This window comes from Durio zibethinus, chromosome 4, assembly GCF_047325235.1.
Source record: "Durio zibethinus cultivar Kanyao isolate XHJ-2024 chromosome 4, ASM4732523v1, whole genome shotgun sequence".
Lineage (NCBI taxonomy): Eukaryota > Viridiplantae > Streptophyta > Magnoliopsida > Malvales > Malvaceae > Durio > Durio zibethinus.
In genome coordinates, this window is record NC_143165.1 from 34,623,677 (window position 1) to 34,695,765 (window position 72,089).

The window sequence follows — 72,089 nt, forward strand, 5'->3', positions numbered from 1 at the left end:
AAGAGAAGTATGGAAAATGTTTTTTAACGGGGCATCCAATATAATGGGGCATGGCATTAAAGCAATGCTAATATCCCCAGAAAAAAATTATTACCCATGTACTACAAGGTTAGATTTCAATTGCACAAACAATGTCGCTGAATATAAGGCATGTGTCATGGGGTTGCAAATAGCCATTGAAAAGAAAATTGAAACACTAGAAGTATATAGGGATTCAACCTTGGTAATTTATCAACTAAAAGATGAATGAGAGACCAGGGACTCGAAACTAATGTTATACTAAAGGCACATAACTGGCTTAAAGAAACATTGTAAAGAGATTCGATTTCAGCATGTTTCTCAAGAAAAAACCCAGATTGCTGATGTCTTGACTACTTTGGCAATAATGTTTAAATTAAATAATAATATGGGAATCCAGCCCATTAAAGTACAAATGAAAGTTTCACCAACCCACTGTTCAAATGTGAAAGAAGAGGTAGATCGATAACCATGGTACTATGTCATTGTACAATATATCAAGTGTCAAAACTATCCAGAGCAGGCTTCTAAAAATGATAAGAGGATCATTCAAAGATTAGCAACAAATTTTATGCTTGATGGAGAAATCCTATATAAAAAAAGTCGAGATCAAATTTTGCTAAGATGCATCGATGCTATGGAAGTAAGAATGATACTTGAAGAAGTATATGAAAAAATTTATGAAACACATGCTAATGGGCATATGATGGCCAAACAGATCATGAGAGCTAGTTACTACTAGTCTACAATGGAAAATGATTGCATCAATTATGCTAGGAAATGCCACAAATACTAAATTTATGCAGATAAAATTCATTCTCCTATAATCTCGCTGCACGTCTTGGCACCACCATAGCCTTTCTCCATGTGAAGAATGGATGTGATCGGACCCATAATCCTAAAAGCTTCAAATGGGCATCGATTTATCTTTGTGGTAATCGATTATTTTACAAAATGGGTGAAAGCAGCTTCGTATGTTAGTATTACGCGATTAGTGGTGTGTAGATTTATAAAAAAAAAAAATATAATATGCCGGTATGATCTCTCGAAAAGGATTATTTCAGATAATGCTAGCAATTTAAACAATAAAATGATAAAAAAATTATGTGCACAGTTTAAAATCAAGCATCATCATTCAGCACCATATCACTTAAAAATGAATGATGCAGTGAAAGCTGCGAATAAGAACATCAAGAGAATATTGGAAAAAATGACTGATACATATAAGGATTGACATAAAAAGTTACATTTTACTTGCTTATAGAACATCAATCTGAACCTTTACAGGGGCTATCTCATTTTCACTAGTGTATGGGATGAAAGCTGTACTACCAATCAAAGTGAAAATTCTTTCTCTGAGGGTGTTGATGGAGAAAAAACTAGATGAGACAGAACGGGTTCAGGATCATTTCGAGCAACTGAATCTTATTGAAGAGAAAAAGCTCTCAGCATTCAGTTATAGACAAATGTATCAAAGAAGAATCATGCGAGCACATGACAAAAGGATACGACCTCGATGCTTTCGTAAGGGCGAATTGGTTTTGAAAAAGATTTTACCATATCAACATGACAATAGAGGAAAATGGACGCCCAATTAGGAAGGTCCATATATGGTAAAAAAAGTTTTTTCTGGTGGAACTCTAATCCTTACAGAAATGGACGGAGATGAATTACCAAATCCTGTAAATTCAGACATTGTCAAGAAATATTTTACTTTAAAAAAAACTAAAAATATACAAAAAAACTAAAAAAAAAAAAGAAAGAAAGTGATTCAGATTGAAAATCTAAAAAAGATAGTTTGAGTCAAAAGGGGGTCATTTAAGTTGAAAACCTGTAAAGACGGCTTGAATGAAAGTAGAACTCAAAGAAAGTTTTTTCAAAGAACGAAGGAGTGGCATCGAATGGATGAATTGTTACTAGAATTAAAAGAGATGACTTTTAGGGGGCAAGTTCTCATTAGTCACAGATGTGGGGCAAGGATTGGTCATATGAAATCATAGGTGAGAAGATCGCAAATATAACAAGTTTTTGAAAAAGACCTAGTCTGAGTAGGCCGAGGTCGTCTAAATGTTCATTATTTAAAGAATTAATACTTGATTCTTGAAATACTTTTGAGTTAGTTGTTCTTTATGTCTCGAAAGGCTTATCTTTCTAAACCTGAAATACCCTATTACTGATCGTATCGCACACCTAACTTTAAACCTAAAATCATTGCATTTGTCATTTAAAATTAAGATATTTATTGATAAAGTTCATAATAGACCAATGCATCACTCGAAAAGAGAATGCAATATAAGGATGACAAAAATAGTAATATGCGAGCAGAAAGAATGAAACAAAATCGATTGATTACTGAAGACAAAGAAGAGAAAGGGTATAAAGAATAAAAAAAAAAGATTTTAGAGCGACTAAAAGTCAAATGAGTCCGTCATGAGACAGAGATTTTTGGTTGAAAATTGAAAGATTTAAAAGGACGAGATTACTAGAAGTGACTTTTAAAGTTTGAAAGAATTGAACCAAAAGTTGAATTAACTTGGATGAAATGCATGATATAATTCGTTGATGGCATCTTTATCTTTTCATTCATCACAATCATTGCAGGCATTACATACCTCTCAATAAGTTGCATAGAAGGTTTCTTTATGAAACATCAGGAAGAATCAATATTTTTTTTTTCGAAACAAAGATGATGGCCTTGACGATGGTATGTTAGCATAATATTTAAAATTAAAATCGTTGGTCTATGGAGTACCCAATCTCCTATTTCTCAACTTATAGCTTAGGCTTATATAGTTCCCTGACTTGTGGTTCAGTTTTAGTCACCTTTAATCTTTGACTTGTGGTTTAATCCCGATCATTTTTATAGTTTTTCTAACTCGTGGTTTAATCCTAGTCATTTTTATTTTCTCACTTGCGGTTTAATCCCGATCATTTCTATAGCTTTTCTGACTTGCGATTTAATCCCAGTCTCTTTTATCTTTCTAACTTGCATTCAATCCAAGTTAATGTCATTTTTTGACTCGCGATTTAATCCCGATCTTTTTATTCTTCGATTTGTGGTTCAATCCCGATCTCTTTAATTCAAAATTACAGTTTAATCTTAATTGTTGTTATCCTCTTACTCGTAGTTTAATCCTGGTTCCTTTATTTTCTTACTTATGATTCAATCCAAGTTAACATTCTCTGATTCACCATTCAATCCCAATCTCTTTAATTCAAAGTTATAGTTTAATCTCAATTGTTGTTATCCTTTGACTCATGGTTTAATCCCGGTCATTTCATTAATTCCCTGACTTGCGGTTTAATCCCAATCTCTTTTATCTTTCTAACTTGCATTCAATCCAAGTTAATGTCATTTTTTACTCACGATTTAATCCCGATCTTTTTATTCTCTGATTCACGATTCAATCTCAATCTCTTTAATTCAAAGTTGCAGTTTAATCTCGATTATTGTTATCCTCTGACTCGTGGTTTAATCCCGATCTCTTTATTTTCTTACTTATGATTCAATCTAAGTTAACATTTTTTGATTCGCGATTTAATCCCGATCTCTTTAATTCAAAGTCGCAGTTTAATCTCGATTGTGGTTATCCTTTGACTCGTGGTTTAATCTCGATCATTTCATTAGTCCCAGTCATTTTTAATTTTTGACTCATGATTTAATCTCGATCATTTTTATAGTTTTTTTTACTCTTGGGTTAATCCCGTTCTCCTCATTTTTTGACTTGTGATTCAATCCAAGTTCAATCCTGATCTTGTTATTCCTTGACTCACGATGTCGTTCCGATCACTTTCTTTATTATTCGACTTTTGGTGTTACCTTAATCGATTCTTTATTTTTCGACTCACGATGTCGTTTTCTTTATCACTTGACTTGACTTATAAAAAAAATCTATGATTTGCTTTCGGACAAAATCGTTGTCTTTGTCTTTGCCCTATTCCTGATTCTCAGTAATGTGCAAAGAGAGGCACTGTAGACATCGATTTTATCCGGGTTTATTGTTTTCATTTCAATTTAATAATAATAATTTTAATAATAATATTAATAATAATAATAATAATTTTAAAAAATTAATAATTAAAAAAAAAGACAGAAACCATAGGGCTGGTACGACGCCGCTGTCGCCCCCCACCAGCCCCCTGACTAGCCCCTTGTTCAGCCCACCTACAACACCCTACAGCCACTCAGATCCCCCTATTTGAAGCTCTTTAAAACCCTCAGCTTATTTCCTCTTCAGTCTCTCTCGAAAAAAAAAAAGAGGCATATTCAATCCACCCCCACGACAAACCCTCGAGCTCAAACGAACTACCCCCCTCAAGACACTCTCAATAGCCCCAGACAAAACCCCCATCCCCATACATAAAAAACCTAAATTTCAAACAACCCTCACCAAACCCATACCCAAACAGAAATAAAAAATAAAGACAAACAGTCATCCCCATAGAGAGGAACCTCAGCGCCAAGCTCCCTACAAAAACAAAAAAAAAAACATATCAGTTTTAGTCTAAAAAAAAAAGACAAACTTCAAGTCTCGATCTACGATGATCGAGGTTGTTTCTGACAAAAAGAGAGCCAGATCTAGAAAGAGGACATCGAGAGGAATTTCTGGTGACTTTCTGACCTTTTTTCGGTCATTGACAACCACCACCGACGGTGACCCACACGACAGTCAGTGCAGCACACAAAGCTGAATTCTGACGAAAACTAAAGAAACCCCAAAGCTTCAGATTTTTTTTCTGCGAAATGGTGAAATGGACTAAGAAAAAAAATTTTGATTTTTATAGAAAACATAGGGGGCAAAACGACGTCGTTTTGAGCATAAAATCAAAACGACATCGTTTCAAGCGTAGAGGATCCGCGTGTGGACCAAACCCGATCAGAGATCCGTGCAACCTAACCCGACAACTCACTTCAGCTAGCCTTGAACCGGTTTAGACAAACCGTCAATAAACCAGTCTGAACCGTTAGATCATCCAAACCGTTGATTAAACCATCGAACCGATTAGACCTGCCCAGACCAGCGTTGACCAGACCGTTGACAAGTCCGATTTAGGTAAAAAAAAAATTTTAATTTTTCTAATTTTTTTACATATATTATTATTTTTGTTATTTTAAGTTTTTATATTTATGCATGATAAATGTTTAAATTTATTATGATAAATATCTAATTGTTTTTAATAATAATAAAATGAAAACAATATAGGATAATAACTAAAAAAAATATTAAAAATATTTAAATAATAATAATAATGGAGTAATTTTTTTATTTTTCCTGCCTAGATGTTGGAGGAAATTAAATCATGTTTTAAAAATAATAATTCTGTCTAGATGTTGAAAAATTATTATTATAAAAATACTAAATAAGTTAATAATCTTGATAATAAGTTTTCATAAAAAAGGATTTTAAAAAAATATATTTTAAAATAAAAAAATTTTATGTTTCTTAAATTAATTTTTAAAAAATTATAAAAATTGAATTTGCTCCGAAAGTTCACTTAGATGTTAGAGATTTTTAGAGATATTCGTGTTTTAATTAAACCCCAAACCTCCAAACCCTAAACTTAAACCCTAAACCTTTACCTTAAATCTATTTCAAAACTTTAAAGATACGCGTGAAAATCTCACATGAAATAGTTTGTTTCCGAATGCTGCCTAAATGATGGGGTATTTAGGAAACTCCATTTCATTAAGTTTTTCACACGAGTTCTTAATTCACATTAATAATAAGATTAATAAATAAAAAGTATAATAGTAAATTGAGATCTTAAATATAAACAGTCACACCTAAGCTCTGTATAGATGTTGAAGAGTTGGGGTGGTCTCATTATACTTAAGAACTCAACTTTTAAATTGCATTTTATTTTACATGACATTCATTAGCATACATTCGTTAGCATGTTATCATTGATAATTGTCTGCATTATTCTCTCTTTAATTTACTGTTTGATGATAAAATATTTTATAATAAAAAAAATAATACTTTAAAAAAAATTTGTGATATTATAAAATAAAATAAAAATAACATTTCGAAAGAAATAATTCTTGGTACTCTACCTAGATGTTGGAGAGTCACTAACAATTATTTTCTATAAAGATTGTTATTTCATTTTAATGATTATTGTGTTAAATCTTAAGCGAAAAGAGTTATTTTAAATTCTGCCTAGATGTTGGAAAATTTTAAGATAATTCTTTAACTTAAAGATTTTCTCAATATTTTTAAATAAAAATTTTAGTAAAATTTTATTTTTTCAAATGAAGGGAATTAGTGTTAAATTTTAAATTAAAATCATTTTTATCCAAAATCAAAAATAACGCGTAATTAAATGGTATCAATTTATGAGCGTTGTGGGGGTGTTAATCCTTCCCCACACGTAACCGACTTCCGACCCAATCTGATTTTTCATAGATCAAAATTTATCTTTTTGATAAACTTTAAACCTGTTTTTATAGTTTTATTAAAAAGATAAACTTTTGATTGGCTAATCACACCCTAACAAAGATTGATGGCGACTCCCCTCATTTATTTTTATTTTAAAACTCATTTACGTCTGACGATCCCAAAACCGTTACGACGTGACTAAAATGGCTTAGTTTATTCAATGAGTTTATACAATTGTATTAGAAGTATAATTGTATTAAAGATATATAAAACTATGGAAATAGAATGGTAGAAATTTATGAGTATAAAGCTATAGCCACAACCAAAACCAATTATTTCTTAAAATGTTAAGAATGAAGTAACAATATCTAAAGCATATATATTATTGGTTAAAGATAATGAAGATATTTTTACTTTTTGTACTTGAAAAAATGATCTTTTATAAGTTGTTAAAATGAAAAGTGCACAAGTTTTCGAAGTTTTCAATAATTTCATGACAATGGCAAGGAAGTGGCTGGTTATATATCATATTAACATATGATATATAAATAATAATATTGGTTTGTGAAAGTCGTAAGCCTTAGAGTTAGTCAATTAATGATTTAATCAATGCAAATTCATCACAAATTTTTACATAAAATATGAGTAGAACTCATATTATAATTATTGTTTATGCTATTTTATGAAAATGATTCTTTGGATTCAGGTTTCATGACTTGCATTGATATGATGATCTAGATATGAACATGTTAATCACAAAATGATTGTAAAAGTATTTAAAATTAGAGTTAAATATACTATGAACTTTTCTTGTACATAGGCATATTGATCATATGAGTAAAGTTTAAATTTATTATATATTCAAAAATGTTATAACCAATTAAAAGTGGTAAATAACATAGCTATATAGGCTACACAATGGAGGAAAAATAAAGTTCTCATAAAATTTTGAAATTAAGTTTAGATATTTCAATAGTCATAAACTTTGAATTGGCCATTGGGCAATTAATATATGCATTGGAAACTTATGATAACATTTGAGATAGTTGGTTTTCACTAAAGCCATCTCTATAAATGAGATAATTTCAATAGTTAAATCTATATAATTTGTAGGTATGATATGGATTATTATGGCTGGCTTAGAATAGCCATAAGTCAAAATTGATGCCACAATCTTAATTACGTTGTGGTAATTTTTTCTTATATAGTCTAATTCATAAATTGTACAAATAATTTATCATTTATGATTTTATATAATGAAAATTTCAAAATATATTTACTTTGAAAGTCATGAGTGATTCAAAGATCTTGTAAATATGAAAAATTTTATAATAACAAAAAGAATGCTATTTGATCCATTTGAGTGATGGAAATGGTTTTGTTCATGATAATAAAAATTATTAATAGTGTCCATAATGAAATAGATTCATATAAGTATTTATGAATTGATATAAAAAATCTTAAAAGATACTATAGAAGCATGATTATATTTGAAATCTATTTATTAATGTAAACTTTTATATTGAGTTAAAATATAAAAGTTTTAGAACTTTTATAGAAATATTAAGATATTTACTACTTATTTTTCACTAAGGGTGGATTTAGAGACTTTCTACTTAAAAACAAAAAAAAAATCACCAAATATTGAAATATAAACAAAATAACAACTTGATTAAGTATATATGATATCTTGACAATTAAATAAGACATTCTTTAATAAAAAAAATGCATAATTACACATGGTGGGGATGATAAGAATTAAAAAAAAAAAATTGTCACTATAGTGTTGTAAGATTTTAATATAATTTTACGAGCAAATTATACAAACTAATAAGTTTAGAAACCTATTAAAGTAAAATCATAAAAAGGTATTTAAAAATCTTTAAGGGACTACAATGGCTTGGTTTATTCAATGAGTTTAAAAAATTGTATTAGAAGTATAATTGTATTAAAGATATACAAAAATATAGAAATAAAATGGTAGAAATTTATGAGTATAAAGCTATAGCCACAAAGCAAAACCAACTATTTCTTAAAATGTTAAGAATGAAGTAACAATATCTAAAGCATATAAATGATATGCAAAATGAAAATTTTGGACATATTAGCCTGATGTGATTATATTAGATATTCAATCTAAAGTGGGGGTAATTACCATAAAAGAAAATTGAATTTTAAGATATTTAGTTAGTAACAAAGTTAAATGGGTAAAAATAAGTTATTGTTATGTGTTTGTTAAGTACTGATAAAATTCATTCAAATTTTGGAAATTAGTGCCATCCATTGCGTAGGGATGATGAGTTTTTATACTTTTAATAGAGTTTTAAATGTCTAAAGCAATAGAGATATAATAAAAACTGTACTTATATAAACATAAAAGTGGTGCCACTTCAATAAAAAGAATTGGAGTCTCTTTTGTAAATGTTTATGAATAGGATAAGCACATGGTTATAATAGTGTTAAAAATTGGTATAAACCTCTAACAGAAGAATAAATAAGTATTATGTGTGTTATATCTTCAATTCTAACACTAAGAGTTAAGGTTTAATCTATGAACACCATCAATTTCGTTAGAATTCTAAGATATGCACATTAATTTAAGGTTCAAATCAAGAGATACTTTATTATATTTATAATGTTTATTTGTGTAAAAAGATAAAGATTAAGTACCAACATTTCAAACTAGTAGAAGATTGTTGGTAGTTTAGAACGTAGTGCATCTCATATTAGGGAAAAAAATTTAATTATTGATAAGTACAATTAATTTTTATATTAATTTTATTCATATTTTAAATAATTGTTTTTGAACAAAAATAATTATCACAAGATAAATTATTATAACTATTTGAATATAAATAAATTATTATTCATAAATGTCATATTTATAAACAAAGTCATAACCATTTGAATACAAATTTATGTTTATTCGTTTATTATAAATAAATTTTTTAGTATAATTATTTTCACTACTTTTTATTAAAAAATTTAAAATTTTATTGTGTCTTAAAAATATAATTACTTTTAAAAAAATATTTTTTATATTTTAAAATCAAAATTCTATTATTTCTCTTCTCTTATTTATTTTTTTAACGTATTATAATATCAATGTTTGGATTATAAATTTAGAAATTCGACTGTGCATACGAGCCTCAATTAAAAACGTGAATAAATTCGTGATCTCTCTATTACGTCACGGCCAATCATTGCATCCATTATTCATTATTATATAATGTGGCTTAATCATGTATCTCAAACTAAAATCGCACTAGATTTTGTATGATTAAATTATTTTGGCATGAGATCTTCGATCTTAACCACTCTGTACATGGCCCCATCACGTGTTTTGTTTTTTTTTTCTATTATAGTAAGCAACTCTCTTTACATTCAACATCTACTTTAACTTTATTTGGTTGTGTAATAGATCTATTTTTTTTTATTGAAATAGTCGAATTCAAATCTCCTTCTCAAAGGAAAAAAAAAATTCTAACTCTCAACGAAATATTTTATGAAATATTTCCAGTTGGAATTTATCAATCAAATTTGTTTCAAAATTAAAAGTGTAGTGACAATTTCCCTCCAAAATTAAAAATATAATAGTAAAATTACACAACAATTGAAAAATTAATAAGAAATTTAGATCATATACATAAATAAAAATGTTAAATTTATACTTTACCTTTTGTTCTTTTTATGTATAATTTAAAAAGTTGTTTTATAATTTGAAATTTAATTCAATTTATTCACTTGCAATCATCCTTAAAAATTATAATTTATAATTTATAATTTTAATTTTAATACTTATAATTTTTTATTCTATTTTTAAATTAAGACCACCTTTGTAAAAAAAATTGTTTTACATGTTGATTTTTTTCTTGGACCTTAGGTCCTTAACGATGTTTGAAATGGAATCCTTGGTCAGTTTTGCTTTTACTTTGCTAGCTTGATGGATCTTGTAGGCATTTGGGTGATTAATTTCTTTGGTTTTTTTTTTATATAACATATATTAGATGTTAACGTCAAGAATTCAACATTGAAAGTCGAATGCTTGTTTTTGGAAGTAAGCGAAGTCGATCAATATGATATTCATGATTAGAGATGGCATCAAGTCGGGTTCGGGACGAATTTTGCTCGTCTCGAGCTCGATCCAACTATATACTTTAGCATACTCGAATCTGATCTTTTTCGATTTTTTTAATATCCGAACCCGACCCGATCTGACACTATGTAAATTGTATCCGATCCAAAATTAATAAAATATTATTTTTTAAAATATAAAATATTATTTTTTTAAATATAAATATTTAAAAATATCATTATATAAATATATATAATTAATTAATTAATTAAAAAATAATTTTTTATATAATGTCGGGTCGGAATGAGTTTTAGACATACCCAAACCCGACCCGACCCGAAAACAAAAATTCAAAAAAAAAAATCCGATCCTATAGGGTCGGGTCGAACCGAAACTCGTTGAGGACAGGATTGATTGCCGTCCCTATTCATGACGTGTACATTTTAGGTGGCAATGAGTTATTGGGTGGGCCTATGACTCGATGTGATGGAAGTGGCCTACTAGTAATTTCTTCAATTTAGACTATAGTGTTTCATTGAGATAACGCTAGGATTTATTTTAAAAAATTTCAAATCATAACATTTTTTTTTAATTCCAAATTACCAAAATTTAAATCTAATCACTAAAACTAAAACTTCAATACTCTTATCAATAAAATCATATGATTGTTAACTAAATATATTAAATATCATATTTTAAAAATAATTATATAAATTAATTAAATTAAATTTTAATTTTTCAAATAAATTATTCAACATATTAAAATATAATTAGATAAATTTAATATAAAATTAAATCAAATTCACGTAATGGATTTGAACCTAAGAACCTAGGATTCTAAAACCTCTTCTTTGTTGCTAAGACAAAGCCTCATTGGCAAAAATCTATGTTGGGTGATTTTTTTTTTCCTTAAAATTACTAAAATTTAAACTTTTATCACTAGAATTAAGAATTTAATATTTTATCAATAGATCATGAAACTATTGGCCAATATCATCTAAAGTGATAAATAAAGTTAAATACTAAAACCGATTTAAATATATTAGAGATAAAACACTCAATTAAAATAATTAATTAAAAAATTGGCAAAAATAAACTCAAAAAATAAGACACATAACAGTGTGTCTGCGTATACATCTGTATTAATTAATTAATTAAGTTTAGTTAATGGAGACTATGTCTAGTGGTGAAAGATTCCACCACGATGATTTTTTTTTTTTTAATTTGAAAGATGAGAGATTCAAATCGCTCTTTAAGAGGGAAAATATATGTCTATCTTCTGAAGAAAACTTAAAAATCTTTTATCGTTAAATAAAAAAATATATTAAAATGCAAATAAATCAATATTTCCATAAGTTTAAAAATCCAATGTGAAAAGTGCTCCATTAAAGAATATACAAGTTGTGTCAATTAGTAGAACGAAAATAAATTAGTAGGGCTTTACCCAATAATTTACATTTTTTTAATAATTATTTTTTATACATAGGATTTCGTGTTATATGATAATACATAACTTTCTTCAATCTCATATGATTTGAAACGAAAATTTTTAAGTTGAAACATTTAAATATGTTAATGTGTCTTTTTAGGAAATTTTTTCGGGTACAAACTCTTCAAGAACTTTTTTAAATAATGAATAAAATGGTTAAGTTTATCACTTTACTAGATTGAGGGCTCCATATTTATCTTTTATTTTTTTATTTAATTTTAACATTCTACCAAATCTTTTGATGCAATTCGAGTCAGATGAAAATAGAATATTTCAGATAAACTAAAGCATTTTTAATTAAAATTTTCAATTATTTCTTTAATTTCTATTATATAAAAATAAAATTATTTTATAACAAAATTCAAATAAACATAATACCAATAATTAAATAAAAATAAAAATAATTTTTTTAAAAAAATATTAACAATGCCATTGATTATATGACAGTAATTTATTGGTATAATATTCAATTAAGCCCTAAAACTTTACTTTAAAATACATATATGCTCCCAATCTATTTATTGCATGAAATTAAAGTTATAAACTTTTATTTTATTGTAAGTAAAACTTTGATGGTGTAAAATATTTAATTTTTTGTTTAAATTTTTTTAAGTGGATAATTTATTTGTAGAAAATGTTTACATAAGTTCATTTGAATGAGTTAAATGAAAAATATTTTTAAAAAAATTATTTTAAAAATTCTATAAATTGGATATTATTTATCTAATTTTAAGATTTAATAAGTATAATTACAATAAAATAAAATTTATAATCTTAATTTCATACACTAAAAGTTCGAGAGCTTGTTTGTATTTTGAAATAAAGTTTGAGGATTTATTTATTTATTACGTCGAATTTATTTAATAGGCTTCCTTTTTTTGAAATTTAATGGGTCTTTTTTAATTACAAGTATAAAAGAATTTACAATCATAATCAATTATTATATCGACGTTGAGAAAAAAAAAAAACTATTACATCGACATATAATATTAAATAATTAATTAATAAAATAAAATAAAATTAAATAATTAAATCTTAAAATCTCAAGGCTTTAAATTCTCCTCCTTATCACTAAATTAAGATCTCATAGGCATTTCTTTGTTTCAAGCATATTTTTTTTTAATGTTTTTTAGTAAAAAAAAAAAAAAAACATTTTCGATGTTTTTCGAACATCAAGATTTGGGCATTATACAGTGTAATGCTATACTAAAATAATACAGTGAACAAGTGACCCTGATAAACGTTGTTAATATTCTATTAATAGCTTCATATGCAAGAATTGAAACATTAGATTAGAAAGCTTTCATTAGAATGCAATGATTGAAAAAACATGTTTTTGTAGCAGTTGTTTATCTATTTATCTGCTTACTTGAATAATGGATATATTTCTATTATAAAAACAAAAATGTCAAAGCTGAGCACTGTTTATCGTCACAATCGATCCTGTGCAACGATGCGGCTTATTATGAGGAGTTATGAATTGGAACCCAAGAGAATTGGAGCCTTAAGACAAGTCTATAAAAGGAGGATATGCATTGCATAATAACAAGCATCTCTCTAACTAAATTAAATTCACAGAGAAATCCAGGTGAAAGCAATGTCGTCGTCTTTAACAGGTAAGCTGGAGGGTTCTGTGGAAATCAAGGCTTCTGCGGAGGAGTTTCATGATATGCTCAGCAATAGACCACACCATGTATCCAACGCCAGCGCCGACAAGGTACAAGGATGCGATTTACATGAAGGTGACTGGGGAAAACAGGGTTCCATTGTCTGCTGGAGTTATTTTCATGGTAAGATCGATATCTTGTCAACCAAGAAACTAAGCTTGCAGCCCAGCTGAATTAGTGTCATGATCAGTCTCATGACTGTTGTTAGCCCCCCAGATGTTTCGCTTAATTTCATTTTGTTTTCTTTATTTGATCCCATTGACTTTTCCAAATTACTCTATTTACACCTATGAATATTTTTTTTAGTTTTCTTAATTATTTTTAGTTGCCCCCCTTTTCTTTCTCAAATTCTTTATATAATTATCAACATTATTAATCTATTTTACTTAATTATTGATTAGTTAATTTTCAACTTTCTATTCAATAATTATATATTAAATTTTTTACCTTTTTTGGCAAAAGTAATTTTTTTTTTTTTACTTTGACAAAGTTCCTCTTATGCTGTATGATACATTTAATTTATTTTTTTTTAAATATGGATAACACCCCAATCTTTTATTACATGAAATTAAAGTTATGAACTTTAATTTTGCTATAGTTCGAACCTCAATGCTATAAAATAACTAATTTTTTGTTAAAGTCTTCTCAGTTGGATAATATAATAATTTTTAAAAATACTTAAATTTATTTAAATGAGTGAAATGAAAAATATTTGAAGAATGCTATATTAAAAATTCAAATAATTGGACTTCATTTTTCAAAACTTATAAGTATAATTACAATGAAATAAAAGTTTATAACCTTTATTTGATGTGATAAGAGATTGAGCGCTTGATTCCATTTTTATGTAAAGTTGGAAGATTTATTTGGGTATTATTACATCCAAATGCTACCTCACAGAACATAGTTAATTTCTCATACAAATAAATGTTGATATTTTGCCCCCATACTTAAGTATCCTGAGCCTGGCTACGTCCCTGTCGTCGCCATTTTGTCATATAATATTAATGTTTCAAGTATGAGCATCCACTCTGTTATAAGCCTATCTCTCTGAATTGAGCTGATTAATTAGAGGTGAGTTGTTTGTACGAAACGCAGAAGGGAAAGCTAAAATTGCGAAGAATTTAATCGAAGCGGTAGATCCAAAGAACATGTCAATCACTCATAGAGTGCTTGAAGGAGACCTGCTGGAGGAGTTCAAGAGCTTTGTAGCCGTAATTCAAGCTACTCCGTCTACTAAGGGCAAGGGCTGTGTAGTGCGCTGGGTTTTCGAGTACGAAAAACTGAACAAGGATGTTGCAGCTCCACAGAGCATGCTGGAGTTTCTGCTCGAAGTGAGCAAAGATATGGGTACTCACCTCAACCAACCATGATGGATTTCTGCCTGTTTTATGTAGCTAAAAAAAGCGAATAAAGGCTCAGCTTCGATCGGTAGATCTGATTGATGCTTGGCAGCTGTGTTTGTGTAATTTTAGATGTTTGTTTGTTTGGATTTGCATCAGCTGAAAGTCATACGAAAGACTTTCTATATTATTGATGCTCCTATGGTTGTCTTGTATTTGTGGAGTGAAGATGAAGCATGTGCTTCGTCTATTTATGTTACGAATAAATTTTATATAATCTGTTTCTCTTTCTACTTTTACATGCAACATTTCTACTTGACCCTCATGCTTTATGAAACAAATAGCTTTTATAAGAGGAGTTTCAAAGAAAATTTGAAACAAAAAAATTGGAAGAGGAAGTGTCCACAATCGAGCTACTTGTCTAGGCTTGCGTGTCAAACTTGGGCTGCATTGATTTAAGTCCCAAATCCAATCACCAAGCTCAAATGGATTATTTTATTAAATAAATAATAAGTTTTAATTTTAACCAATATTTAAAATATTAATGAAAAAATAGTATGTTATAATTTTAATGATAAAATATATAATTTGTTATTAAGAAGGCAAGATCATTTTTTGAAATTATAATTATAATTAGATATTATATTCATATAATTAATTAAATAATTAATTATTAAATTATTATTAAATTATAATTATTGAATAATCAATTGATAAATTATAATATAATTATACAATTAAATTTACGTATAATAAAACTTAAACTTCTAGTTAAACTTAGACTTTTTAAAACCATAGGCTCAATAAATCCCAACCCATAAACACTTTTTTTTTGGCCGTTAGCCCGTCCCTTTCCCTTTAAAAGCATGCCTTTCGATGACTTTTTTTTATTATTATTCAAATAAAGAGAAAAAAATTTTATTTACACTATGTTTGGCAAAAGATGAAAGGAAAATAATAGACTTGGCCCAAATCGAGAGGGCTTTGGACAATATTTTTCAAGTCCAGACTCGGCTTAGCTTAGCTGGAAACACTATTTTATTAATAAAAATAATTTTATTTTATTTATTTTAAAATATATACTAATATAAATTTTTTTAATATTTTAATAAATATTTTAAATAATAACTGACCTTAATGGACGGGCCAACTCAAGCCTTGAAAAAAAGGGATAGAGGGAATTTTTTTTATAATAATTGATATGGAAGACGAAAATTAGAAGGATAAAAAAGAGATTAATAGGGATGAAATTGTAACTACATAAAATGATCGGGTGCTATCCTTTTTTTTTAAGAAAGAGGTCACATATTAGGATATATATATATATATATATATATAATATCTTATCTATTTTTTATTTAATAAAAAAGAATTCAAAACTGATTTTTTAAGTTGGATATATATTTGTGTGTGTGAGGAGCATTTCACATATAATAATTATAATATAATTAATCAATCAAAATTTAAAATTTTGTGACATCTACTATAATTTTATGTAGATCCTATACTTATAAATGATAAACTCTAACATAATTTTTTATTATAATTAAATATTTATAACAGTATAATAAAAAAAAATTATAAGTGATATATTCCCGTATATATATTATATACCTCAAGCCAAAAAAGGCTGGGATACTTTTTTCTCTTTGTATTGAACTTAAAAGGCAATCAAACTAATGGTAAAAAGAAAAAAAGAAAAAAAGGCAATCAAGCTATTAGATATGTCATGTCATCTACTATCATGCATTTTTACACACTAAAATCATGCAAAAGATCCACTTACATTAATGTAATTTTTATAAATTTTGTTTTTTAATCAAAATAATTAAAATTAAAAATATTATTTTGATTCAAATTAGTTATGAATTTAATTTTGATCCAATAATAAAAAAATAAAAACTAAACTAGTGTAAGTGAATCTTACTTGTAAAATCACATATATATATATACATTTTTCAAATTTATAAACATTTTTTATCTCAATTTTGCTTATGTATTCTTCTCTTTTCTTAAGCATTGAATGGAACTTGTAAAAGTTTAATTAATTTGAAATTGGAAGTTGAAGAGATGATTTTTTTTTTATTTGAGATTATCAAATTTTAAATCATAATCATTAAAATTAAAAGTTTAGCATTTTATCAATATACTAGCTTTGTGATCCATGTGATGCACGAATTAATTAATTTATATAATTTGAAATTATAATTATAAAATGATATTAAATTTTAAATAAATATATGAACAAAATATAAAGGTATTATTCAAAAATATTAAATTCTTTATTTTTTGAATTTTTTAAGTGAAAAGGAATTATCAGTCTCTTTATAAACTATTTTCAAATTTTGTGTAATTATCAAATTTAAACTTAAAAATAATACATTTAAATTTACAAAATGATAGAGAGTCTTGAAAAACAAACACTTTCCTAGGCTTAAGAATATAAATTGGATAATGCTTAAAAATATAATGAAATACAAATGAATTAAATTATCACTCATAATTAAAAATATATAATTTTATTTTCACTTTAACTATTTTATTATTTATATTTAAATATTAGTATTTAATGAAAATTTTCCTTATATTACAAAATTAAAGAAAATAAATTTTTTATTATTTGAACAATTTGATTTAAAAAATAAAAAAGTTGTAGATACCGTAGATAACTGTCTTCAAAAGTCTTATAAAAAAAAAAAACATTTTCATCTCCATCTCAATGTTAACTTATTAATATGAGATGATAAAATTTAGTAGCAAAGTAAATATACTTATCATCTTATAAAGATTAATATTTTCAATAAGGAAAAGCAAGTGGTATTATATCATTTTCATAGTTTACTTTTTTACTTGTACCACAATGGAGTACCCCCAACTTAATCTTTTCACTCCTACATTTCATGGATACAACATTTAGCAATACAAAACAAATAAAGAAATCTCATATATGATTATTTTACTGTTACATTACAAAGATCAAAGGCATTTTAAGTTTTAACATCAAAGCGAACATACCTCAATTCTTACTTCCTCCAATAATTTAGTTAAACAAAATGCAGTATTTAAATTTATCATTATAATTTTTATTGATTTTTACCTGATAAAACTATTGTTTTGTTTGATGGGATGCCTAATTTTGAAGTTTCAATTCCCTAACTTAATATAGGACCTATTATTCCTAAACGTAAGTTTTAGAATAAGGCCATTGTAATGCAAAAATCCTACAAATTAATGGCAAAACTATAATTATTGATCAAATAGAATGAAATTGGTAAGAGAACTTTTGTCACACTAATATTTTTTAGAAAAAATATCAATTACTGACAAAAATCCTCAAAGAGCTCTGAATATGATATTTTGTTTGATACAGGTACGACTAATACTATTGATATGTGCAATTGATGAACTAAATGAGTAATAGGAGAAATTCCGCATAAGAATATTTCATCGAGGTGGAAGATGGCATCCACTAAATAGTGAAATGAATTATATTTGATCTTTTAAAATTTATTAGAAAATTTATAAAAATAAATTTATATTTAAAATAGATATATTTAGATTGTTAAAGATATATTTAAATTATATATATTTACAAAGATATCATATATCTAAATTGTTAGAGATAAATCTAAATTATATATTTTTTAAATTTAAAAAGGAATACATAGATAGTTTAATAGTTCATTTAAAAAAAAATAACAAAATTATTGATTTTATTCTAAATATATCTGAAAAAAAATGAGTTTGGGATAAATTTTATTTGATTTAAATTAAAATAAAACTCTTGAAATATTAAAATAAATCTAATTTTTAAACTTTCAAATATTTTTAAAAATAAATAATTATTGAACGGGATTATCTAGTTAAAAATTTAAATTAAATTATTATCTTACATGTCAAAAATATAAGTTATCCATGCAAGTATCCATGTAGCATACCTTATTAGGTATTCATGTATTTTGTAATATAATATATATATATATATATATATATATATATATTAGGTTTAAGATGAAATTTTTTAGAATTTTCAAAATCTTACATAAAGTTATTTGAATTTTTAATATCTTCCATAAATTTTTTAAAAATATAATATTTTTAAATCAAGATAAAAAAAAGATTGGTAAAAATTTTGAATAAATCTAATCTTTGTAATTTTTAAATATATTTAAAAGATTTTGATAATTAAATAATTTTTTAAATAAGGTTATTTGATAAACAACTAAAATTATTTATTAAAAAAAATAAAATCCACATTTTATATTTTTAATTTTGAAAAATATATTTCTAAATTGATTTTATTTTCAATTATAATTTTTATAGTTTTGACATTTGAATAAATTTAAAATTTTTTAATTTGTAATTAAAAGAAACTTTCTTATTTTTAAAAAAAATTATCTTATGTATAATTTAAAAGAGTTATCCACATATATGTACATATGACAAACTTATTTATGTATGTTGTTATATAATATATATTAGATTACTATTAGTTTTTTTTTTCTTTTTACCATGAATATAGGATGACTTTATGAATTTATTTATTTATGTACTTTCTTTTTTTTTTATGGTTTTTCAACAATAGCAACAACCTCACCCGACAATTCATTGTGTGAGTGGGTTTGAATTAGTTGGGGCAATGTTCCCGCTTGCATGGCCTACTTTTACCAATCTTTTATTAATTATTGGCATAAGAGTTAAATTTTATTAAGCTTTTGATATATTGTAGAGCCCTACATATGACACCTCTTCCGGCAAACCTTTATGACATATTTTATCTCTTTAAGCTTATCATCTATCATAATAATAGATTTAACAATTTATATATTCATGTAATGTTTATGCAATTATAAACACTTATAAAATATAAAAATTATCATATTATAATTTATATTAATAAATTAAATAATAAACACTTTTTTTCTATTTTACTAAATTCATATATAATTTTTATTAAAATTTTAAATTATATCATTTTATATCTTATTATTATATTGTGTTTATAATTATCATATTTAATTATTAACTTTTATAATTTTAAAGGGTCTATCAAATCTTTCAAAATTTTCTCTTTTGAATCATTAATTATTATTGATTAATCCATTTTTTTATAATAAATTTCTCTTTAATCTCTGTTTCAAACAATATATTAATACGGCATGAGATCAAGTAAACCAAATATGGCATGAGATCCTAACAACTCTCAGCATGGCCCCATAATGTCTATAAATTATTGTGCTGTAAAGATCCCAAATTCCCCAACTAGGATTGATCTATGATTTTCTTCGTCAACCATGATATTTACAATCCAACTGAAAGGAATATAAAAAATTATCCCATATATCAATTTCACAAACACATTTAAAAGATTATCACATCTGTTCATTTGGTAATTATGTAATTTTTTATTTATTTTTTTAATTATGTTCTGATGACATGTAGCAATCCCGATGAACTGACGTCTACAATTAATTGACGTCTGTTCACTAAATTATTATAAATTTAAAATTTTTAATTTTAAATTAAATTGTTTTTTTTTAAGACAGAATTTTTTATTAAAGGAAAATAAGAGCTACTAATAAAAGAAGCGGAAAACAACCCAATAAAACCACGACAGCTCACAATTAAAAACCAAATCTCGCTGGTCAATTTTAGGTCAAACCTTCGATTTTTGGGTAGAATTGCCAGTAAAAAGAAGCCACATCAACAGACACTGGGGCAGTCCTACGAGGAGGTTGTACTAGATTATAGCTCCATACCCTTTGTCGTGTGCAATATGATTTTGGAACAAAAAAAAAAATGGAAGCACCTGAATCATGAAGTTGAAAAGGAAATTTTCTTTTTTGGCCAAAGGAACAGGAAATATTGAAACTTACTTCTTTGAGCAAATCCTTTTTAAACATTTTTAGAGAATTTTATATTGAGAAAACGGGTTTTAGTACAACTAACCACATTTTATTATAATTAGGTGGGTGCTCGACGGTCAAAATTTTTTATTTTTTATATTTATTTATTATTTTTATTAAAAAATTTATCTAATTTTTAGAAAAATAAAAAATAAAAAAATTCAAGTAGAGAAACACGTGAATATATAAATATATTATTCTCACAAAAAATATTTTATAAAAAAATAAAAATTTTTATTTTATTTTTTATATAAGATTTTCTTAATGCTAAATTTCAACAAAAAAAGGGATAAATATATAAATTTAAATAAATAAATAAATAAAATACTTATTTTTATATGTACCATATTTATATTTATATCAATTTGATATAAATCCTCATAAATTGATTTAATATCGACTTTTTATAAAAACACTTATCTCAAATTAAGATGAATAAAAATTTATTAGATATTAATTATTTTAACATTTTTATCAGTCGAAAAAAAATATCATACGTGTAGCGTATGTTTTATATGAAATGAATCTCACATAAAAAAATATATTTTTAAAAAATATTAATTAAATTTAAAAAAAAGAAAAAAAAACATTGATATAAAATAAGTTCCACTTTAAAATTTTTTAAATCTTTTTAAAAAATTATTAAATAATTAAACAACTAAAAAATATATAATTTTTTTTTAAATGAGTATGTGTCACGTTGCAGCTTAACTAGGTACAGCCAAGTTTTGATCAAAATGATCAAAATTAATTATATAATTAGATTATTAATTGATTATCGCTACTTAGTATAATAAGGACACTTATAGAGGCTAGCTTTTAATAATTATTATTAGATTAGATGATCGTATGTAAGTAATTACATTTACCGGATTTTAATTCTAATTTTATTTTTATTTGTAAAAGAGAGAATTGAAGTAATCTTATAACAACCCAGAAAACAAAAAATTCAAGAGAAATCATAAAAAAAAAAAAAAAGGTCTGATCTCACACTATACAATGAGAGTTTTACAAAACAGAGGCCAACAATTTCTTACAACAACCCAAACTATCCATTAATCCACCAAAATTTATATCCGAAATTCATACAAAATTAGAAATATATGTAATCTGACAAAAACCCAAAATTAAATGACAAAAATCTTATAGTATTTGATGGATTTGTTGTTGTTTGTGGGCTTTGAGAGAGAGAAACAAGAGAGGTATTTTTTGTTCATAGAAACAAGGGGGTTTAGAAGAGTAAGGAGAGGAAGAAATATATCAAATCACAATACTTTGATTAAACAAAAACTCTAAATTAATGGTAATAAGATTTAATCAATGCATAGATAAGAGTTTTCATTTCATTGAATCACTTTCATTATAAAATAATTTACTTGGCTCACAATTATTTGTTTATTATTTAAAATATAAATTATAATAATCGTATTAAACTTTAAAAAATAAAAATTAATGTCAATTATAATGAAACATCAATTTAATTAAAATAAATAAAAATTAATGATGCAAGTGATTAAGATTTAAGATCTGAATGCAAAGCATTTAGATTCAAACCTATAATTTCTTGTAAATAAATGATTTATAAATTTATAATTCTCTTTGTGAAATGACGATTTATTATAAGCTTAAAGATAGAATAATCTCTCTTACACTTAAATTTTTTTATACCAAAAAGCAAAATTAAAAATTATTTTTTTATATTTTTTATCATCGCCATATAACATTCGATGGGATAATCTCTCTTATTTTTAAATTTTTTTATTAAAAAAAGTTAAAACTTTATTTTTTTATATTTGTTATCACCGCTATATACCTAACATTCAAAAAAAATTGTCAATCTGAGACAACAGATTTTTTTTTCTCAACCAACAGGTAAAATTTTATTCATAATAAGAGATCAGTACATATAAATTTTTCCAACTAGGGGAAGAAGACACCAAAACAACTAAAAGCCAGCACCCAATTACAGCCAAGCATGAAAAACAGTAAAGCAATCAACACCCATTTATGCTAGGGAATCTGCAGAAGAATTGCCTCTCAAAACAGTAGAGCAATCAGGACCCTTTGATTTTCTACCCTTTCTACATCCCCTAAACTTCTGGGTTCTGACCATTATTTCGGTTCATCAATCATTTCACAGCCTTCAATTGCTTTCACCCACAGGAACGACCTCATCTTAATAATAAAAAGAATATTCTCACCTGTCCCAGCCTTTCCTTCCAAACACCGTATCATTCCTGGCTAACCATAACGCCCAAAATGTGGTAGCACCACATACAGAAAACCATCTTAGACTATTGAAGTAAACTCCACCCACAGTCTCTCATCAAATCCTCAACACTACTTGGAGTTTTGGACAAACCCCACAATTTAAAAACAGAGCACCAAACTCTCCGAGAGAAATAACATGGCAATAAAAATATGAAAGCAATCCTCAATTTAAAGATGACAACAATCGGATCGAGATACATTTTTGTTTGCTTCGAATTTGATTTAATTTTATATATTAAATACTTAAATTTGATTTTATTTATAATTAATATAGTTTGAAATTAATAAAATTTTTTAATATAAAATATTATTTTTAAATATAAATATAAAATTAAATAAATGTAAAAATAGATATAATTAAATAAATGATAAAAATATTTTAAATATATATAAGTCGAAACAAGTTTATCTAAAATTTAATTTAAATTTATCTTGATTCAAAATTTAATTTTCAAAAAAAAAAAATCTTATAAAATTGGATCAAATTAAAACATAAAAGATTCGGATTAGATTGCTATCCCTATTCCTTGTCATGCAATCTACATCAAAGGCACGAGCATTGACCCTCTTCAAAGCAAACTCCTCGAGATTTCAGAAAGCACTTTGAAGGAATTCAATTCATAGTAGCAAGCAAAAGAAAATTTTGAACTTTCTGAGGGACTTTATATTTCTAAAGGATAGAAACCAAACCTGATCATCCGGAGGATAAAGACTGTCCAGAGAAGATGCAAACTGCTTCACCGAAAAATTGCCCCTACTCTTCGGACCTCAAACAAGTTTATCCTTGACATTAGTCCTCAATATTACTTCTTTAACCAAATTCTTCAACAACTCGTTTTCTTATTCAAATAACTGACGCCTGAAATTGAAATTCCACTCCCCCGAAGCAATATTCACTAAATCAACAACCTTACAAACCTGATCCCTGGTCAGAGAATATAGCCTAGGAAAAACAATTGCAGCAAATCCAATCTCTTAACCTTATAGGGAATCAATGGTATCTCTTAGCTGGTTTCCAAGGTTTACCCGTAGAACAAATTACAAACAGGGCAGTCAGTTCATGTCAAATTGCAAATGATTGCAAATCAACGTGCCCTCATCTATCTTGGTAGAAGAAAGTACATATCATATCAAAATCGCCTAATTAAAATAACTCAAGCTAGTCAACTGAATTATGTAGTATGTTAGTCTACATGACTACATTTTTTTTTTTGGGTACAAAGCAAACCGCATCCGGGGAATAGAAGAAAAGATTACAAACGTTAAAATTTGAATTTTAAACTTGTTGGAAGAAGATGACTGCATATACCAACAGAGCTAAATTCAAAGTTCTACATCATTACGTAGGAGTTGAAACAAGGTTATAATTCGGTTTCTGTTCATAAAATACATAACAAAACTAGTACTTATTTCGAGCACAGAACATGGAGCGTGAGACCGATACGAAAACTACAAAGTAGATAGAATATACTTAATCCATAACTTCACTTTCCAAACCCTTACAGCCAGGAGATTCAATCCACTCCAGTTGGATTAACACTTCCCCGCACTCAACATTTCTGAGTTTGAGATGCATGTCTTGGGTGATCTTGCCATTGTTCCAAACAATGCTGCTCTCAACAGCCAGGCAGTTTGTCGTGCTTGGCTGTATTCTTCTGAGTGGACAACCATTCGGGAGATTTTGCAAGCCCTTCCCCATCTTCAAGGCTGCTATATATGGTTTAATGTCTATCTCTGCATTGCCCATATGATCATCTATAGTAAACGTGTCTTTGTCATACACGGTCTACAAAGACAACAAATCGAATGGAATTAGAAGAAAGTTCACATCTGCCCAATTACAAATGATAAGGAATTTTTGGCATATATCCACAAGCCACATCCTGCAATTATCCATGATTTATGTTCCTCTAGGTAAACTCTAGTACTGAGTTATATTCAGCATCAGCCTTCATCATTAACTGAATATAATATATATATATATATATATAAATCGGATATTACTTACTAAAAGGATTGGAACATTAGGATCATTGATTGAAAGAGTTAATTCATCATTCCACTCAGGATTGCAGTCGTTTTTCACAACGCTTGTCTTCAATGTCTGCAGCAATTTATGCAATATAATGTCAAAGAAAACGACACATTAACAACTATAAAGCTTCAATTTATGAATTCACCATAGTTGACATCAATGACCAAAACTCAGCCTTAAAGAGAACTACACGACAACTCTCGTGCCAAGAAAGTGATCTCTCTATCTAAACATAGATTCTGGGCATTTCTTAAATGCGAGTTCTAATTTAGAGACATGTTTCAAACCTCTCCATGTCACTGAACACAGCTCTTAACGTATTTGGTAGGTTGGTCTTTAAGTCCCATCCATTCCGGAGGCTCTATTTGGACTACAACAAGTTCCTCTTGATATCTAAAGAAAGGAGTTAATTGTACTCTAAACTCTAGATTATGTTCATTGCAATATCCTAATTTTTGAGGAATTTTGTTTCCAAAAAAAGCACAAAATTTGAGTCCCTTTCTTTAATAAATGAACCTACTAGGAAAATCATGCATTTCTTCAATAAGATGATACTAAACATAAATTCCTAAGCCGACCAGTAGAAAGAAAAGAAATCCAGCATCAACCATCATGAAACAAAGTTAGCTAAGCAAAGAGAATAAAAAAAGATGAAGGTAACAGACATGTTGACCCATAGTAATGACAACATAAGGATCACTGCTAACGGTGTCACGAATAGCAAGATTGATGCCTCTTAGGACCCTGATTCTGAGAAGTCCTAAGATCTCCTCCATTGCAACAAAACAGCTATCGACCCAAGCAAGACTAGTCGAAAACAAAACCTTCCTTAACTTCGTTTTGGGACCAAAATAATGCCCAGAAGCTGGAATTTAAAACAGATTGTGATATCAATTTGACAAGCAAAACACATCAAGCCTATCCTTCGTACGTGACCCACTAGAGGAATCTTTTCACAATCCCTAGACTCGGCCTCAATGCAACGTGTGGTGGCTCAGATAACGAAATACATGAGAAGGACAAAACAGAAAAAACAAAACCCAAGAGCATCAAAATCCGAAAAGACAAGTGGTTCAGCGCTGCCATAGCTCTGCCCTTGTTTTGTTTTTAAGGCTATGTGATCATCATCAGAAGTTATCTCCTCAACAATGTGATAGACAGAAGGGGGCAAGGGTAAAAAATTACACCAATGATGCAGTTTCATTTCAATTAAATGTGAGACAAAAATCCAGATATAATTTGTACATTGTAGTAAAATAAAAGAAATTTTGTAATTCATCCAATTTGGAGAGCTAACCAATTAGATGTTAAGGAATATGGTGGAATAATGAGTTTCTTTTCTTGTAGCAAACAACGAGTTTTAATTTCCATAATTCATCATGTATAATTTTCCCTAATGAAGACGAGATTATTCCTTTTCATTATCAGTTCCTTGCCTCCTCCACTCTCTTTTCCTGATCACAAAAATATCTGATTTATGCAAAAAAAAAAAAAAAGAATAAAATAAAACAAAACGTGAATTACGTTTTGATGTAATGTAAGGTAGAAATTGATAAATCCAATCACTATCACACTTTTGGTTTTTGTCGATTTCTGTAATGGAATTATTATATATCCACAAACAGGAAAAAAGAAGTGATTCTTTCTGGTATTCCAACAATGTTTAAAACTCATTCGCAGGATGGGTAGCCCATTTTTGTTTTCCTGGCACCGTCCAAATATCGCTGCATTTTGGGCTGTAATATTAAGTTACGACATCGACTTGTTTCCTGATATGGGTCTGGGAATATATGCAACTGCAAACCATACCTTCCTCTGATCAGGATATGTATCCTTTGTATTGGGTTAGATTCCCTAATAATAAGTTAACGAGTGAGACTGAAAGTGCCCTTTTTTTCTGTAAAGTCATGTGACCCTGCTGCCATGACCCAGGATCATGACTCAGACAGTACTCAAAGATCAAAAATTGGTATGGAATTGGAAAAAGGATAATTGCTGGAAAAAGGATAATTGCTGGAAAAAGAATACAAGAGACAGCTGATCACTGCTGAGCAATCTCAGCGAGACTTCTGTTGGTGGATATAAACAATTTCGAGCAAACAAGCGTGTTATGGGCTTTGATGAGTGGCCCAACTTCTAAAACTGATCTTCTCTTTATAATTAATGGAAACACAATGCACACAATGGACAAACTTGAGGACAATACCATGGAAATATGGAATTGTATATTTGTACTTTGTATATGGCAAATAGAAAAAGAGAGAATTGGAACTTAGATTCATGCAATCATTATAAATAAAATTATCAATAATCAAATAATTTTTTATATTTTTTAGTACATAAGTTATCACAATTTAAGGATAAAAAAATGTGATAATTATTAAATTTTGAATTTTAAACATATTGATATCATTTTTTTGAATAGATATAATTTGATTCGATAATTTTTAATAAAATATAACCTCATTTACCACTTACCATTAAGACAAAGTGTTACAGACTTTTAAAGAGCTGTATGCATGCATATTTAAGGACAAACAAAATGTTAACAAAAAAGTCTATGATATCTTACAATTTGAAACCGAAAAAGTTAAGCATTCGTGCTTTTGATGGTTGGATTTTTAAAACTAAGATTCTCGAAACATGGCATAGAAGAACATTTGTTTGTGCTTATTTTACCAGACAAACGGTGGAGTTATCACACTGGGGAAACATCGAAGAATTCATGAGCAACAGCTAGGAAAGAGTGAAACAATGAGATTTTACAAATAATATCCTCGAATGGCAGCAAAGCAGCATAAAATCTCCTAACTTCAACTGTGGGCAAATGACAGCCACGAATTTGGACATGAACAATTTTATAATCCAAAACACATTTTCTCAGAATTATACCAAATCCGGTATTATGGCATCTCCTCAAAAGAAACCAGGAAGCAGCAAGGTGATTTTAATCTTTTTGTTTTCGGTGTGATAACAAATACGGTCTTTATGGCTAACATCAAGCAAAGTTTAGTTTATTTTATTTTTCTTTTTAATTAAATATGATAATCCATATATTCATATCATATTAAATATTAATAATTTTTTTGTACTCGTACTATGTTTTATATGAAACTTGTATATCATAACTTTTGTTGACTCGAAAATATAAAACTTATTTTTTTTATTTTTTTAAACTCTTATATAATTTTTATTAAAATTTTAAACTATGTCACCTTCTGTCTTTTATTCTTATATGGAAGAACAAAATTTATCAATTTAGTTTATTTCGATCTATAATAACCGATAATGAGAACCAACTTGAAAATCTAAAGTTTAAGAAACGGTGTTCTAACCTTAGCATTGATCTAAGGTTCACTTAGGTTGCCTATCCACAATTCAATGGTCAAATAGAGGCAAAGTGGCAAACAATAAAATTAAACTCAAAACTTTAAAGAAGAGATTGGATGACGATAAAAGATAGAGATGTAAATGATAAATTAATACTCGTAAGCTACTCGAATTCGATTAGATTAAAATTCGAATTCGATTCGATAAATATCGAGTCGAATTCGAACTCGAACAGCTCAACTTATCGAACGAGTCGAGTTCGAGCATATTAATATCTAACTCAAATAGCTCATGAGCTTTATCAAGTTTTTCTATTATATATTTTTTTATTATTTTATTTATAAAATTATTATTTTACCCTTAACCTAAAAAACCCTAAACTTTTATTTTCTTCTTTCCCTATTTTTTTCCTCGTTATCCCTGTCTGTCTCATCTCACTAAAAATACATCTGCGACGCAGCATGGTCCACTTGCTTTGAAAGAATTCCTTTTCAATTCTTTCAAAGCTGGTTTAGACCAAAGATAACGCAAATCAAATCAAAGTTGGAAAATTCAAGACAAACCAAAGTTGGAGCAGGTTGCTGCCTTTCTGCATAACAAAAGGTTTTTTCATATTTAGTGAACTTTACAGTTGTGCTTGTGGCCATGATTCTTTCTTGTATCTGATTATGCAGTAATTCATGTAATTTCGTACAAAAAATGATGATGATAAAGTGTTTGAGCATGGTCCACTTCCTTTGTTTCTTCTATAGTTTTCTACAACTGTTTTGAACGAGAACCATGCCAAAAATTTTGACAAAAAGAAAAAAAAATGGTAAAGGAAAGTTAGCAATGTCATCGATCTTGGTGTGGCCAAGATGACGATAGGATTGAGGTGATCCAGCTTGGAGGAAGCTATCCATTATTCATATTAATCGAGCAAGCTTAAATAACTCAATTTCGATTACAAATCGAGTTTGAGTTAGAAAAATAAAATTCGATCGAGTTTGAACTGAATATCAAGTCACGAGTTAAAAATCGAGTTCAAATTCGAACTTGTCATTGTATCGACTCGATTCAGCTCGTTTACAACCCTAATAAAATAAAATTGACCAAGAAGCTTCCTAGAGTATTGTGGGCATTAAGGATCACAACCAAGGTTCTTACAAGAGAAATCTCTTTTAATTTGGCCTTTGAAATAAAAGCCATGATACTAATTGAGATTGACCTATCGAGTTTTCAAGTTGAACTAAGTAGTGAAAAAGGGAATAAAGAAACCTTAAGAGTTAATTTGGATCTAATCGAGAATACGAATATCAATTAGTAGAGTATAGGTAGAATAGAACATTTTTTATCCACGTCCTTAGATTTTTATATTATACTCATCTCGATACCCATATCCAACGGGTATTTTAAATTTATTAATATCCCAATCCCCACAAATATTTAATAGGTATAAATAATCTTCATACTCATAGCTTTAAAAAATATATAAAAACTAAAATTTTTTTAGCTTTTTTTTAGTTTTATCTTGTATATTTAGGTAATATTTTATAAACATATATTAATATAATTTTTCAATAAAAATATATTAATTTTAATTAATCTAAAATAATAATTTATATTATTTAATAAAAAATCCATATACTAAATATATAGAAATATATATAGGGTAAGGTATGGTATGGTTCAATATGGTTCAATACGGTTCAAGTACAGGACATGTATTATATTACTCATCTTAATCCTCATACCTAATAAAAATTTAAAATCATACACATATCATCTTCATACCCACAATGCAATACCCATCCCCATTCTCATTCAAGTAAAGAATTAAATTTTCAATTAAATATGGATAAATTGACATCCCTAATTGATGAGTAAAAAGATGCAACTCTGACAATGATAACTACTTATCAATAGAAGATTCTAATTGTTACAACAAAAGGGTCTGATGAAAGGATATTCACAACGATGACTTGATACTTAAAAAAGTTAAAATTTCTAATATCGATGATCGAGGAGGAAAGTTGGCCTTGAATTGAAATGGCCTATATATAGTTAAGGAAGAACTTAAAATCACAAGGTTGGAAGTTTCTTCTGCGTTTATATTCCAACGTTCAAGTTAGTGCTTGAAAAATAAAAATAAAAAAATTTTGAATGAGTCTACTTTGCGTGATGAGAGCTATTTATACCTGTAGGATAAGAATATCAGTTTGGATGACTCAAGTTCTGAGTAATAGATTTAGGACTAAAGTTGTTAATACAACCTAATCTGACAAATAACAATCCAATTAGGGGGTAACAAGTCAGTATTATGATATACTTTCAGTTGAAAGTTAAAATAATTGAATTAACGTAAATCTTAAGACTTTAGATTAACTCGACACATTAGCATAAGTCAAAATAATGAAGTTATCCTTATGTTATTGATAAGTCACTTTCTAAAAGAGAAAGTAGATAATATTTTTATGATCATAAAATGCCATTAACATAATGGTATTGTATTCTAAATTTTAAGATCTACTTTAATTACCGACCTACCTTTGAAATACCATCTATATATGGTAAGGATTCAAAAATAAATAAATAAATAAAAACAAGGTTAGCCATTAGCATGAATTTGAATATTAGGCAAATAACGACAAGCTGCTTAGAGTCAACAACCCAACTTGTCCCTTGTGGGTTTCGATCTGATTTGACCTCATAGGATCGATTTTTTTTTTTTGAAAATCGAGTTTCAGGTCGAGTTGGGTCGGATAAAGCTAAGAAAAAATTGGGATAAGGTCAGGTTCGGATTTTAGGCAATCCCAACTTGACCCGATCCAATATTATATAAAAAAATATTTTTTAATTTTTTATTTATATATATTTATATAATTATATATTTAAATATTTATATTTAAAAATAATAATTTATTAAATTTTGAATCAAGTCGGATCGAATATGATTTATATAATATCGGATCAAATTGGATTCAAGTACGAAAAAAAAAAATTTCAAATCAAATCAAATTTAAGGTAAATAAAAACTCATATCAACCCGACCTGTTATCAGCTCTAAAGTTACTTATTGTAGGTGAAATAATTTGATATTGAAAGAAATTATGTTGCCTGGAAGCTTCTACTTTATCTCATCTTCATTTTGCTTAAGTCACACTTTTGTTTTGGGATAAAATAAATACACGTTTGTACTGTTAATTTCAACAGAGTTAATTACACATTTGATATTATAATAAAATACATAAATTAGTATTTCAACATATATTTAAGTAAAATATATAATTAAAATTAAAATTTTTAAATAATATATCATATTAACTTAAATTTTAATATCATTAATTTAATTCATTTATACAATATGTAATCAATATAAACATTTCATGTATATTCGTTGCGTGTTAAAAAAAATACTAACTATGTTGTAAAAATTCTGCATCGCATTCAACATTAATTGGGTATCTCTGAAAAAATATATATTTAATTGTTTAATTAGCCTTAAAAAATTGTTGATAGTACCTATGATGTGCATGACGTGATAATATTTTCCTTGAGAAATAAAGGAAAAGACAATAAAAGTTCATATTTATTTTATATATATATATAGATATGTTTTGGATCTAATTATTACTTCCTACATTTCAAAATGGTTGTTTTTTTATTATTTTTTGATCAAATTAACTTAATTTTAACTATTAATTTTTAATAAAAATATAAAACTAAAAAATTTAAAAATAAAATTTGATAATTTTTAATTTCAAATTTTAAAAAATATATTTTTTAAAATTTTAATTCAATATGCTATTTGATCAAAATAATCAAACAAAAAATATTTTTTTATATCAATACAAATTATAATACATAATTTTTATATAATATATGATATAAATATAAATTATTAATATTTTATATGATATAAATACATAAATTGATATATTTATTTTTTGTGTCTATGATTGATTCAAATCAGCCCCATGCCAAAGAATAATCGGCTGCTTTATAATACCAACTGGCTAGTTGAACAAAAGTCATATACGGTATCATATCCTATCTGAGGTAATATTCGAATTAAATGAATGGAGCTTAAAGCAACTTGAACCGTGCATAAAGCAATCAATTAGTTTTATAGAATTATATTTTTACAAGTGACTGTAATTTTTTATTATTGGATTTTGTTTATGTTCTAAATGTTAGATTTTATTTAGTTTTATTATTTATATTTTTTTTAAATAAAAAGTCGTAACTTAAAAATTAAAAAAATATTACGGATATTTAATTTTAAATTTTAAATTTATTAGATGTCGAATTTTTAAGAGTAATTACATCAATTAATTAAGTTATATTCTAAATTTTATGATATTAAATTTATAAAATCTATTTCATATATGTGTCTTTTTTATTTACATAATCTTTTATATTACTCCAAAGTAATGTGGTAGATGAATTAGATTGTTCTTACTCTTTCAAAGATTTGGAGAAAAGGAGAATATTCTTTATTATTTTCTTAATACCATAAGTTTATTGGATATTAAATGTAAATTTTATTTTTGAATTTAATATTTATCTATTTTTATTTTTGGACAATGTCTTATAAATTGCTATTTGTGTAAAAACAAACAAAATTCATATAATTATATGACCAGACAAACTATTTATAATTATATGACTTTTCCTTTTTGAAGGAATTTTGAAATTAAATTATGTTAATAAATTTTTGTTCTACTTTGAGAAAAAAATATTTTATTGTAATATGTATTTTGTAAACATAATGGTTTGAATTTCATCAAAATATATATATTAAGTGAATTTAAATTTTAATTTAATTAATTTATACAATTATTTTAAAAAAATAATTTATTCAAAACTTAACTTATACAATTTATACATTTTATTTTAAAAAATAATATCTAATAAATTTAAAACATAAATTTAAATACTTACAACCCGGTCCAACAAGACCGGCCGGCCAAAAAAACCCCTTGAAAAGCAACAGTTACTGTTTTCTCTAGGAAGAGAGAATTTGGCAGGTTTTTGGTGATTGGTAACGTAAAGGGTACTGGATTCTGAGGAAGCTCGCCGAATTCAAAAAAAATTTGTATATAAGATCACAGTCAATCCCCAAACTCTCTCAACAGGAAACCCTAAATATTCCTTCCTTTTAAAGCTTCCACCTTTTTCACCTTTAAATACCCTCACAACCTCTCAAACGCTTCTCACCATTCTTCTAACAACAACCAAAATTTCTCTCTTTTTAGTCGAAGGCTGCGATACCAAGAACTTCTTTCTGTTCTTTTTTTTTTTTGGAATCAAAATATCGATCTTTTAGGATTATTGTTAATGGTGGAAAATTTTCGGAGGACTAGTAATTTGATGCTCTTCCTTTGCAAAACAAGGGCGAGCGCTCTCCTTATTGTTTCTGCAGCTTCTGCTTTCGCATTCGGTTCTTGCAAAGGAGGCTGGTACTACCGTTGCCTCGGCCTTGACCCATAAACAACCCTGAAATCTTTAGCCTCCGCCAATAACCCAGATTTTTTTTTGTTAAAATCCAAGAAACTGAAATAAACCCATTTTTTTAATCTCGGTTGTTGGTGAAATATTCATTCAATTTTGTTGGTTTGATTTTTTCTCTTTTTTGGATTTTGATAAAGTTGAAAAGATGTTGATTTACAAGCAGAAAAAGAATCAGGGTCCCAAGGGCAACAGGCTCTTGATTAGCATCACAGTTTTGGGAAGTGCAGGGCCGATACGTTTCGTTGTTAACGAGGAGGAACTCGTTGCCAGTGTCATTGATACTGCTTTGAAATCATATGCTCGTGAGGGTCGGCTTCCGGTTCTCGGATCTGATATTAATGATTTCCTCCTTTATTGTCCCAGTGCTCGATCAGATGGTAAGTTTATTCTAATCCACTTGAATCATTGCCCTTGCCATTTTTCACTTCAATCTTAAGAATAAAAATTTTCTAGGTTTTGTTTATTTGGATTTTTGGCTTAAATTTTGAAGCTATGTGCTGAAGCCCTGGTCTTGAAAATCCTAAGCCAAGTCCTTGAAAATAATGAATTAATTTTGTTTTGTTTGGGAAAAGGTGTTGGATTATTTATGATATTGGTATTTTCATTGCAGCACTTTCTCCATGGGAGACAATTGGATCACAAGAGGCACGCAATTTCATGTTGTGCAAGAAGCCAAGGACTGGCAAAATGGAAGATGATGGAAGGTCGACTCAAGCAATTCCTAGGAAGGGAAGTGGGAATTGGAAGGCATGGATTAATAAATCCCTCAATCTTTAGATTTCTTCCCATTAATTAAATAATTCTCAATCCTTTATGATCTTTACTCTTGGGTTAGCTGTGCTTTTAAATTAAGGATTGAAATTAGGCTATCATGGAGGGCCATAGTAAAATGTTGGTTATGTTTTCACCCTTTTTTTTCAGTCAAGTGAGAAAGCCTCAAATGTTATTCAGGAATAAATTGAAGCTGTTGTTCAGTTGTTTTGCTTTGCAATAAAAATGACCATTTTTGGGGTGTGGTTAATTCCAATTTTGTCTTTGAAAAGTGCTGTGTTCTGTTGTGTTTTTTTTTTTTTTTTTTTGAAATAGTAAACTTCATAACTTAAACTCTGAAACTATCCTGCTCAAGTATTACAGCCAAACTATTAGGAAAACCCTCAAACCAAATCCTTCTATTAGCATTCTCCAAAGCCATCTTTCCTAAACAGTAGCTGCCCTATTCCCATCCCTTTTCACGTGGCTGCATTCCGAAGTATGTAAGCCCTGCAACTGTGACTTTATTTCCTCTATCAGATTCCCTAAGTGGGACATATCAGTACTTGTGCCCTTAATCTTCCTTATGATCACCATTACTGCTGTGTTCTGTTGTTGAATGTTTATGATGGATGATTATATTTATGTCAATAGTTTAGGATTCTTATTGAGGAAATCAATTGGGTTTGGCTTACACCATTGTTTGAACTTGGAAAAGTTCTTCTGAATTGCCCATAACCTTGGTGTTGTCATCCGCTCTTATCTTGCTAGCTTGCTTTGAAGGATTTTCTTTTGCTAGCTGGATATGGCTATTTGGCTAGAAATATAGAGCATATGAAATCATGCACCGAATCTTTCGTATTATGACAAATGAAGAGTTTTAGTTTTATTTTGATTTTGATTTTGTTATCCGAACAATGCCGTACTTAGGAATTGACTCTAGGTAGACAATGCTCATTTTTGAACTCTGCCCAAAATCAAACCAATGTTGGAATCGTTTGTCTTGAGACTAATAGTCTATTATTGTGGATCTGAGTGTTAGATACCTTCTTGAGATCTTTTGAACAATTAGAAGTTTGGTGAAATAAGGGGGCCGTAGTGTCCTGTTAAAACTTTGACCAAAGGAGTAGCTCTTGTCTTGCCCGAATTCTCTCCTGTTTCAAACTTCGAATGCCGCTGTTCATGTACACGATAGGGGTCAAATTCTAATCAACCTTGCAAGAAAAGTTGACTAGAGTTAGAAATAAACTGTTCAAAGGTTTATTGCCACTTTCTCTGTTTAATTCATATTTGATCTAATGTCACTAGTTGAAGGATCCCAAGTTGATTTTTGTAGACAGGTTCATCTTTGTGATTGTGGGAGTTGATCTCCATAGTATTTGTGAGACTTTCACTTTGAAGATTTGATTTGTGAGTTCACCAATATTGACTTTACTGTGGATGGTTGCACATCATTTGAATGAAAATACTTGTTACAGGTAACAATGGTTTTTCATATTATAAATGGGAATGTGATGTTGCTTTCCTGATTATACTGCTTGAAAAAGTTCCCTTTCTTTCCCCTTTGTTTCTCGCATATGCTAGTTGTGCTTTATTTGGTTGGTCATTTTCAGATTAAGAAAGGTGCGAAAGAAAGTAAGAAGTGGGATCCCACCATGTCCAAATACATTCATTTCTGACGCCTTGCAGCTGCTCGAGTCTGACAGGATGGCAAGACAGGAATCTCAATGCAAAATTTGGGGCCGGCTTCTGGGAAACGCATGGCTCTAAATTAGGTGATGATGGTTTTAAGTTTGATCTCTTGCTTCTAAACCTGCGAATATATCATGGTGATCAATGGAAGGTAGGAGACAAATATACCTGCTGAAAGCTTGGCCATTGCTTTGTTCCCATCTTCTGGTCCCGGCAAGAGATTGATATCTTTGTTGCATATTTTTTGCAGCTCAAGTCTACTTATCTTTCCATTGATAAACGGTAAGGTAGCATTTAGTATCATTTTCAAAATCACCATGATAATGTAATCATTTAGCTGATCTTATCACTTATGGTTTGAAATTATTTTATTTGGTTAACAATAATTAATTTATACGAATTAAAAATCATTGTATTTAGTATTATTAAAAATCATACATTATTTCATTTAAAAGTATGAAGGTAATCATCTTTATTGTAATAATTACATAAATTAATGATTTAAATGTTATTTAAAGATAATTCATAAAACATAATAATAAATTTATTTCTTTATTCAGTAAAGTAATTTTTATAATATAAAATATGTCAAAAATTTTTAAATTAAAAAATAAAATTAATTTATTAAACTCATAATAAAAAATAAAAATATTACATTATATATAAAACATTAAAAAATACAAAAGTAAACAAATTAATTTTAAACTTATTATAATAAATATTAATTTAAATATAAAAATTTATAATATAAAATAATTAAAATTTTTAGAAGATGAAGTTTTTAATTTATAAATTAAATAAATAATATTTACTATTATTAATTTATATATCATTTTTTTTGTGATAAAATTTTTTTATTTTTTTAATGAAAATTAAATCATTATCAAAATTACGGAAGATTATCATATAGTACACAGTAACTACGGCCACTACGGTCTTTCTTCTCTGATCTTTCCCTTTCCTTGCTGTCTTTTTCAACAAAATTTGCAGTAGCGAAGGGACCATGGCCGGCCAGTGATTTCCAAGGTGCTATACAATAAATATCTAGTCAACATATTTTTCTTGTCTTTTTCTATCTTTTGAGAAGCAAAGTAAATGAGCCAAAGTTGGGATGCCAACCTCACATGTCACAACCAATCTTTCATATCATAAACCTTATAATAATTAATCATCATTTTTAATAGATTGATGTGATCTTTATCGTTTTAAAAAATTTATACTACATGATTTTATCAATTATATTAAATAATTAATAATTAAGTGTTTTTTTTTTTCATCAAATGTATTGTTCTATGACACGCATTATTCAACTTTTTTTCTTCTTTCATGCAAGGCCTTATAATAATTAAGCAAAAGTGTAAAATTATGCGCATTTCTCATTAAATCCCTTATTAATCCGTTTATGTTTTATTAGATGGCATATAACAAAGTGCGCGAACATTAACGACTCAATGACACTTTGGTCAAGCCATAATTCGTCTTATGCAATCAAATTATTCCACTTTGACACCATTCTAATATGATCATAATAATTATTCCAAATCCAACTCTCACACTTTATCGTAAATTTGTGAAATCATCCATATATTAAAATGCTCTATTCATAAATTTGTTCAAATAATTTATCTAGCAATCAAAGTGGGACAAACAAATTGATTGATACAAACAAATTGATTGATAAGTTTAGCACTATGATTGAATTTTTTAAATTTTTTAATTTATTTTTTTAAATTACATGTCTAAATCATTTCAAGCAATCAATCTTTAAAAATCTATTTATTATGCACAGCATCTGAATTATGATAATCGATAATTCAAGCAAAAACCAAGATATTTTACCTGTATTCAAGATTAAACATTATCTTTATATAATATCGAGCTGGTGACTTGATTTTTATAAAATTATATTTTTTATTATGATAACTTACTTTAATATTCCTTCATATGGTAATTTTTTTTATTAAGTGGATCAATGATCTGTTTGTAATTTATAAAAAATCTGATGTAATTAATTTATAATATTGTGATATATGTAGAACATTGTAATTTATTGAAAACTTTAATTGCATGACAAACTAGAATCACTCCAAATAATGAGCAACGCTTGGGGTTATGGTCTGTGAGGACTAGTAGCTGTAGAACCAACAGACCATGGTGTCTAAGCGCATGTTACGCCACACCCACACGACCCCTGCACCTGAAACTGCCTTTTAGCCCTTCAATATTTTTTAGTATATCTGAACTAGCCCACTCCTAGAAAGTATTTCAAGCCTGGAAAGGTTAGGCCACTATTTGGGCTTAAAGCCCACCATTCTCAAAAGGCAATCTGTTAAGGCAGACTTTTGAGAAACCACAAATATTCTTTCGGAATTTAGTTTTTATTCATTTTCTTCTATTTTTGGGTGTTTTCTTTCCCCAATTCACGTGCTTTAAAATAAATTCAAATAGTTAGTGAAGATCCAAAACAAGCTAAGACGATTGAGAACTGAAACTGAAATCAAAGCAAATAAGAAAATCAACGAAAATTAGGTGTTGGTGTTAAGAGATTGTAATGGGTGGGCCGGTTTTTTTCATATCTCGATTTTGATTTGATTTGATAAAATAAATATTTAATTTTAATTTGATCAAATATTAAAATATTTTTTATATTTAATTTAACTTGATTGTATGTGTAAAATCGTAATCGATTCGATTTTATTTAAAATTAATTTCATATAATATATTTATTAAGTTAATATTTTAAATTACAATAATATATAATCATTTTATTAATATAATATATATAATTAAATAAATAATAAAAAATATTTTTTATATGCATCAACCAAATCGAAATAGATTTACTTAAAACTCAATATTAATTTAAAAAAACATAATCTGATTTTTAAAAAAATTATAAAATTTGATTGGATTTAGAAATATTTATCAACTCTAATTGATATGTGTAAGTGATAAATGAGAAACTTTAATCAAACAAAACCGACTTCTATATAATTCCAAAGTGGTTATGTTAATAATAAAATAGAAAGTAAATGGATCGATTGAACCAACTTGAACTTGTTTTTACAAACGAAAGTTTAATCCAAATTTGACACCATCTAACTCATAATATCATAACCTTTGTTTTTTCTCACTTTTAATGACCAAAATTAAACACTACCTCAAATCAAATGTATATTTTTATGAATTATTCATTATACTTAAAATGTATTTAATTAATAACAAAAATATTAGAGGTATTTTATAATTGTAAAGACATAATGAACTTTTTTTTTTTCATATGGTAATTGATCAATAATTTACGAATAATTTTATCATTTTAATCGTAACTAATATGTTAGATTGATATGAATTTTTGGAGTTTACATTGGTTTGGTTAACTCAATCTTACACTTGAAAGTATATGAAAATGTTAATTTATCATTTTTTTAATGAATTACTAATTGTTAGGTCAAGTTGAACCAATACTGTAATCTTAAATTTGATTTTTAAAATTTGGGTTATTTAAGCCTAACACTATCACTCCACAAATATAAATAATCCTTTAATATTAAGTATGGATATTCAATTTTGCTTCTCTTTTCGAGCATTAACTTAAATGTAAGCTTTTAATTAATCTCTCACTTTATGATTTCAGGTTTTTAATTTCATCAAAATAGTTTAACACAAAAAAATATATATCTTTAATTAATAATATTATCTTCTTATTGAATTAACCAAGTGAATCAATTAAATGGATTGAAACAAGAATAAACTCTTATCTAATTGAATGATCGATCTAATTATTAAAACATTAAATTTGGATATAATAGTAGTAATAATGGTAATAATAATGGAGATTAATTGAATAGATAACAATCTAATACTTTATTTGTAAAATTTAAATTTAAATTTTATTATTAATAAAATTTTTGGAGCAATATGTAAATATAATATAAATTTTTATTAAAGTTTACTGTATAAGGAAAATTTTTTTTTCTGAACCCGAATAATAATTGTGTAGACGTCCATCGAGTACAAATTGATCATTACGTTTGGAGTGCTGACAAAGAGGCAGTGAAGATTGGGTAAGGGCAAATTAAGTCGGCGTAGAAATGGATGGGACGAGTATCTATGATAAAACCGTGTTGAAAATGGTATGCATATAGTAAATCAAAGGAAGGTCAAAGAAGAAGAGAGAGCAGCAAGCACATTAAAATTAACATGGTAGTCCACATTCAAGTGCCCGACATGCTGAACTGCTACAAAATCACGAGCGATCCTAACCTTAAGCCTGACTGCCTCTGCCTCCCAAACGCCATAGAATGTTTGAAAAAACATCACCGGCAAAGTGGCTACTGTGTAAAATACCACGCGTCCCTTTTAGCTAGCTTTTATTATGTATTAATACTAAAATGTAAACGAATAGAGTTTTCAATAAGTTGTTTATGAATATATTCAATTTTTTTTTATATTCATTTATTAAATTTAATAAATAACTTTAAATAATATTTTTTTATTTGTTTATTAAATAAATTAAATATGAGAATAGATACATTCAATTTATTTATATTTATGAACATTTTCATTTAAAATTTATTTAAAATTTTTTCGTTTATTATTCGTTTACTGTTTGTTTATAATAATATTAACAAAATTATATTTTTTTCATTTATTCTAATTTTATTTTAAGGTTCGTTTATATTTATTAAGCATTTATTTGTTTAAATTTATTTAATTATGATTTATTTATCATTCATAAATATATTCATTTATATATGGTTAATAATATATTTACTTAATATTTACGAATAAATTAATTTAACTTAATTAAATCGAACACAAATATTTTATCATTTAAACGAATCGAGTTTGAACGACTAGAATAATTTTTTTACTAAACACGAATTGAGTCCAAAAACCTCTAAAAATTAACAAACAAACTATAAATATATGTCCGTTCATTCATATGCAGTTTGTTTATAGCTCTAATTAACAAGAAAATATTTCATCTATAATTATTTTTATTATAATTTTATAATTGTTTAATTATAATAAAAGAATTACGTAAAAATTTACTATTTATAAATATGAATTTAATATAAAATGTTGATAAATCTCATATAATTTAAATTATAATTAATTAATTATAATATAATAATATAATATAATAATTATAAATGATCAACTCCGTCCTAATACAAGATTTTTCGTAATTCTCAACATAACTCTAGTTACTCTATAGCTTCTCAAACAAACAATTAAAAAAAAATCAACAACTGTAATTTGACTTGGCTTTCTTAATATTCTAACAAAAATGACAGGACCTAGGACCACATCTCCACATAGAAAAAATATATAATAAACCATTTTAGTAAACCATTTTCTTTCTTCCATCAAAAGGAAAAGGAAAGTTGCATGCCTACCCTTTTTTTTTTTTCTTTTCCAATTTTCTTCATATTGATGTCATGAAGAGAAGGGGAAAAAGTGAGTGAAAAGGCAAATTGGGTTGAAATGGGATGTGATGTGATCTCCAAAGTGGGGGTCAGCTCAGATTCCCCCAAGCCTCATGAAAGTTGGCAAGTTGGGTCAAATAAAGAATATCATGGCTTTGTTGTACATAAACGTTATACTAATACTTACATATTTATTATTATTCCTCATAATTTAGTACAAATAAAATTAGATTATGTAATGTAAGCTGGTCCAATCCCTAAATACTAATATGAGATGCATGGCAATTCTTTCATTCATCCTCTCATCTACTAGTCTGTATGAATACTAATTCAATGCCTGAGGTTGACAAATCCATAGCATTCAAATTCTCCCGTTGTTTTTGCAATCATTTATTGATATATGTATATGCCCTATAAAATAGGGCATGGGTCTGGGAGGATTTGGCATTTTTATTTCCACATTGAATTTTGATCGTATGAGTTAAAAGTTTAATATTTTATTAATAGATTCAGTATCATAGATAGGGCATCTCTCGCTCCTATATATAAATATCAAATATTTAATTGGATAGATCCAGCTGTGTGTTATTTTACTAGTGATCATTTACTCACCAAAAAAGGTAGAGAAAAACAAAAAAGCCAGAGACAGACAAACACTCACACATAAGTATATGGATTTATTATTATTATTATTATGTTTGAATCAAAAGGATATCCATTCCAAAAAACAATAAATATTTACAAACGTGATATTTAACTAGCATTTTGTTTTTCTTAGTACTAATTAAAAATTAGACGAAAAAATGGATTCAGTTTTGATAATAACCCTTTTAAGGTAAGATGACAATTAGTAAATGTTGGTGCTAAGTTAAGATTGGAGGCAAGAATTTGAAATCAAAGTAAGAGATCAATTAGGAGCAAAGGTCAGAACTGTCTTTGACATTTGTATGCCAACTCTCAAGTCAGTGAAATAAAGGAGAAAGGAATAGCTCATAGATAGAAATGAGAAAAGCTCTATTGCTATTTCACGAGACAATCAATAGTGATGTAATGAAAGTGAGGGCAAAACAACAATGATAGAATGTCCAGAATAATCAACTCGTTTGCCAAGCAAAGTCTCACAAAATCTTTCCTAAGAGAAAAAATTGCCCCCCTCACCTAGAGGGAGTGAAGAGTATTTATTATTGAAAGATTAATGACTTGTTAGGCTGGCATTAGTAAGGTGTGCTCAGATCGGTTTGTCACATCAGCTTGAACTAGATGATCAAAATAATCTGATCCAATTGTAAGTCATTCTTTTATGGTAAAAAATAATTACTCTTATTACCAAAAAATACTATTAATAGTCTGTCCCCCCAACAAACAATCTAAAGATTTAGATGAGAGTTAAGTCGAGTTGTTCAACCTACTTTGGGTTTAATCGATCTATTGAACTTTAAAGTTACATCCAATTTGGAACTTTGGGTGTTTGTTTTATTCTCCAACCTTTTAGTGACACGAGTGACTTAAGGTTTTGATATAATGAGATATCACTTTATGATTTATCTGATGTGGATAACTATTAGGATTTTAATAGTGGTTTGACTTTTTTTACTCTATATTTAACTTTGGCCAAGGTTAATAGGCGGTTGACCTAAAAGCCTTTAGGTTGTCAAAGTTAGTTACCCAATAACTGATGTGACACTTGATAGTTTTTATAATAAGATTTTAAATTCATTTATATTAAGAGGATTTACACCATAGTGAATCTATACTGAGGTGAATATGTGCCAAGGTAATTTACACTGAGGTGAATTTATACCAAAATGATTTACATCGAGGTTAATCTGGTGAATTTATGTCAAGGTGATTTATAATAAAGTGAATATATGTCAATGTGATTTATATCGAGGTTAATATGTGCGGAGGTGAATTTCATCAAGATAAACTCTTTTGCTGACCTAAGTTGAACTTAATGTCAAGTCGAGTTCATTATTGAGCTAAGTCCTTATAAAGACAATTTACCAAGCTAAGCGTTTTTTAAGACATTTTTCCTAAGCTAAGCCTTTACAAAAAAAAATAATAAAATTGACTGAACTAATCATTTATCAAGAAATTAATCAAACTGATCATTTATAAAAGCAATTTGATCGAGCTGAGCTCTCTTGGCCTCGTTGATCTCTTTTGGCTAAATTAATATTTTATTAAGAAAAAATAGCAAAGCTAATATTTTATTAATGAAATTTGGTTAAGCTAATCTCCTTTGGTTGAGCTAATTCTAAAAAATATGGTGAAGCTAATATTTTATCAATAAAATTTAATTGAGCTGAGTTCTTTTAGCTGAGATAATCCTTTATTAAGGAAATATGATAAAACTAATATTTTATCAATAAAATTTGGTTGAACTGAGCTTTTTTAGCAGAACTGATCCTTTGTTAGGGAAATATGACGAAACTAATATTTTATCAATGACATTTGATCAAGCTGAACTATTTTAATCAAGCTAATCATTTATTTAGGAAATATGACGAAACTAAATCTTATCAATAAAATTTGATTGAACTAATCACTTTTGGATGAGTTCATCCTTTAGTAAGAAAATTTGGAAGAGTTGATGCTTTATCAAAGAAAATTAATTGAGCTAATCTTATTGGGTTGAATTAAATATTTATAAAAATAATTTATTGAGCTGACATTTTGTGTCGTGATAATCTTTTATGAAGATAATTTATTAAAATAAACTCCTTTGTTAAACTGAACATTTATTAAAGTAATTTGTTTAGATAAATTCTTCAACCTAACTTAATTTTTATACTCTTATTATAAAAAAAATGCCCTTAATAATAAACTAAACTCCGAATTGTCGTAAATAATATTTATTATTATTATTTTATATATTATTTTATTCTATAATAAATTTTTTTTATATTTTTAATGAAAATTAAATCATTATCAAAATTACGGGAGATTATCATATAGTACACGGTGACTACGGCCAGTACGGTCTTTTTTCTCTGATCTTTCCCTTTACTTGCTGTCTTTTTCAACAAAATTTGTAGTAGCAGCCGGCCAGTGATTTCCAAGGTGCTATACAATAAATATCTAGTCAATATATTTTTCTTGTCTTTTTCTATCTTTTGAAAAGCAAAATAAATGTGCTAAAGTTAGGTAGCCAACCTCACATGTCACAACCAATCTTTCATATCATAAACCTTATAATAATTAATCATCATTTTTAATAGATTGATGTGATTTTTATTGTTTTAAAAAATTTATACTACATGATTTTATCAATTATATTAAATAATTAATAATTAAGTGTTTTTTTATTTCATCAAATGTATTCTTCTATGACACGCATTATTCAACTTTTTTTCTTTTTTCATGCAAGGCCTAATAATATTTAAGCAAAAGTGTAAAATTATGCCCATTTCTCATTAAATCCCAAATTAATCCGTCTATGTTTTATTTAGATAGCATATAACAAAGTGCGGTGAACATTTTTCCAAATGAAACATCAGTGAAGAGAGATTACTACTCTTGTTAATATAACGGTTCATGTGTCACGGACCTAAGGGAGAGTCCTAAATCCCACATCGAACATAATAGGAAGGTCCCTGGGGTATAAAAGGGTTCACACCATCTCCGCCTTGTGAGGCGCCTTTTGTAGGACAAAACCGTGAGGTCAAGGGGGCCAGAGCGGACAATACCTCACAAGGGTGTGAACCGTGGCGAGAAGGCTGATCTGGGACGCCGAAAGGGTGAATGCCCGGGTCCCGGAGCCGCGCGGGTTCGGAGCTTAAGTCTCGACCCGTGACAAGTGGTATCAGAGCCAGCCCTAAACCGTTCGATCCACGCCGAGCGCCTCGAGGGAGGTAGGCAGGGTGGCCGGCCTCCGTGACGAGGGCGTCACGAGGTTGGGTGCGGGAGAATGTCACGGACCTAAGGGGGAGTCCTGAATCCCACATCGAACATAATAGGAAGGTCCCTGGGGTATAAAAGGGTTCACACCATCTCCGCCTTGTGAGGCGCCTTTTGTAGGACAAAACCGTGAGGCCAAGGGGGCCAGAGCGGACAATACCTCACAAGGGTGTGAACCGTGACGAGAAGGCTGATCTGGAACGCCGGAAGGGTGAATGCTCGGGTCCCGGAGCCGCGCGGGTTCGAAGCTTGAGTCTCGACCCGTGACACATGACCTTTCTTTTCATTCTCACCTGGTATTTGGCCCTTAGCCGCAATTTTTCAACACAGGTTTATTTGTAATTTCAACAACGGGTAACGACTCAGTGACACTTTAGCCAAGCCATAATTCGTCTTATGCAATCAAATAATTCCACTTTGACACCATTCTAATATGATCATAATAATTATTCCAAATCCAACTCCCACACTTTATCATAAATTTGCAAAATCATCCATATATTAAAATGCTTTATTCATAAATTTGTCCAAATAATTGATCTATCAAACAAAGTGGGACAAACAAATTGATTGATAAATTGAACATTTTGATTGAATTTTTTTTAAATTACATGTCAAATCATCTCAAACATTCAATCTTTAAAAATCTGTCCATTATGCACAACATCTAAATTATGATAGTCCATAATTCAGGTATAAGACCAAAATATTTTACCTGTATTCAAGACTAAATGCTATCTTCGCATAATGTTGGAGCCGGTGATTTGAGTTTTATATAATTATATTTTTCGTTATAACAAATTACTTTAGTATTTCTTGATATAATAATATTTTTTATTAAGTGGATTAATGATCTTTTTATAATTTTATAAAAAATCTGATGTAATTAATTTATAATATAGTGATAACTGTAGAACATTGTAATTTATTGAAAACTTTAATTGGATAACAAACTAGAATCACTCCAAATAACGAGCAACGCTTGGGGTTATGGTCTGTAAAGACTAGTGGCTGTAGAACCATTAGACCATGGTGTCTAAGCCCATGTTCCGCCAGACCCACATGACCCCTGCACCTGAAACTGTTTTTCAGCCTTTCAATATTTTTTAGTATATCTGAACTAGCCCACTCCTAGAAAGTATTTCAAGCCTGGAAAGGTTAGGCCACATTTGGGCTTAAAGCCCACCAGTGTCAAAAGGCAATATGTTAAGGCAGACGTGTGTCCAATCTACAAACCACAAAAATTCTTTCGGAATTTAGTTTTTATTCATTTTCTTCTATTTTTGGGTGTTTTCTTTCCCAAGTTCACGTGCTTTAAAATAAATTCAAATAGTTAGTGAAGATCCAAAACAAGCTAAGACGATTGAGAACTGAAACTGAAATCAAAGCAAATAAGAAAATCAACGAAAATTAGGTGTTGGTGTTAGAGATGGTAATGGGTGGGGCGGTTTCTTCCCGTTTTGATTTTGACTTGATTTGATAAAACAAATATCTAATTTTGATTTGATTGAGTATTAAAATATTATTTTTTGTATTTGATTTAATTTGATTGTATATATATATAATTGTAATTTAAAATTAATTTTATATAATATTTTTATTAAGTTAATATTTTAAATTACAATAATACATAATCATTTTATTAATATAATATATATAAATATAAAATTAAATAAATAATAAAAAATATTTTATATATATATCAAATCAAGTCGAAATAGATTTACCTAAAACTCAATTTTTTTTTTAAAATTAACTTGATTTTTAAAAATATTATAAAATTTGGTTAGATTTAGAAATATTTATCACTCCTAATTGATATGTATAAGTGATAAATGAAAAATTGTAATTGAACAAAATCGACTTCTATATAATTCCAGAGTGATTATGTTAATAATAAAATAATAAGTAAATGGATCGATTGAGCCAACTTAAACTTATTTTTAAAATCGAAAATCCAATTCAAATCTAACATTATTTGACTCATAAATATATGAACCTTTGTTTTTTTTCACTTTTAATGACCAAAATTAAACACTATCTCAAATCAAATGTATATTTTTATTAATTATTCATTATATTTAATATGTATTTAATTAATAACAAAAAGATTAGAGGTATTTTATAATTAAAAAGATAGAATGAACTTTTTTTCTCATATGATGACTGATCAATAATTTATGAACAATTTTATCATTTTAATCATAATAAATGCGATGGATTGATATGAATTTTTGGAGTTCGCATTAGTTTGGTTAACTCAATCTTACACCTAAAAGTATACGAGAATGTTAAACTATCACCTTTTAAATGGACTACTACTTATTAGGTCAATTTGAGTTAATGCTGTCAATCTTAAACTTGATTTTCAAAACTCGAATCATCAAAGTTTAATATTATGATTCTACAAATATAAATAACTTTATAATATTAAGTATAAAGATTTTATTTTATTTTATTTTTTTTAAAATTTTTCTCATCTCTTATCGAACATTAACTTAAATGTCAATGTTTTTAATCGACCTCCAATTATATGATTTCAAAATTTTAACTTCATCAAAATAATTTGACACAAAAATATACATATATTTTTAACTAATAATATTATATTCTTATTGATTCAACCAAGTGAATCAATTAAATCGATTGAAACAAAAATAAAACTCTTATCTAATTGCTGATGGATCTAATTATTAAAACATTGAATTTGGATATAATAGTAATAAAAATGATTATAATGGTGAGATTAATTGAATAGATAACAATATAATATTTTATTTGTAAAATTTTAATTTTAATTTTATTATTAATAAATTTTTTGGGGCAATATATAAATATAATATAATTTTTTATTAAAATTTACCGTATATCGTGATTTTGAAAGGAAATAATTTCTTTTCTAAACTCGAATAATAATTGTGTAGACGTTCATTGAGTACAAATTGATCATTATGCTTGGAGCCCTGACAAAATGGCAGTGAAGATTGGGTAAGGGCAAATTAAGTCGGCATGGAAATGGATGGGACAAGTATCTAAGATAAAAACGTGTTGAAAATGGTATGCATATAGTAAATCAAAGGAGGTCGAAGCAGAAGAGACAGCGGCAAGCATATTAAAATTAACATGGTAGTCCACATTCAAGTGCCCGACATGCAGAACTGCTACAAAATCACGAGCGACGCTGACCTTAAACCGGACTGCCTCTGCCTCCCAATCGCCATAGAATGTTTGAAAAGACATCACCGGCAAAGTGGCTACTGTTTAAAATACCACGCTTCCCTTTTAGCTAGCTTTTATTATGTATTAATATTAAGATGTAACGATTAGAGTTTTTAATAAATTATTTATGAATATATTTAATTTTTATTTATTTATTAAATTTAATAAATAATTTTAAATAGTAATTTTTATTAATTTATTAAATAAACTAAATACTAATAAAAATACGTTCGATTTATTTATATTCGTAAACAAACTCATTTAAAATTTATTTGTTTATTATTCATTTGTTATTTATTTATAATAATACTAACAAAATTATATTTTTATCATTTATCTCAATTTTATTTTAAGGTTCGTTTATATTCATTGAGTGTTTCTTTGTTTAAATTTATTTGACTATGATTTATTTATCATTCATAAATATATTCGTTTTATATATGCTTGATAATATATTCACTTAATATTTACAAATAAATTGATTTAATTAATTAAATCGAACACAAATATCTTATCATTTAAACGAACCGAATTTAAACAAACAGAATAATTTTTTTACTGAACACGAATTGAGTTCAAAAACTTTTAAAAATTAACAAACAAATTATAAACACATATTCGACTGTTCATATTCAATTTGTTTATAGCTCTAATTAACAATAAAATATTTCATCTATAATTATTTTTATTATAATTTTATAATTATTTAATTATAATAAAAAATTATGTAAAAATTCACTATTTATAAATACAAATTTAATATAAAATTTTAATAAATCTCATATAATTTTAAATTATAATTAATTAATTATAATATAATAATATAATATAATAATTATAAATGATATACTCCGTCCTAATACAAGATTTTTCGTCATTCTCAGCCTAGCTAGTTACTCTATAGCTTCTCAAACAAACAATTAAAAAAACATCAACAATTGTAATTTGACTTGGCTTTCTTAATATTCTAATAAACATGCAAAGACCTAGGACCACATCTCCACATAGAAAAAATATATAATAAACAATATAAGTGAACCATTTTCTTTCTTCCTGCAAAAGGAAAAAGAAAGTTGCATGCCTACCCTTTTTTTTTTCTTTTCCAATTTTCTTCTTATTGATGTCATGAAAAGAAGCCGAAAAAAAGGCAAATTGGGTTGAAACGGGATGTGATGTGATCTCCAAAGTGGGTGTCAGCTCAGAATCCCCCAAACCTCATGAAAGTTGGCAAGTTCGGTCATATAAAGAATTTCATGGCTTTGTTGTACATAAACATTATAATAATACATACATCTTTATTATTATTCCTCGTAATTTAGAACAAATAAAATTAAATTATGAAATGTAAGCTGGTCCAATCCCTAAAGACTAATATGAGATGGGTGGCAATTCTTTCATTCATCCTCTCATCTACTACTCTGTATGAATACTAATGCCTGAGGTTGACAAATCCAGAGCATTCAAATTCTCCTGTTGTTTTTGCAATCATTTATTGATATATGTATATGCCATATAAAATGGGGTGTGGTTCTGGGAGGATATGGCAGTTTTTTCCTCCACATTGAATTTTGATCGCATGAATTAAATGTTTAATATTTTATTAATAGATTCAGTATCATAGATAGAGCATCTCTCACTCCTATTCATAAATATCAAATATTTAATTGGATAGATCCAGCTGTATGTTATTTTACTAGTGATCATTTACTCACCAAAAAAGGTAGAGAAAAAAAAAAAAAAACAGAGACAGTTAAACACTCACACATAAGTATATGAATTTATTATTGTTATTATGTTTGAATCAAAAGAATATCCATTCCAAAAAACAATAAATATTTACAAATGTGATATTTAACTAGTATTTTGTTTTTCTTAGTACTAATTAAAAAATTAGACGAAAAAAGGGATTCAATTTTGATAATCACCCTTTTAAGGTAAGATAACAATTAGTAAATGTTGGTGCTAAGCTAAGATTAGAGGCAAGAATTTGAAATCACAAGTAAGAGGTCAATTAGGAGCAAAAGTTGAAATTGTTTTTGACATTTAAATGCCAACTCTCAACTTAGTGAAATAAAGGATAAGAGGAATAACTCATAGATAAAAATGAGAGAAGCTCTATTGCTATTTCACGAGATAATCAATAGTGATGTAATGAAAGTGAGGGCACAACAATAATGATAGAATGTCTCGAATAATCGACTCGTTTGTCAACTAAAGTCTCACGAAATCTTTCCAAAGAGAAAAAATTGCCCCTCTCACCTAGAAGGAGTAAAGAGTATTTATTCATGAAAGATTAATGACTTGTTAGGCTGGCATTAGTAAGGTGTGCTCAAATCAATTTGTCATGTCAACTTAAACCAAATGATCAAAATAGTTTAATCCAATTGTGAGTCATTCTTTTATGGTAAAAAATAATTATACTCTGATTATCAAAAAATGCTATTAATAGTCTGTCCCTCCAACAAACAATCTAAAGACATAGACGAGAGTTAAGTTAAGTTATTCAACCTATTTTGGGTTTAGTCGATTTATTGAACTTTAAGTTACATCCAATTTGGAACTTTGAGTGTCTGTTTTATTGTCCAACCTTTTGGTGACACGAGTGGCCTAAGGTTTCGATATAATGAGATATCACTTTATGATTCATCTGATGTGGATGACTATTAGGATTTTAATAATGGTTTGACTTTGTTTACTCAATATTTAACTCTGGCTAAGGTTAATCGGAGGTTGATCTAGGAGCCTTTAGGTTGTCTAAGTTAGTTACCCAATAACTAAGGTGACACTTGATGGTTTTTATAATAAGATTCTAAATTCATTTATATTTAAAAGATTTACACCAAAATAAATCTATATCGAGGTGAATATAAGCCGAGATTATTTATACTGAGGTAAATTTATACCAAAATGATTTACATCGAGATTAACTTGGTGAATCTGTGACAAGGTTATTTACAATAAAGTGAATATATGTCAATGTGATTTATATTGAGGTTAATCTATGTCGAGGTGAATTTTATCGAGATGAGCTCTTTTGCTGACCTGAGTTGAGCTTAACGTCAAGCCGAGTTCATTATTGAGCTAAGCCATTATGAAGACAAATTATCAAACTAAGCCTTTTTTAAGACATTTTTCCTAAGCTAAGCCTTTACAAAAGAAATTTGACTAAGCTAATCATTTATTAAGAAATTTAACCAAACTGATCATTTATAAAGACAATTTAATCGAGCTGAGCTCTCTTAGCCTAATTTATCTCTTTTGGCTAAGCTAATATTTTATTAATAAAATATGACAAAGCTAATATTTTATTAATGAAATTTGATTGAATTAATCTCTTTTAGTGGAACTAATTCTAAAAAATATTGAGAAGCTAATATTTTATCAATGAAATTCGGCCCGACTAAGCTCTTTTGGCCGAGATAATACTTTATTAAGAAAGTATGACAAAGCTAATATTTTATCAATAAAATTTGGTTGAGATGAGTTTTTTTGGCCAAATTAATCTTTTATTAAGGAAATATGATGAAACTAATATTTTATCAATGACATTTGATCAAGCTGGACTCTTTTAACCAAGCTAATTATTTATTTAGAAAATATGATGAAATTAAATCTTATCAATGAAATTTGACTGAACTAAGCTCTTTTAGTCAAGTTAATCACTTTTGGATGAGCTTATCCTTTAGTAAGAAAATTTGGAAAAATTGATGCTTTATCAAAGAAAATTGACTAAGCTAAACTCTTTGAGTTGAATTAAAACTTTATAAATATAATTTATTGAGCTGATATCTTATGTGGTGATAATTTTTTATGAAGGTAACTTATTAAGATAAACTCTTTTATTAAACTAAACCTTTATTAAAGTAATTTGTTTAGATGTAACTCTTTAGCCTAACCTAACTTTTATACTCTTATTACCAAAAAATTCCCCTAATTTAAAACTAAACTTCAAACTATTATGCAAGTTGTAATTGATAATGATGATATTGTTAATATTATTATTATTCAAAAGCTATGATCCTTTTCCACAACAAATTCTGCTCAAATAAAAATGGAAATCGATTATAAGTATCAAAGATTTTTATCAGTAAAAAGGAAAACTAGAATTTTTGGTAAAAGCCAATATGTTTTAGAACAGTAAGATTAAAAATCTTGCACAAAAGTCAAGACTGTGATAATTAATTCCATTCATTTCGTTCCCTATCAACTTGACTTGCATCCACTAAAAGGAAGTTCCTTGAGGACAAGTGGCTAAAAACCCATGAAAGATGGTGACTTCTTCTTTCACGATCCAACAAAGTAGAGGGCAACAGATCCCGTTTAGATGTTGACATAATGACATGGAAAAGAATGGATCAGCTGATATATCTCCTTCTCTCTTTCGTAATTTCGCATCGTTATTATTATTATTATTTAACACATAACAACTTTTGAATTGATAAACTATTTCATTGTTAGATGTATTCATGTTTAGTGGTTAAAATATCAATTATGAAGCTTTGTTTCTTAGATTTTGATATAAAAAAAATGCTATTCTGCAGGGTGATTTCTTGCTGTTTAAAGTTGCTAAATCTGAAGATAACATACATATTATTAATATTAGCATATCATATGCTTTAATTTATTGTTTGTTACTACCATTTTCATCTTTTTGTACTAATATATTATTGTGTTTTCTGTTGGTGATATCATAAATTGCTTTATGTTGTTATTAAAGATCGGTAAAGAGCTCATATTTTATCAATTAAGAGTTCAAGATTTGGTGGTGTTGAGTAATTGGATAGTCTAGCTTGAATGAAAACCTATATTTTTACTGCTAATTCTATTTATTTAAGATTTTTTTTACTGAAAAGATGTTGTTGGAGTTCTCTTTGTTATTCCAAGGTGACTTAGTTTCTTATATACAATTTTTTGCTTTAAAATCTTATGGTTGAGAAGTGTTTGTCAAAATGACTATTTGAAGATACTGCAAGAATTTAATTATTCACATGACAGTAATGTTAAGCATGGGGCTGCGATTTGCGATGGATAATGATATTGGATTTATTGGTTGAATTAGACGTGTTAATTGTGTATACAATTTCAATTATATTTTTTAAAAATTTTTTATAGGTTCCGAAGATTGTAATATACTAACAACATTAACATAATAACCTATTCTGAAATAATTTTCATGAATTTAATAATTTTATTTTTGACAACTATAACGTACTGGCAATTATAAAAAAATACATGTTATTCTATTAAACTATTGCACCGCGTAACTGCAGACCGGCTGATACATTAATAGTAACTTCAATAGCTCTGCTAATGCTTTCATGGTTGTTGCCAATGTTATCATTCAAAGGCCAAAAGCAGTATCATACTTTCGGTAAATTTTCTGTGCTGCCTTACTGCAGCCAGCAAGCTGGGATACTGACAATGGAATATTAGCTTAGTGTAGAAACTGTTGGGTTTTCATCCACACTTGTCCTTTTTATCTCTTGAGCCTATGGATCATTGGATGTAACTGGATCTTCATTAAAGTGTAATTAAATTTCAACCATCGATAGAATTCAAATACCAATTTTAATAAAATTCATTCGATATGAATTTTTTAATGAAATATTTTTTTTCAATCAAAATTACATAATTTTTATTGAATCAATCTCATTGTTCACGGAGGCTCGCTCCAATCCAAACATTTCCAGGTCAATTCCCAGAATTGAAGAAAAAAGTTCAATCTTTTTCTTTTATTTCCACCAAAGCTATATATATATATAAATAAATACACTGACCCTTTTTGCTTCACCCTGAAAATACAAAAGATTCCCAACCAAGAAAAAGATAAGAAAAATATCCTAAACAGAGGTAACTGAAACTTGAAATTAAAATAATGGAGGGCAGGAATGGGATTGGTGCCTTGGTGGTCTGGAGGGTCTCAGTCTCACCAGACAGGAAGGATCACCCAGCTCAGGATAGAACATTGAGAGCCACCGAGATAGGATTTGGTTAGGACCAAACTGAGTTGACTATAACTCATTGAATCAATTCACGAACTCAGTGGGAAATAGCTGTTGTTTTGTTGGCGAGTTTCCAAGCAGAAGTCGCAATGAGGGAGCGTTTATGCCAACCCAGCATCAAACACCCATTATTCTCCTCCACCCCATACCCATCTCCGCCAGCAAACAAGGCCAACAACATACTGGCTTGCTTGAAAGCATTGGAACCCAAATGAACAGGCGCAAACCCGGCCGAACTCAACCGGTTTCTCCACTGAGTCAACGTCTCGTGTCTCTCAACTCGGTCTACCCCTTCACAAGCCACCACGTTACAAATCTGTTTCCCCAAATACACCTCCGACATAACGTTATCCTGAGTACTCACCGACCCCTCCAATGAGTCAAAAAGCGTCGAGTAATAATGTAATGATTCAGTGAACCGGTCTAAAAATATCGGACCGTTATGGTTCGCTTCCTGCTCAACGATAGTAACAATCTCAGGCTTCATTTGTTTCACCACCGATAAAACTTTGTCAATAGCGCCAGGTTGAGCCAACAATTTATGCAACTCGAAAACTGAGTTGACGGCGACAGCTTCAACTTCACCCGGTCTAAGATCTAGCATTGAAGCATCCAAATCGGCCAAAGAATTAGCCACGACCCGACGGTATTCAAACTCAACGTGAATCGTTTCAGCTAATTGCGCTAGCTTCCAACCAACTTCTTTCAAGTGATCCGAATTATCATGAGTGGGAGGACCAATCCCAGTTAACATAAAAGCCGGTGGACCACCAACTCTTAACGCCAAAGCTTGCATCAAAGCAGGCCATTGCATTCCTTGGTTCATCGAAAAATCGATAACATGAACTCTTTTTTTGCCTTCAAAAGCTTCAAGAATAGCTTGGTTAGCTGTGAAATGGGCGAACTTCAGATAAGGGCAGGTCTCGTAAAAGTGCATGTGAAGAACATCTGATAAAGACTGGTCGATTGGGTTTCGAGGATATAATCTATAAATCCTACGAGCTAACGCTTCAGCAAAATATGTAGCCACTTTTCTCATAGCTCCAGCTTGAGAAATCGCTAAAAACCCAATCTGTTTCACCAACGCTTCCGCGAGATTAAGCTTGTTTTGCTGGACAGCTTCTGCACATGCCATCAGAGCATGGACGAGCCGGATTCCGTTTTCCTGTGAGTCAACCAGAACTACAGGAAGAGATGACTCGGTCGGAATTCCATAGGAAGCGGCAGGAGCTAAGATATCCAAGTGCGACCCGGATGTGGATTTCAAACGTTTTTCGGATTTAATGTTGTTTTGAGTGGAAGAAGAAGAAGAGGAATCATGGGTTTGGGTTTTCTGAGAGTAAATAGCCTTACCAGGAATTGCTTTGAGATCATAATCTGAACACGAAGCTTCCTCAAAGATTTGTTGCCCTCTTTTCTGATGTTTTTGGTTGTTGTTGAAATCCAACGTCGTCAAAGTTGAAGACTCAGCAGGGCCAAGAAATGAATCGTCCAATATAGCCGACGCCGCCGCCGCCGTTCTAGCAGCGACAACAGGATCAAAAGTGGAAGGAGGGTTAAGCTCAGAAAGCATGCTTTCGAGCCAAGTGGACAGATCGGAAGGATTATAATGAACGGTTTCAGAAGCAAGGTGCGAAATCCCATCATCTTCAACATTACACATAACTTCCTCTAACTGCTCAATCTTCTGAGCAACATCTGCCATGTCCGAAGTTTTAACCTTGTAGCCAAGAACCGCCAAAAGCTCATCCATTCCACAGTCTTGTTGGGCGGCTTCTTCCTCCCACATCTTGGCCTTTCCGTTTGTAGAACCACCGCAGACGGAGAAGCTGCACACGTTCGATGGGTCTGGATTGGGTTGGAGATGATATTGGTCTCTTTTCATGCTTGTTGATTTCTTAATCTTCTTCTTCTTCTTCTTCTTCCTCTGTTTCTCAGTTCAAAATTTTTGGGCTAATTTTTTTTCTCTCTTCGAGGAAATGCTCAAAAACCAAAGAAAAGATATGAAGGGGTGAAGAATTTGAGCATTGGGGATTGGGGGTTTTGCTTGGTTTTTCACTACAACTCCCACTTCACCGTCAGACAAAAAATAAAATAAAAATTAAAGGAATCAAAATAAAAAATAAAAAAAAAAACGCTCGTGATGGGGCGCGACTTCCAATGAACTACTAAGGCTAACTACAACAACTACAGCTCAAACAGATAAGATGAAAATATACATTTTTACCCTTTTTCTAATTATTATTGATAATGAAATTTTTTCCATTTTGGTTTTCAGTTTTCAAAAAAATACAGCACAATGTGGCCCAAAATAAAACAAATGCCGTACAACGACTTAGGGTCCTCCTAAAATGTCATCAGCACTTTAATTAATTCTGTTACTTTTTATAAATAAACTTTTTCAGAGTTTAATTTATTTACACCTTAATTTCCCTTTAGTTACCAGGTTTAACTACTTACCCTGTCATAGATCCGAAAGTTACCTCCTCATTTGCATTAAAAAAATAAGCTTACATTATATAAAAAAATACGAAAATTATATTATTTAATTTTTTAATAAAATATATTAATGCCCCTCTATCCTCTCTACTTTTTCATTTATTTTTGGTAATTAATGGGTTTTACTTAATGTTAAATTTATATATAATATTAAATAAGCACAAGAAAAAAAAGATTTTGATTCGAAATTAAAAGTTTATATTAAGAGTTAAGTAGTTGATTTGGATTATAAAATATAATTATAATTTACAGTTTAGATTGATTTTATAGCCTTAGCTTGTAACTTTAATTGTGATTAAATTAAAAGTAACATACTCTAACAACATATCAGAGACTCTAGAGTTGAAATTTAAAATTATAAAATTTGTGGGCCTACATTGAGTTGATGCTTAATTTATCTAAGAAAATAACCATTCTCGAGATATTCTTACATAATTGTTTAAAAAAAAATAGTATTTTGTAGATAGCTTATCAAGATCTTATATGTTTAAAATTAATATCTAATTACACCTTATTATTTGATTTTTTTTTCTAAGATCTCTCAATGTTTTTGTGTCACTTTGAACCTCGATTATTATGAAGTTGAGCTGGATCGAATTTTATAAATGAGACAAGTTTTCTCAGCACTTATTTTATTCATTCACAAATTTTAAAATCAAAATTTTACTTTAAAAAATTGAGTTTTTTATTATTCGAATTAACAAACGTTGATATTATTTGATTTGATTTGATAATTAATTAAATTTTATTGAATTTAATTATTATTTTAATGTTAAATATTTTTATGCAAAATAAATGTACAAATCCATCTTATAATCTCTTTTTTCATAATAAAATATATCACAATAATTACAAAGTAGATGTAACTCTAACGTTAGCTGTAAGAGTAATATATATCATATATGATGCTTTTATTATGAATGATCCTAATAAATTATGCTATTGAAAATTTTTTAAATATAATTATCATATGATTTTACTAAAATGCATAACTAGTAAGATTGTTTATGTGAATATATATTTTTAATAGAGTTCATTTTTTAAGTTGAAGGAGATAAAAAATATATATATTTATCATTAAATCAAGAGGCTATAAATATATAATTGATCAACCTCTCCTTCATTTTGGGTTGAGACGTAAGTCAAAATGCAGTTACTATTAGCCACGAGCAATATGTTTTCTTCGTGAAAATTAGTACATTGAAGCAAACTCTTGGATGGTCAACAAATTCTGGATAGCTCAGCTCAGGCAAAACTTGTGGCTTAAGCCTTGATTTTTGCTTCTTCGGGCAATGTAGTTTGACCTGCTTTTTTTTTTTTCAAAAATTAAATAATAAATGGGTTATCAGTAGATTTATTAAATTATATATTTATATAATATAAAATATTAAAATTTATATATTTATATAATATTTTATATTAAAATAATATATCATGATTTATATTTAAGTAAAAATATAAAATATAATTTTTTATTTTATTAAATTTATATATAATTATTATAATTTTAAATTATTTTATTTTTATATTATATTAATATCATATTACCGAATTATATTTTAAATTATTAAATCTTAACTGTCAATGCCAGGAAAGAACTAAAACATTTGGTGCATGCATGATGGCCGAGACGTAGGGATGCCGACTTCCTCAACCAAAGTAAAATAATAATAATATGATTAAAAAATCATCTTAATCGTGTTACGTATTCATTATTCTAAACATATAAATTAATAGAAAATTGTTCAATTATTATGTTTAATTTTAACATTTTTGTTCATGTAAAAATTGAACGAATGACTAATAAATTTGTAAATGAATTATATATTAAAAAATATGAAATATTTGTATGATTCAATTTTTAAAAATTCAGATATTATATTAAATTAAATAATTATTTATTCTAAAATTTTAAATTAAAATAATTTATATCCTATTATTATCTTTAATAAGTTTTAACAAAATACATGGTATCAAAAATAAAAAAAATACTCTTAGCAAATACGAAGGAAAAAAAGTAGGGAGAGAGGGAAGGCATTGGTTGAAAAATGACTGTGAAGTAGTATTTTACTTGATCACAGAGGGTGGAAGTCAAAGAATCTAATAACCATAGGCCATAGCTCCTCTAGACTTTAATTTTCAATAAGATTTGATGTTCCAAATGATTGGGAAACAAACCAAAGTGAGAAATTCACCAAAGTACAAATAATAATCAAAATTTACTAAATTCAAACATTATCTATTATCTTATTTGTTTACATTTATTTTTTTTATTTTTAATAATAAAAGACTATTTTCATAATTTTACTCAATAAAATAAAAAAATGTAACTTTTGACAAAACTAATCCACAAAATGTATTTGGAGAAAAAAATTACAAATTGCTATGTAAAATAGTTAATATTATATGAAGCAAAATTTCACGAATATCACCTAATTTATTAATATATTTAAAAAATAAATAAATTTTGTGAAATATAGCCAGCGCGTCGAACCGATTAATAGGTACACGAACATCAAATATCAGTCCTCAGGGATTGCCCCACATGAAGGAGACTAATTGCCCAAAACGGCCCCGCCGTCACCATCAGACGGCCTCCCATCTTGAACGGTTGAACCACATCCACGTGTATATTTAACGGAATAACAGCATAAGGATTAGGATACACCTTCATCTTAACGCCGTTAGCAACGGCCTTTTGCCTGGTAAGTTCTAATCCTCGTAGTCCGTTAGTCACAGTCAAGAAAAAAAAAAAAACTTTTAAGATTGCGAATTGACGTTTTCTCTCACAAGGTGGGCCCTAGCGTTTTTTTCCATCTCTTACGCTGATTCAGTGATTCACTGCACGCTGTAGGTTTTCAGGGAAAAAAAAATGAAAAGGCCTCGAAGAAACTGACACTAGCATGACACCACGTGATTCTTACACGTGTGATGGCCCACAAAATTTGATGGAGAATTATATCTTTGTACTTTTCTTATTTGGTGGTACCCACGCACAAGATTCCTACACGTGTTAAGATTTCATCCTGGAGTGTGGTCCATCTCAAACTTGGACGCCGTTCACCCCTTTGCGTGGAGGTTCGGCGTCCCTTCACTGACACCAAATTTGTGAGCCCTTCGCCGGATAAACAATAATTCAGATATAAAATATATGAATTTGATTTTCTAAATGTCAATTGGACGAAGAATGAGATTGACTTTCGGTTACATATGAGAGTAATGATTGCAATGATAAAATTAAATTAACAATATAATATATTTGCATGTAAAAATAATAATGACAATTAGATAATTATATTGATAAAAAAATAGTATTAAAATAACAATGATAATTAGATAAATTATAATATATATTTCTATAAATTATACTAATAATGTATCTAATTTCATAAGATTAAAACTAATAATGATTAGTATAAATGATTAAATAAATCTTATGTAATTATGAAATTAATTATTATAGCAATAATATTAAAATTAATAATAAAAATATATATTTAAATATAAATATAATGATAATAATAAAATTAAATATCATAATTAATTGCTCCACCAAAAACAATAAACTACCGTACTTAAATATCTTAAATTCCATTTGCATGAAAAATATGATGGAATTCAAAAGAATTTTATGTAAATGATAAGTATATAATTTATAATCATTATATTAAAATTTTATATAAATTTCATATTTATAAATAATGAATTATTATATAAATTTTTATTATTATTAAATAATTTAAAAATTATGTTAAAAAATTTGACGAAATGCAACCACGTAACAGCTGATTAAAATAAAGGTGTAGGAAGGCGGGAAACTGTAATTACCAAAAAATTACAATTTGAAAAGCGCGTTACAAACACGGATTTCGACTGAGAGTGATGTTGTACAGAAGGACAGGCTGGCGCTGTAAAAATTGGAGAAGCATTGAACCATGAAAGTTGGGGACCCGTTTGAACAGGTGTGGTCTGTAGTACTGAGCTGCAGGTGTGTGGTGTAGAGTGAAAGCCACGCGTTAACATGATTTTCACTTATCTGGCTAAACAAGGGTGGGGTCCTGTCCAGCAAACACTCTGATGGGACCCATAACTTTTTTATGGGTCACCATCATCTTACTTGCTTGATAATTATATACTCTCACACACGGACCTTAAAAATCCGAAAAAAAAGGACTTTTAATGAACAAAGATTACTATAAAGTAGTCTAAGGTTTTTAATGCTATTTTTAGATTTTACGTTCTTAATTGACCACTGCCCTCCTATCTCTTATATAATATTTTTAGATTTTATAATTTTAGATACATATAAAATAAAAAGAGTATGATTTAAAATTTTAATTAAAATAAAATCTATTTTCATATTTAATATGTTAATACATATTACTCCATTCGTTTTAAAATATTTATTATGCATTAATTTTTATAAAATTTTAAAAAAATTTAAACTTTAATATATTTAATATTAAATAAAATTTTTTTATAAATTAAAATTTCATAATTTTTAATGTCAAAAAGTAAAAAAAATCATAAAACATAAGAATGTTAGATACTAAAAAATATGACATAATTTTAAGATATTCTAAAAAAGAAAGATAAACAAAATAAAAGAAAATAAAATAAAAATATATTTTATATTTTATATTTATTTGATTCGTAAATACACAAATTAAGATTTTTTTTTTTGTTTACCATCCTCCTCCTTCTAGTAAGATTGTGCTTGTTAAGTAATCAGATTTAGGATGTTTAATTGTTTTGATTTTTTTTTCTTATTTAATTTTTTCTTTGTTAAAAATATTCAGTAGATAGATTGCTCCTCAATGCTAGAAATAAGGACAAAATATATTATACCTCACAAATATTTTGTTTAAATTTTATCGACATATTAATATATTGATGAATTTAAACTAAATTTTAAAAGACAACTAATGGAAAAATCAAATTTATATAGTGAATAAAAATAAAATATTATAAAATAATCATTAACTAATTATGCAATTTATTTCTATTACATACAATTTTATATTTTTATTTATCAATAATAATTTTTAGATTTCACTTAATATATTTTATTTTTAAATCGATAAAAACCAATTTATCTACATCGAAATCAATAAATTTATAAATTTTATTTTTTAATAATCTTTTAATGAATTTAAACTCGAATAATTAAAAAAAAAAACATTATCTTTACCATTTTATTCAATCATCCATTGATATTCAATCTTGGTTTTACAATACAAAAAATGTAATGGAAACATTCAACTTGTTGTCATCGCCATATCAAATAAAGTAACAAGTTAATATACAATCGATCAACGTAATTTACTTAGATAAGATTTGAATTTAAAATCTAAAAATTTCAAATATGTCTTGAGATGGATTCATCATATTACAAATGGAATTACAGGCCAACAAGGTTTGTATATAGGAAGGTATGAACTTTATGTTAGCAATATTAAATTTAAAAATAAGGTAGTAATTAATAAAGTGGACGTTATTATTAAAAAGGTTAACATGTAATTCAACTTATGAATTATATTAATTTTAATAATTTGATATTTATTAAAAATATTTATAACTAATTATTCAAATATTATTTTTTAAAAATATTTTACAACAATGTTAATTAAAATGATGTTGTGATAAATATTGATAAATCTAAATGTGTTACATATCATGATATATTATTGATTTTTTTATCAACTTATCATTAATAGATTAGTGAATTAAACAAAATATTTAATGAAAATAAATTTCAAATATTTAGAAGTAATTTTTTTTTATAGAAATCAAATCATAAAAAATAATATAATTCGAAAATTAAATCACGTATAGACCTTTATTAAATTAAAAAGTCTAAAGAACAAAGATATGAAAAACTATGCCATGATGGTCCATTACACCTGCCTCAGCATAAGGTAGCTTTCATAATTTCACTTTTTATGATTCCGAATATCCTGAGATAGTGACCCACCTCTGCCTCTGCTCGGGTTAGACTTCAGAATTTCCCAAATTCAAAAAAGCCGTTAACAAGATTCAAGTTTGTTCAGGTGTGATTTGGTAGGAAATATGGACCTCTAAATTCGGTTAAATTTAATCAGATTTTTTTTATAATAAATATTAATTATGATTAAATAATTAATTAATAAAATAAAATCTAAAAACATAATTTTTTAATTTAATTTAATGTTTGAATGAGATTAATATATATGCATAAAATATTAATATATACACATATATTATTTAATTATCTATTTATTTTTTTAATATAAATTTAAATATTAAAAATATATAATAATTATTAGGATAGGATGGAACTTGAACCTTAATGTTCAAAAATTTAATTCATTTTTTAATCGGATAAAATTTAAATTTAAATTTAAATTCATTTAATGAATATTTAAAATTTTTTTAATTTTGGATGAATTTTCGAATTCGGACGGTTAATATGACCCTCGGATGGATTTTCGCATGAATCATGATTCTACCACAAAATTTTTTTTTTTTTCACATTTTTTAAAGTGCAAAAATGGAAAACAATCGCCTTTTTTCAATTACCTTTTAAGTGAAGCGGGTCCCATTTTCCTGAAGATTGGTACGCTTTGGTGTGACAGAGGCAAGTGGTACGCCTCGGGAAAGGTGCAGGGGAAAGAGGTGCCTGCCTCTCTCCGCTTGCAGTTTTTGTCTAACCAGCGCAAGTCTTTGCATGTGACTTGGGTCCCCTCCCCTCAAACTTTCCCTGCCCGTTTCATTTCACCGTACCGATTGAATTCGCTGATAAGTTGATAAATTTTTTTAATCACAATTTTAATAAATTTTATTATTATTTTTAATTTTATTATTCATTACATTTCACCAATTTTGTTTAATTTTTTCATAAAACATACAATTAAAATATTTTTTTAATATTCAAATTATATAAAATATTAATAATATATGTATTTATATTAAAATAAAAAAAAATATATATAATTTTTATAAAATTTTAGATCATATCATTTTTTTTTCATATTTTAAATTACGTATCAAATTTTACGAACGTTCAACCTAAAATACTTCTGTTTTAACTTAAGAAACAAAGTGTATGCTGACATTCATCATGGCAAAGGAAAGCACCCCATTCCCCAGCTCTGTAATAATGATCTAAAATTCCTTTGCATCCATTTAAATGGGATCTTTTGCAAGTTGATAAAAATAAAAAATGAAAACAAATGAGAGGTCAATTTTTCCTTGCATGCTTACAGGTACAAAAAACATGGTATCACATGGGGGGAGAGCTGTATAAATCTCATTGGAATTTCCCAAAAATATGGTTCAGTTGTTGTTGGCCTGTAAAATGTCAGCCCTGATTGTCTCCAATTTCTTCTTCAACAATCAACAGCAGTCACAGTCAGCCAGGCCACCCCAGCATGCAAAGCTAGCCTTATTACCATCAATCCTGATTCGTGAATCCTGCCTGCCCTCAGTCTTAAAACCATTGCTACATGCAGAGTGTGTAAATTGCTTCGGGAAACTATCATTTTTGTAGTTTCTTTGTCTTTGAAAATTTCAGCTTACATTCTCACTGCGAACTTAATTACAACAATTATTGTCAAATCACTTTTACTAATATATGATTCTTCTTTTTGTATAAATATATTGGAAAATGAAGAATTTGAACCTAAATCTTTTAAATATCGTTGATGGTAGTTTTAGTTGTCTTAACCAGAAAGAAAGAAGTAAGGTAGAAGAAAAAGATAACTGTAATCTAAAATCAAAAAGCATAGTTAGAAGGTGTCGAAATTATTATTTCGCAATGCACTCTAATGCTTAAATCAATGTGTTATCTTAAATAAGAGTAAGATAAATATAATAAAATGTGTGAGAGAAATTTCAAGAAAGAGATAAAACTTACAATGTGTTTGGATTGAGAGAAAAGGAAAGAAAAGAAAATAAACTAAAGGAAAGTAAATGAAACAAAACTTTTTTCCCTTATTTGGATAAATATTTAATTTAAAGAAATGAAAAAGTATGAAAACTAAATAACTTTTGGTTTTTCTTGTAAATCCAACTTTTTTAATACTCTAATTTGGAGGAAAAGCTAGAGAAAAGGAAATATGAAATATTTTTTTTATAAAAAGATTATTATATCTATCTTTTTATTAATACTAAAAATCTAATAAAAAAACTTAAGTAGATTACAATCATCATGTAATTTTTTCAAAATTTTATCTATTTTCAAATACGTTTCATATATATCTTCCAATATAAAATTTTTTTATAATGTTTTGGTGATTTGATTTTGATGAATAGTTAAATATAAATTGATATATATTTTGAGTTTATGAGATGTTAGACTAACTCAAAATTCATCAATACACATTTATAAAATATATTTATGTTTCACTTAATTAAAAACTATTGATATAGCAGTAATTGTAAGGTCAAACATATTATGATCTAGAAGTGCTATAGAATCACAAGTAAAAAAATATTATAATTAAAAAAAAATTATAATGAATTATTTCTTATATTTTTTACTATTTATCCAAATAATGATTATTAGAATTCATTTCATTTTCTTTACTTTATTAATTTTAATTATCCAAATAAAGATTATATATATCATTTTTTTTCTTTTAAAAATTTTTTTTATTTTTTTTATTAATATTTATTCAAACATAAAATTAGAAAGAGAGTCATAAACTTGGTTTTTGCTTTTTTTTTTTGTGTATCTTGTATATTTTATTCTCTTTTACTTATTGTGTGAGATAAAAGGTCATGATCTGACTAAAGTGATTGACAGTCGAAAGGATGATTGTGTAAAACTCGAGAGAAGTCAACATGAACAAATGAAAATTACATCTTTTGCTTTTTAACCAATGGCAAAAGAAGCCTTAAGGAAGATATTAGAATTTGTGCTCGAACCAAGTCTCTCCATTTTTTTTTTCATGTAATAGAATGTCTCATTTTAATTAAAAAAAATTATATTTAATGATTCTAGACAGACGTAACTCACATCTAATGACATTGAGGTTACTTTTATTGGTCCAGAGATAATTGGTGATCCATTGGTTAGTTTCGAAGTGACTACTTTGTCAAGCCATTGGTGGGACCTTTGACGAGTTTTTTCCTTGGTGGATGGCTAGTTGTCTTTTTAAAGCAGGTGATATGATTATTTTGGTGTGCTTCGTCTGAGTGACTCGGGATCCAGGACCTTGATAGTTAACCCAGCTCTGATCATTGATTGACTAAATTAGATGTAACAAATATAATGATAAAATAAACCAAATGACATGGTACTAAATAAATTTCTAAAAATTATTAATTCAAGAAAATTTAGGCGATATCAAGTGCATAGGGTTTGGGAATTAAAACAGTATGATAGAAATTTAGAAAAAAAAAATGGATGAAATGAGCTGATATGGTATTTGTATGTTTCGACTATCCCAAGGCTGGTCTTAAACTCATTTATGGCCCAAATCAGATAATGGGCCCGTTCACTTAACTGAGCAATCCAATCCATGATCTAAGCCATTCATATTCGGCTTCAGCCCTATCTAGAGGAGTAATTGCAGCCCAAATCACAGTGTCGAGCTTGACTTTTGGATCCATTAAATAATTTTAGACTATACTTGAGTTAAATTCCATTATTAGGCCTGAATTTCAATTTTGTTATATTAATTAATTTGAGCAAGAACTTCCGATTCACATTTAATTATAAATAAAAATTGAAATTATCTAAATAAATATTTATCTTTTATTCATCTATGTATAAAATATTTAACGCAAAAAAAATTGTAATTGAATATTACAAAATTTAAATTCAATTTAATTAATTACTCAATTATTTTAAATTTGAGCTAAATTTAATAATAAAAATAGGATAAACTTGATTTTTATGGAATTTGGGTCAAATATAAATAATTCATTAGTAGTTTAATTTGTTTATACCTCTAATTTTACCCATTTAGGATTTTTTTTACCAATTTATCATGGATGGACATTTTTTTTTTTTTTGTTTTTATAACATTCTAGAATTGGAGCATGGTACGTGAAAATTAGAGTATTAAAAGCACTAATTGGTGGAGTACATAAATTTGCGCTTCTTATTTCATAATAATTCATTTCCATCCCCTTAGATTTATTTTATTCGTAGCGCATTTTTCTTTCTTTCCTCGCTCTCTGTATCCAGTGTTTCCAAACAATGGAGTCCGTCGATCTACAGGAAACCGCTATTGCTGCAGCCAACGCCAACCACATTGACCATGGCTGGCAAAAGGTGTCATATCCCAAACGCCAACGCAAGACTAGGCCCAACGTCGATCCCTCAAAGCCTAACCTTGCACGCCCTAACGGAACCCTAACTAACGGCGCACCTAACGTTTTCCATTCCGTCGAGCAACAGTCCGAGGATCGCCGCCGTCGGATCCTCGATGCTCAAAGAGCTTACGCTGCTGCTGCTGCTGCCGCTGATGCCAATGCTAAGGCTAGGCATAATAGATCGGACCTCGATGACGATGATGACGACGATAGCAGTGACCCAGAAGGCGTTAAACCTAACGGAAAGCCAGCAGAGGAGGAAAAGAAGGTGAAGCAAAAGAAGCCGAAGAAGCCTAAGGTTACGGTCGCGGAAGCCGCCGCGAAGATCGATCCCGCTGATCTCTTGGCTTATCTCGCTGTGAGCGCAGAAAAATGATAAATTTCAAGCCTTTTTTTTTTGTTTCGATAAATTGATTGATCATATAATTTTTTTATTGGTTTGGGGAACTAGGAATTGAATGGGGAACAGCCAGAAATTCAAATACAGAAGTTTGCGAATTATTATGGTAAGGCATTTCAGGAAGTGGTAGCGGGACAATTTCCTTGGATGAAGATGTTCAGGGAAAGTACCATTATCAAGCTTGCTGATGTGAGTTTATGTTTATTGCGTTTACTTTTGTTTTTTTAGTATTGATTTTGTAGCAATTCGAACTTTGAATTTCTGAGCTGGATCTTTGAAAGGAAGGGAATTTTGACGATTTATTTCCTTCAAACAGAATTTCTTGCATGTTTGAATATTCAAATCGAAAACTTTTATCAAAGCTTGGTTTGTGGATTGGCTGGATAAATGTGTTATCTTATCTTCCGTGATTTTGGTAGGGAATGTGATTGGGATTTTTTTTTTTTAATTTTGTTTGTATGATTGTAAATATTTGGAACTGGTGATTTTTTATTGCACAATCTCAATTTCGTTGTCATGTTTGTTCCACATTTAAACTTATTCTGCACTTGAAAAGGTCAATCTTGTGAAACAATTTGAATTGATTTGCATAGAAGGGAGTGATTTGTATCTTGCAACATTATGTGCATTTATTGTAGCTTTCTGTATATTGTAAGGACGTAGTCAAATGCTTTTCTGGGTTACTGGTTTACAGTATTTCAGTGTATTATAAATTCTCAGAATGGTATTAAAAGGATCCCATATCAGCTACTTGAGATAGGTCTTTGGTTCAAAGGAATTATTTAGCGGTTCGGTTTAGAAACTTTAATTTGAGAGTAAATTATTTTATAAATGTTTATTAACTTAGTATAAGAAATAGGACATAGCAGTTCAAGGTGAACAAGTTTGCCTCATAGAGGTCAGTTTGCATCTAGAGGTTCATAATGTTGCCTAAGTACCATCAAATTGCCTTTCTCTGATGTCAATTAAATTCCTTTTGTTCTCTGGTGATCTTTGCAGAACTTTCTAAATTTTTTTCTGACCAAAGTAGTTAATTTTTCCTTTGACAGATACCTCTTTTGCATATTTCTGATGCTGTTTATAAGACATCAGCCGATTGGATCAGCCAACAATCCCTTGAGGCACTTGGTTTCTTCATATTATGGTCTTTAGACATCATTCTTGAGGACTTTGTGGCCCAGCAAGCAAGTGCTAAGGGCTCCAAAAAAGGTGTGCAACAGATGTCATCAAAGTCTAAGGTAACTTTATTGGTGGTTTTGCTGTTAAATTGGTTATTTATTTTGCTTTTTCATCCATTATTTTGATGTTGGATGCTGTTGGGTTAATATTGGTCATTTGCTTTCAGATTTCAGATGTGTATTAGCTTTTACACTTTATACATCATTCTGCCAGATGATGCCTTTGTGGTATAGACTTATAGTAATTTGGGTACAATATAACCCCCTTGAGGTTGTAGTGAAAATACACTTAAACCCCTATTACTTTGGAAAACCACTCTGCCACCCCGCTCTTTAAAAGGCAGTGGTGTTACTATTAATTATTACAAGTTAACTTTGGAAGAACAGACAAGTATACCCTTTGTTATTTATTTCCCCACTTCTTGTTTTACTTCCTTTTCATTTTTAATTACAAAATTGTAAGATTTAGTTAGCCATAAAGTAGTTTGTAAGATTTGATTAGTTTTAAATCTTCTTTAATTACTATCAATTTAAATTCTAATCAACCTAAATCATAATTCAATTATATATTGATTTTGAGATGAATATATCAAATTGAAAAAAAGTAGGGTGACAAAAAAAAGGTATGAAAGGAGAAACGAGGAAAAAAAGGGAAAAAAGTGAGGATGTGTTTGGTATTTAAAGCTAATTTTGACCAAGAATTAGTGTGAATAAATGGAATCTCAACTTCTGTTACTTTTTTAGGACAAATAGAGGGTTTTTCAAACCAATGGATGGCAAGAGTATTCACAGTAAAACTGCAGGGGAGGTAACAATTATTGTCCCTGCTAATTCTAATCTGCCTTTAGTTGTCATTGGTTGGCTTCCCATGAAATCCCTTCTTTGTGAAGGCTTTGTTCTACTCATTCCCCAATTTGTGAAGAGCAGTATTATTTCCTTGTTAATTTTTCAAAACAATTCTAGATGGGCAGTTTCCCTCACTGATGTGCAAGCTAAGCGGCACTGAGTATCTATTATCTTTTGAAGGTCATGGTGTATGGTAGATCTGGGAGTTAAACCATTTATGCTTTGACAGTTGCTTTTATTAACTATTGGGACCTTGAATTTCATTTCATTCAATGAACTCATGAAACTTTTTCTTCCTTTTTCCTTTTTTTCTTTTCTTTTGCTTTTCTCCATAGAGGCTTTTGTATTATCATGTATAGTTTTGTAAGTTCAAAAGTATCTACCTCTAGCTTTTGTCAAGAAAAGGTATCTACCTCAAATGGGGTTTGATGTAGAAACATGTATTGCAGGTTGGAATATTTGTGGCATTAGCAATGGTTTTGCGGCGTAAACCTGATGCCTTAATTAGTGTATTACCGAAGCTAAGAGAAAATTCGAAATATCAAGGACAAGATAAGCTCCCTGTTATTTTGTGGATGATGCTTCAGGTAAGTGGATGGCAAACAACGTCAGTCTATCTGATGTATGAATATCAAAGGCAGTTTACAAGCTGTTACTCTTTCTTCTTTGATATGTTTCTTATTTCATGCATCAACATTGTACTGTCAAGGCGTCCCAAGGAGATCTTGCTGTGGGCCTGTACTTGTGGGCACATCACCTCTTGCCTACCATTGGTGCCAAAAACTGTAATCCACAGTCCAGGGATCTAATTTTACAGCTAGTGGAATGGTATTAGAGCTTCTATAGTTTGTGCCTTTTTCCTTTCTAGTTCATTTTTAATCTTCTCCCTGAGTTTCAAATACGTAAGGCTTATTGAATTCCTTTCCTTGGTGAAGGATCTTATCTGCATCAAAAGCTAGGTCAATTTTAGTAAACGCTGCTGTTAGAAAAGGGGAACGTTTGGTACCACCATCTTCGTTTGAGATACTGATGCATGTTACCTTCCCTGCATCTTCAGCTAGATTAAAGGTAGATTAAGAGTTGACTGTGTGCATTTGCTGGGCCAGTACTTAGATTTAAATAATTATAGTTTCTCACTTTTTGTAAGTTATATTGTTGGTGCAGGCAACTGAACGGTTTGAGGCCATATATCCCACACTAAAGGAAGTGGCTCTTGCTGGTTCTCATGGAAGCAAAGCGATGAGACAAGTATCTCAGCAGATATTCAACTTTGCAGTCAAAGCGGCAGGAGAAAGTATGTCTTGTATTTTAAAACTTTTCTTCTTTGCAGTTCCCTCTCCTCCTTTCGGCCCCATTCCTTCCCCTACTTTATTGTAATGGTAGTTTCAATGTCAAAGTTTGAGCTTTATCTTCTTTTAAACAGGCTCACGTGAGTTATCCAAAGAAGCAGCTGGAACAGTTTTATGGTGTTTGAACCAGAATGCTGACTGCTACAGGCAGTGGGTGAGCTATTTTACTTTTTACCAAGCACTTTTATAAAGGAGGAATCTTTTAGTTTTTCTTATTTATTCTTATCATCTTTTGCTTGATGTGAACAGGAGAAGGTTTACCTTGACAATCTAGAAGCCAGTGCTGCTGTTCTTAAAAGACTTTCGGAGGAATGGAAAGAACACTCCGTCAAATTTGTTACTCTTGACCCTTTGAGGGAAACCATCAAGAATTTCATGAAGAAGGTACTTACAATTACGCTACAAATGCCATATGATTTTTTGCCAACCATCCATCTAGTTGCTCAACAAAAATGCAATGTTATGACATGATTTTTTATAACAACTTATTAGAGGATTTGTCTGGTCATA

General features: G+C 28.4%; 5 protein-coding genes across 5 annotated transcripts in view; 3 read left to right on the plus strand and 2 right to left on the minus strand.

The window, feature by feature from the left end:
- Positions 1-13,543: 13,543 nt before the first annotated feature.
- Positions 13,544-15,290, plus strand: LOC111288462 (MLP-like protein 31). Its single transcript, XM_022879362.2, has 2 exons — positions 13,544-13,752; positions 14,728-15,290. The coding sequence occupies exons 1-2, from the start codon at positions 13,560-13,562 to the stop codon at positions 15,000-15,002; spliced, it is 468 nt and encodes a 155-aa protein (XP_022735097.2). The 5' UTR covers positions 13,544-13,559; the 3' UTR covers positions 15,003-15,290.
- Positions 15,291-24,467: 9,177 nt separating this feature from the next.
- Positions 24,468-26,047, minus strand: LOC111287857 (protein C2-DOMAIN ABA-RELATED 7-like). Its single transcript, XM_022878533.2, has 3 exons — positions 25,850-26,047; positions 25,158-25,253; positions 24,468-24,935 (listed from the first exon to the last, which is right to left on the minus strand). The coding sequence occupies exons 1-3, from the start codon at positions 25,958-25,960 to the stop codon at positions 24,621-24,623; spliced, it is 522 nt and encodes a 173-aa protein (XP_022734268.1). The 5' UTR covers positions 25,961-26,047; the 3' UTR covers positions 24,468-24,620.
- A 7,457-nt stretch (positions 26,048-33,504) lies between these two features.
- On the plus strand, positions 33,505-35,028 carry LOC111287842 (uncharacterized protein At4g22758-like). Its single transcript, XM_022878517.2, has 2 exons — positions 33,505-34,384; positions 34,618-35,028. The coding sequence occupies exons 1-2, from the start codon at positions 34,153-34,155 to the stop codon at positions 34,782-34,784; spliced, it is 399 nt and encodes a 132-aa protein (XP_022734252.2). The 5' UTR covers positions 33,505-34,152; the 3' UTR covers positions 34,785-35,028.
- A 19,679-nt stretch (positions 35,029-54,707) lies between these two features.
- LOC111288581 (DELLA protein GAIP-like) lies at positions 54,708-57,176 on the minus strand. Its single transcript, XM_022879523.2, has one exon. The coding sequence runs from the start codon at positions 56,888-56,890 to the stop codon at positions 55,043-55,045; it is 1,848 nt and encodes a 615-aa protein (XP_022735258.2). The 5' UTR covers positions 56,891-57,176; the 3' UTR covers positions 54,708-55,042.
- Positions 57,177-67,585: 10,409 nt separating this feature from the next.
- LOC111288154 (uncharacterized) overlaps positions 67,586-72,089 on the plus strand; it is a 5,052-nt gene continuing 548 nt past the window's right edge. Inside the window, exons 1-9 of the mRNA XM_022878924.2 lie at positions 67,586-68,164; positions 68,258-68,395; positions 69,256-69,444; positions 70,680-70,817; positions 70,940-71,058; positions 71,166-71,298; positions 71,395-71,524; positions 71,654-71,733; positions 71,829-71,963. Coding sequence (XP_022734659.2) covers positions 67,691-68,164; positions 68,258-68,395; positions 69,256-69,444; positions 70,680-70,817; positions 70,940-71,058; positions 71,166-71,298; positions 71,395-71,524; positions 71,654-71,733; positions 71,829-71,963 — 1,536 coding nt within the window. The 5' untranslated portion in view covers positions 67,586-67,690. The remainder of the gene's footprint in view (positions 68,165-68,257; positions 68,396-69,255; positions 69,445-70,679; positions 70,818-70,939; positions 71,059-71,165; positions 71,299-71,394; positions 71,525-71,653; positions 71,734-71,828; positions 71,964-72,089) is intronic.

Coding starts and splice junctions, on each gene's coding strand:
- LOC111287857 (XM_022878533.2), bottom strand. CDS start 25,960: ATGGAGGAGATCTTAGGACTTCTCAGAATCAGGGTCCTAAGAGGCATC. Junction 25,254..25,849: donor TCATTACTATGGGTCAACAT/GTCTGTTACCTT, acceptor AAATTGCTGCAG/ACATTGAAGACAAGCGTTGT. Junction 24,936..25,157: donor CTAATGTTCCAATCCTTTTA/GTAAGTAATATC, acceptor TTGTCTTTGTAG/ACCGTGTATGACAAAGACAC.
- LOC111288462 (XM_022879362.2), top strand. CDS start 13,560: ATGTCGTCGTCTTTAACAGGTAAGCTGGAGGGTTCTGTGGAAATCAAG. Junction 13,753..14,727: donor CTGCTGGAGTTATTTTCATG/GTAAGATCGATA, acceptor TACGAAACGCAG/AAGGGAAAGCTAAAATTGCG.
- LOC111287842 (XM_022878517.2), top strand. CDS start 34,153: ATGTTGATTTACAAGCAGAAAAAGAATCAGGGTCCCAAGGGCAACAGG. Junction 34,385..34,617: donor TCCCAGTGCTCGATCAGATG/GTAAGTTTATTC, acceptor TTTTCATTGCAG/CACTTTCTCCATGGGAGACA.
- LOC111288581 (XM_022879523.2), bottom strand. CDS start 56,890: ATGAAAAGAGACCAATATCATCTCCAACCCAATCCAGACCCATCGAAC.